The 72089-nt window shown below is 44.9% G+C and overlaps 2 protein-coding genes and 1 long non-coding RNA gene across 5 annotated transcripts in view; all 3 read right to left on the bottom strand.

Annotated features, from left to right (window-relative positions):
- The window catches only part of LOC143718663 (guanylate-binding protein 4-like), a 24639-nt gene extending 1959 nt beyond the window's left edge, over positions 1–22680 (bottom strand). The window contains exons 1-10 of one of the 2 annotated variants that reach the window (XR_013196478.1): positions 22597–22651; positions 21688–21880; positions 19703–19830; positions 19118–19227; positions 16807–16994; positions 16223–16465; positions 15022–15302; positions 9345–9557; positions 8957–9059; positions 7720–8319 (exon numbers count right to left, since the gene is read on the bottom strand). Coding sequence is in view for 1 of the 2 variants with exons in the window: in XM_077209677.1 (XP_077065792.1) it covers positions 7811–8319; positions 8957–9059; positions 9345–9557; positions 15022–15302; positions 16223–16465; positions 16807–16994; positions 19118–19227; positions 19703–19830; positions 21688–21862 (1950 nt within the window). In the remaining variant the exon portion in view is untranslated. Of the gene's footprint in view, positions 1–7562; positions 8320–8956; positions 9060–9344; positions 9558–15021; positions 15303–16222; positions 16466–16806; positions 16995–19117; positions 19228–19702; positions 19831–21687; positions 21881–22596 lie in introns of those variants that run through there. The other variant, XM_077209677.1, reaches the window with a different exon arrangement.
- A 1444-nt stretch (positions 22681–24124) lies between these two features.
- Positions 24125–24972, bottom strand: LOC143718526 (uncharacterized). The gene is made up of 3 exons (XR_013196431.1): positions 24841–24972; positions 24449–24609; positions 24125–24264 (listed from the first exon to the last, which is right to left on the bottom strand). It is a non-coding gene; the product is annotated as an uncharacterized LOC143718526 (long non-coding RNA).
- Positions 24973–35511: 10539 nt separating this feature from the next.
- LOC143718662 (guanylate-binding protein 4-like) lies at positions 35512–49223 on the bottom strand. 2 transcript variants are annotated; one of them, XM_077209675.1, is made up of 10 exons: positions 49009–49223; positions 48113–48305; positions 47895–48022; positions 47555–47664; positions 38182–38372; positions 37755–37997; positions 37366–37646; positions 36951–37163; positions 36747–36849; positions 35512–36323 (listed from the first exon to the last, which is right to left on the bottom strand). In XM_077209675.1, exons 2-10 carry the CDS (start codon positions 48285–48287, stop codon positions 35881–35883), a joined length of 1887 nt encoding a protein of 628 aa, XP_077065790.1. In that variant the 5' UTR covers positions 48288–48305; positions 49009–49223; the 3' UTR covers positions 35512–35880. The 2 variants fall into 2 exon arrangements, with proteins under 2 accessions (XP_077065790.1, XP_077065791.1); XM_077209676.1 differs by having other exon boundaries at positions 36046–36316; positions 36739–36849; positions 49009–49074.
- Between the last annotated feature and the right edge of the window lie 22866 nt (positions 49224–72089).

The raw sequence follows: 72089 nt of genomic DNA, 5'->3' as shown, positions 1-72089 counted from the left end.
AAAAACTTCAGTGGAACCGCACTCTTGCGCTTGATAGTCTCAGGCAAGTCAGCAATGGCCGAGTGGAGAAGGCCACCAAGTCCGTACCGAGAAAAGTGCTCCTCTGCACGGGGCAAAGTTTACTCCTTTCCCAGTTGACCCGAAGGCCCAGACGAGCTAGGTGCCGGAGCACTGGGTCCCTGTATTCGCAAACCTGGTCTCAGGAGTGAGCTTAAGACAGCCAGTCACCGAAATAGTTCAGGATGCGAACCCTGTGTTCCCATGGAGGAACAAGGGCTGCCTCAAGAACCTTTGTGAAGGAGACAGGGCTAGCCCGAATGGGAGAACAGCGTACTGATATGCGCGCGCCCTGACAGCAAACCGTAGGTATGGTCTGAGTCGAAGGAGAACGGAGACATAAAAGTAGGCGTCCTTCAGGTCGATCGCTGCAAACCAATCCTGTGGCCGCACACATCCAGAAATGCGTTTGGCCAGGAGCATCTTGAACGGCAGCCTGTGAAGGGAGCGGTTCAGATGCGTAGGTCCAGGATTGGCCGTAACCCACCAGACTTCTCCGGGACAATGAGGTAGGGGCTGTAAACCCGGACCTCATTTCGGCTGGAGGGACAGTCTCAATCGCACCCTTCGCCAGTAGGGTAGCAACCTCCACTCTCATGATAGGGGCATAGCCATCGACCAAGTGGAGCGGACTCCCCTGAAGCGGGGAGGAGACCGTGCGAACTGAATCGCATAGCCGAGCCGATGGTTCGCGCGACCCAGCGGAGCAGATAGGGAAGCTCTAGGCAGGCTCCCAACTGTGCCAGCGGCGTCAAGAACCACAGACGTCCCCCCGGTGGTGTAGCGAAGCGGAATGACCGGCCCAGACGTGGACAGCATAGCGGCCCGGTGTGGGGGCAAGGTCATAACCGCACCCTGACAGAGGAGGCCAGGGAAGGACCAGCGTTTCACGGGGGCCTGCTCTGTCAGGGGTCTGGCGACAGAGGGGACAGGGGCGAAACGGTCCGTGGACGGCACGCCGTGTCAACCGCCTCTGGGACAGAGGGGGACGAGGAGAGCACGGCTTGTGGGCGGCGCTCTGTGTCGTCCGAGAACTCTGTATGCTCAGAGACGAGAGAGTCAGCTCTTTCTGAATAAGGATTCTTCCCCAGCCCATCTCAAAAGTGCCGCTTAACCCGGCGTTTAGCGGGGGGCGGGGCTGGAGAGGGTTGTGGCATCCCCCCTACGGTCTTCCAGAGCCAGGCCCGGGTGAACGGGCGGGGTTGGAACCGTGGGAGGGCGCCTTCGGCGGTGGGCAGACTGAGGGATCTGAGCGGACGGCGGGGCCGTCGGGCAGAATAACCTCAATTTGCTCAAGGGCGGTTGAGAACTGTTGGGCAGAAGCACTCAACCGCACCGCCGAAGAGGCCGACCTGGGAGATGGGGGTCTCGAGCAGACGGGTCCGCCCGACATCGTGCACATAACACCGGTCAGCCCCTGACTGTTGAACATCACCTGACTCCGAGAGCGTACGGCCACTTTCGTCGGTCAGAGAGCAAGGTCAGTGGCGGCGCGCAGCTCACTGAAGAGCCTCGGGTCAGTCCCGCCCTCCTGCATGTCCATAAGCATCTGGGTCAGGTAGACCAGCAGAACGGTCATGGGATGCAGTGAGGCGGCTGCCTGTCCTGAGGCACTATAGGATTTCGCCACAGATTAGTGTAGACGAAAAGAACTACAGGCTTTGGACGGGTGCTTAGGATTGCGCCGGGAAGCACTCTGAGGACACAGTAGCCTGGCAACAGAGCGTTCAACCGGGGGGACCCCCGTGTACCCATGGGCAGCGGCCCCTGAGGGGAGGAAAGGCGGATGAGACCAACGAGCGGACCCGTGATCTCATCATGCACGTCCGGGAGGAAAGATATTGGGGTTTGCCGGGGACGCGGGTCGGCGGCCTCACCCAAAAACCAATCTTCCCGGGAAAGCATGGCCGTCATCTCCGGATCAGACTCAGGCACAGCCGTATGCACACCAGAAGGTGGCAGCTGTGACGAGTCATCATTTCCAAAAGAATCAAGCCCACCTAGTGATGCTGCTACAGACACAGCATCATCCTCTGTAGCTTCAAATGAAAACACACGGGCCACCCGAGGGTAGACTCGTGGAATCATCAGTTCGCTAGCGGGCACCGTCATTAAAGAGGGGGGGCTGGGGCGTGGACACAGAGTCGGCGCCTTGTTCCAGACCAACACCCTCAGGTCACCCTGGCCACCAGCCGAAGATCGGGTGGTGGATGAGGGGACTCTCGCTCTTGCGAGTTCACCGAGTCTCGACCTATATATGACGCGATGATCACGTTCCCAGAGAGAACATGAGTCATCCACGAGCGCTGTTCAAGCATGATCAAAGCCCAAACACACTAGACAGCGCTCGTGCCCATCAGAGTCCGATACCAGTCCGCTGCAACCAGAAATGCACGGGCGAGCCGTCTTTAAAAAGACGTGCCGCGTGTGAGCTCTTTTATGAGAGGAGAAAAAACTCTGCGATGTTGAAGCGCACAGGGAGACACACACACACTGGCAGATCACTGCACAGATCAGCAGGCACTGTGAGCTCGCTGCAGATCGCCGTCACACCAACACCGGAGAGAGAAGCTCGTCTCGTAGAGCAAAGTCAGAGATGGCTGTGGAGTGAAGAAATACTCTTGGCTCCGAAGCGAAAACATATCTGCATGTTGCCGGCGTCCTCCTTTTATACCCACGAGGTAAGGCGGAGATACACTATGCAAATTCCGCAGACCCATGGCATTTCCTTGCCATTGGCTCGTTTTGTAATACTCGAAGTCGATAGGTTTTCTAAACGAAACCCCATTCGTCGTCGTCCGACGTAACTCGGAGTGACAACGAAAGGGAACAGATGATCAACGATATACTAGGTTGGTTACAACTGCATCACCTCCCCTCCTGGCCACCCTCCTTACTGGCAGTTAAAGTGGAAATCCTCCATTTTAACAGCACAAGGGACACTTTACTGCCTGGGACCTTATGCAACAGTCTTTTTTCTTGCCTTTTTTCTTGAAAACTCCTCCACGACTTCAGTAAAGTCCAGGTCTCTGACGAGATCCGACTCTATTGCCAGAATTGCCAGAGAGTTCAAGCGTTGGTGACCCATCCTTGTTCTCAGTTCATTTTTAATTCTCGCCACGTGGGAAAATGAGCGCTCCCCTTCACAGTTTGTCACTGGCAAAATGAGAAACATCCTCAAGGCCACGTACACATTAGGGAAGACGGATTGCAGGCCACGTTCCAACACGGTGTTCAGCATCTTTGATGGCGACTTGTCTTGCTCACACATGAATGATCTGAATTGTATGAGCTCGTTGGCAAAGCTGCTGTTTAGGTCTGATGGATATGCATAGAGTAGTGCATTGGCGTGTTTTGTGACCTCACTGTTATTCATTGTTTCTGGCATGAACAACACTCCAAATATATACTTCAATTCCTTGTAGGCAGACAGGCGATGATCAAGACAGCTAACCAGTTTGTCTATGACTATTTGGAATTTCTTCCTCCCATCATGTAGGTTGCTTGGATCTTCTTTAGGCTCACTCCCTTCATCTCCAAAGGTTTTCCGTTTTCTGCTTCGTTGTAGGTCACACTTGTAGGTGTGGAGCACACCTGTTACATTCAGAGCTGCTTTTTCATACATCTCAAACTGATCACGTTGTGTGGAAACAAACGCACGCAATGACTCGAGTAGATGCACCGCTGTCAAAATATTGATGTCACTTTTTTGTAGCATTATGCTTGTGGCTTGAAATCTGTCAAGGATTGTATCCCAGAAAAAGGCCATAAATGCAGTTTCTAGATATTTCAACTTAGCGCACAGCACCCCTGCTTCATGTCTGGGGTCTCTTTTTTCCTCATCTGAGCTGGCTATATTTGCAAGTGCCTCCTTTATCTTTGCATAGTTTTTCGCTAGAGCTTTGGTGGCATCTGCTCGACAGCTCCATCGTGTACCTGAAAGAGATTTCAGTGTCAAACTTATCCTCAGGTGTTGCGGAAAACTTTTCCCCATCGGTTGGTAGAGGAGGAACAAAATGTATTCAGTGACTGCAACATGCTAAAGTAATTTCCAATTTCTGGGCTGCTGGCCTCTATGGTGTTGACTCCAACTAAATTTAGGGAGTGAGCTGCGCAGGGTACATAATGCATTAAAGGATTTCTCTTCTTTAGATGAGCTTGAAGTCCATTATACTTTCCAGACATATTACTGGCGTTGTCATATGACTGGCCTCTGCAATTTGACAGCTCCAAGCCTAAGCTCTCATCCATGGCAACAACGCATTCTGCCAAACTTTCACCTGTGTGGCTTTCAATTGGCTCAAAAGCGAGACAACGCTCAACAACTTTCCCTTTCTTGTCAAGAAATCTGAAAATAAAAGTAAGTTGATCAACGTGGGACAGGTCTGGGGTTGAGTCGACAACTACAGAAAAGTATTTGGCTTCCCTAATTTCATCCACAACAGTCTGCCTAGTTTTTCTCCCATCACATCAATAAATTCCTCACAAGTTGTGGATAACAAATAAGAAACATTCCCGCTGCCTTTCTTACCAAACTTTTCTATATGTCTAGGTAAGAATGGGTCAAACTGAGCTATCAGTTCTAGAATCCCGAGGTAATTTCCATTTAGAGGTGACCCCAGCAATTGCCCCAGGCAAGTCCTCTCTCCCCGAGAAACTTGATCACCTCAACAACTCTTTTGAGGACCCCTCTCCAGTATTGTCTTGCTCCTTCCATTTGTTTTAGTAAAGATGAGTCAATGGTTGCAGTGCCCTTAGATCTCTTATGTAAAGATAGCATGCAGCTCCTGTGCACATCACTCTTCTCATGATCCCCAATGCGTTCTGAGTGTTTCCAGTCACTAAATCCTTCCACAAACTGATTATGCTTTTTTGAGAAAAGTTTACATGCAAAACAATAAATATTTCCATTTGATGGAGAGAACATGACCCATTCTCGAGATACTATCTGTCCATTTGGTAGATGAGAAGTAAGTCATTGTTGAAGCAACGCCTTTTACCACCAATGGTCCTATCCCTGGCAGAAGCTGGATAGTTGGACCGTCGGTTATGAAAAGCCGCCGCACCCCTTTCGATTAAAATAGATGTAACAATATCGCTACTTGTGTCTCCCCATAAAGCTGGATCTTTAACATTGTTGGACCAGTCGTCCTGTATTGATGATCCATGCTTGGGTGCTGGAATAGGTTTGAGGTTCAAGCAGCCGCTGTGAGAAGTCTCCCATTCAGGTGGAGGATGGCACTGAGGTTCATCAGAGCAGCTAGGTACTAGGAGACGGCAAGTACAGTGAGAAAAGGGGGCAAAGTGGTGCATAATTAAAATGAGTTGCAGAGGTGGAACTAAACTATTGTACTCAAGAAAAAAATTACTAATACTTTGATGAAATATTATACTCAAGTACAAGTGAAATTACCTATCTGAAAAATTACTTAAATAAAAGTAATAAGTAGGCCTGTCACAATAACTACTTTTTTATCAATATAACCTACACACTTTCAAATGACAACAGCCTTTTAATTCCTTAGATCAGGCAAATTAAGTGACAAAAAATAAATTTGAAACTTGAACATTTTATTTTAAAAAAGTGAAAAGTAACAAGTAGAAACATTGTAATTCCGATAGGGTCCTCACACCATCGGTGCTCGGGCCCTAAAAACACACTTGCAAATGCACAAAAGTCCCTTATGGAGATTTTCCATTCCCCTGTCCTTCTTTTCTCTGTGAAGAAAGGGTGCACACTATTGCTAAAAACACAAACCCAGATGTCCATATGAACAAAGACACAGAAGCTTCACCAGGCCATATCTGCTGCTGAAACTATCTTTCTTCAGTGCACCATTTTGCGCTGTGACGTTTATATTTGCAGTGGATGCGGCTTTGAAATCGAGTGCATTTGGACTTCTAAAAGTTCTGTAGTTTTCAGGAAAACACGATAACGGCTCAAATGACGCCCTTTTCACCATGCCGATGTGTATGAAGCTAAAAAAGGCAGATACCGATACACATATTTGGTGATTTATATGTGTGATACATCACTGAATGTATCAAAATCTGTGATACAAAATCTGATATATATATATATATATATATGCTATTTTTTTTAATCCAGAAACTTATAAATAACTACAAATCTGTTTGTTTTGTTACGAGTCCTCAGCCTCACTAAAATAATATAATGCAGTTTAAAAATAAACGTGTTTGTTGTATTGTCACAACAGAACAGAGGAACATCCAAATATATTAAAGTTCTGATAAATCAATGTTTAAAAATACAAACTTAAGATATGAAACTTAAAAGTCCTTTGAACAAAAACCCAATAACAAAAGACAGCACACAGCCTTTCTTTAAAGTGAATTTATTTTTTTATTATTTGTATCTTAATTTTAATCAATGTTTCATCAACCAATTGCCTGGATTTAATAAATAAGAAGTAAATATATATAATCAGGATTCACAGGACTTCTCAGCTGCGCGCTTGCAATAGTCACAAGCTCCACACGGTACGTGACAGAGGCTGGTAGCAGAGCAATCAATTCAGTCAATTACACTGCGCAAATCAAAAGTAATAGTAGGCTACCCACCAGCACCGGATGAAGAAGGATTGACTCTCCACAGAATAAAATATTCATTTTATTTAATTTTTCGTGTTCACATTTATGAGGAAAACATTTTTTTACGGATGTGACAGTTCTCCGTTACGGACGTGACCACTCTGAAAGCGGCACTAAAAGTAAGAGACTGCTTTAAAACGTTTTCACAAAGACCTCAAACAGAAAGCACAAAGCCCTTCTTTAAAGTGAATTTCATTTTGTATTAATTTAAATCTTAATTTTAATCAATGTTTCATCAACCAATTCCCTAGATCCGGGCATCTAATAATCAGGGTTTTTAATAAGGGGAAAAGGTAATAGATATGCCTACATTTTGAGGCGGTCAAACTGGTAATGCACGTCACCGCCGGGTCTCTGCCGCCTTCAGCAGCACCTGCTTCGGTCTCGGTCTCAAGCGGAGTCGGAGACTGTGGTGGTGGGGAGGCATTTGAACAGGTGTCTGTCACTCCAGGCGGGCTGGGGTTCTCTGTCTTGTCGTGCTGGTGCTGGTGCTGATGCTCAGGTTCATCTAAAATAGCAAGGCTGGATATTGTGCTAAACTCAGCATCAGGCGCTAAACTCTCGGCGCCGCCAGGCTCTTTATTTTTGTCAAGCCGACTTTTGAAAAAAGTAGAGATGGCTGGAATATTACTCCTAATTAAAACCTCTCTGCTATCCTTCTCCTTTTTAGCTTTACGTTTTGTGGCTCCGCTGCTCCACCGTTTTTTATCCATTTTGTTTGTTTTTTCGATGTCCTCAACTCTCTGTTTTTCACACTATCTTCTATCCGCCTGTTTTGCCGCTATCAACAGTTTCCGCGGTAAGCTGACTCGTCATCATCCGACACAGCCGAAAAACTGATCATGATACTTTTTTGCGTGTAAATAAATTATTGTTAACACACATACACACAATTACACACACATTCATGAATTTTAATTTAATTTAATAATAATAAAACAATTACAAAAAAGGATGAGGCCACACAGTTAGTGGGGTCTTGGAGGCCCCCTAGAGGTCGGAGGCCCCCGGGCACCGGCTGAATCGGCCCGGTGGTAAATCCGGCCTTGCCTATGTGTGTGTTTGTGAAGATGTTTCAAACATTTTTGTATGTCATATTTGTACCAGAAGTAGCCAAGGCTGAGTGCTATATCAAGATAGATTAGCTGCATTTACGGGGACACGGACCTGAGAATAAAACACTGCTGAGACCGCCGAGTATCAGACGCAAGATTAGAGAGGAGGAGTCTGACTTAGGTCTCGGCATGCTCATGATTGCCTTCATCTGCTCACTGTGTTGCCTCATCATTAGCTTCATATTCTCATCATGTCTTTTGCTCATGTTTTCTATCATATTTTTAAACAGCTGGTCACTTTTCTTTTCTGCTTCTTTATTCTTCCTCCTGAAGTCCTCCATCTCTTTTGTCATCTTGTCTGCCTTCTCCTCAAAGCCCTTCTCCAACAGATCAGCCTGCTCCCTCAGTTTGCTGTCCAAGGCACGCTCAGCCTCCTCTCTCTGGAGCCTGATCTCCTCATCCATCTTCTCCTTCATCTGTCTCATCCTCTCTTCGTTACTCCGTCTCTCTGCTTCCATCTTCTCTTCAAGTTGTCGCTGCTTCTGTTCCTTAGTATTTATTTCCTGAGCCAGGAGAACAGCCTTATCTCTTTCCTCTGGCAAATGAAATAAAGTTGAATGAAAAGTGCAAAAAAAGTGCACCCAAATTTTCACCCAATTTCACATTGCATTTAACATTTTGACTTTTCACTTCAATGAGGCATTGACACAATTCACTGAGAGTTGTTGAAGAGAAAGTCATCAATCAAATGATAAATGTAACCAGACTAGCCAACCTAGAGTTGTTCATGTTCATTTTGTAGACTGTTCAGCACAAGGCTCTTGAATAAAATGCATCTGTATTACTCAATACAAATGGTAATATTCCCTATCATAAAAAGTGCTGGAAGCTTTATATGGGAGGCGTTATATAAGTGATGCAAATCTTAGAGTTCTGCATGATCCCAACAATGTGTGATGGTTGCAATGCAGTCTAGTGCCTCCCTCTAGCAAGACATTAATGCAAAGGTTAACTTTATGCAGATGATCAGCCAGCCAAGGGTATTGTGTATTGTTCTTCAAAACTAGTGCTATACAAGTGCTATACAATATTTGGTATGCAAGAAATGTATCAAATTGATAACATTGTATGAAATTTTTCCTCTTAAAGCTGAAACACAGATCACAAATGTACTGGAGTTCTCCGCTAGATGGTGCTATCATTGCCTCATCCAGGACGCAAAAGATTCTTACCCATAATCTTTTTCTCCTTCTCAGTCAGTTTGTTGTCCGCCTGCAGAATGGCGTTAGAATCCACACACTTCTGCTTCAGAAACTCTTCAAGTGTGTATTCTGCCTGTGGACAACACACATATGATAATCTGAAAACTGTTACTACTACTATTACAAGTGTCCATGTCCCAACAACCGGGGACTCAATGTCATGCATAATGATTCTTCCAGGAGGAACCAGGATTCAAACCAGGAATCTACTTGTTTCTAGTTGATTTCTCTACCCCATATCCACTGTTTCCCATATTCTATGAACACATATTCTAGGAAAACATGACAAACCTCTTATAGATTGAAAACATCTGAAATCTGTGATGTTGCTGCAATTGTGTAAAATGTTGATACTCACCTTGTCTTCTTTATTGGCTTGGATTTTGTATTCCTTTACAATGTCTTCAAGGTCCTGGGAGAAGAGAACATAACCACCAGATTTGGCATAAAATCCTTTCTTGAGTTTTTCTGTCATTGGTGCAGAAAGGGATGACAGGAGATTCTCGCATCTTTTTTTTGAAGCCTCCTCGTTTTGGCACAGGTATTCATCAAAGAGTTTATTAATGTCTTCCTGCAGCATCACACAAAATATTAGAAACAGAAAACTTTAAATACCATTTCACGAGTTCACACATCAAATTAAACAGAGTAAAGATTATGCATATTTGCGTACATTTTTTTCCCGAACCCAGAGTATTCCCCCCAGTAGTTGTAAGAGTAGTTAGGGCTAGAAGTGAGTATATGGGGTGGTGGAGGGATGCTGTTAAACTCTCAACGAACAGAGGTAAGTCTGCTGTATATATACCTCTTATTCGTTGATTGGGTTGATTAACTGAATGTGCTCCCCTCGTGTTTAATTAGCTTGGATTATCTGAATGTGCTCCATAGGTGTTTAATTATGTTTAATTATTTGAACGTGCTTCTCCCGAACTTTGTAAATAAAACATCATTTAGAGCAGGGTTGCCCAATCCTGCTCCTGCCTATTGACTGTCCTGTACAGTTAATCTCAAATGCTAATAAAAGACACCTGCCTTTAATTTTCAAGTGATTAGGGTTGGAGATTAACTGTGCAGGACAGTCGATCAGCAGAAGCAGGATAGGGCACCCCTGATTTAGAGGCTACAACTATTGAAGAAATGGTTTAATATGCAATGGCCATTTAAAATAATCTTATTTTTTAGCTTTTGATTCAGATACATTACTTATTACAGTCAAACCAATGGGCCTCATTCACCAATACTTTCTTATTTTTCTTCATAAAAATTTGTTCTTGGAGAGCAAATACTACAAAATAGTCATATTTTCGTTAAGCCAGTAGAGGTCATGAGTTTTTGTCACGTATTTATATCATATGATGTAGTTGAGCAATAACATACAAGTAATGAACGCAATATCACAGGAGTGCTGTTTTTGTCCCAAATAGCTCAAGTGCAATTGTGATACTGTTTTTCTACAGCAGTTCAATAAATAAGAAGTTAATATTGTGTTATGTTTTTAAACATGATACTGTTTGTTATTGCAAAAGTTTACAATGAAAATATTATCTATAAAGCCAGAGCAGAACAATTGTGCGAACCAATTATACAATGGCCAATTGATAAAGAGCCATTGAAAATTAATGACTCATTTAGACATTTACCGCCACCTACTGGCAGTTCTAGCTTCTTATTTAGAGTATATCTTCATAAAAAATAAATAAAATAAAAAATCATATTTTGGGGATAGTTTGCCCAAAAATGAAAATTCTGTTTACTTACATTACTCATCCCCATGTTGTTTTAAACCTGCATGACTTTCTTTCATTTGTGTAACATAAAAGAAGATATTTTCAGGGTTGCCAACTTTGGGGCTTTTGCTGGAGTGAGACTCGGTAAAATTTCAGTGTGTGGGCGGAGAACATTCTTGGTAACCCTAACCCTAATTTTAAAAATGTCAGTCCTTGTTTACTTGGTATAAACCCTGATTTATGCAACAACAAACAAAAAACTAGTAGAATGGAAACGCTTTTTCAAAATGTACAATTAATTTATTGATTGCACTTGTTACGGTGTTTATTCATTTTGTCATGTTTCTGGTTTGTGGTTTCTCTGTCTTTGGTCTTTTATTCAGTTTGTGCCTTGTTAATTGTAGTCTGTTATCCTAGTCATGTCATTATTAGGTCCCTTGTTTCAGGTGTGTTGTCTTGTTAGGTTGTATGGTCCCGCTCGGTGTTCTGATTTGCCCCAGCTGTGTCTTGTTCCCTCATCCCGTCTGTGTATTTAAATCCTGTCTGCTCTTTTGTTCGTGGTCAGTTATTGAATGTATGTTTTAATGTGCGTACCACGAGTATCTTGTCTGTTCTGAATCTGTAATTAAAGTCTACTGCTGCATTTAGATCCGCCTACTGCCTTTGCTTCCACGCAAACTCGTAACAGAATAACTGACCCCCTAGGATCTAGCAGCCATGCCTACCTGGAGTCCTGATGTCCAGATCCTCCGTCTTCGCCAGGAGAATCGCGCCATCGAGGATTATGTCGCAGAATTCCTCGAGCTGGCATATCTCGCGCAAATGAACACCCACGGCTTGAAGATCTTCTTCCGCGGAGGATTATCGGAACCACTCCGGTCTCTGATGCCCGAACCTGGTCCTCACGGATCTTTAGAATGGTACGTTGACCTGGCCCTGTTGTGGAGCGGTTCCCCGTTTACTGTGGGCGTGGAGGAGAAGCTGCGAGAGCCTGCGCTTAACGTCAGCCCGGTCGCGCCCGCGCTTCACTTCAGCTGCTCAGCCGAGACCACGCTCCACGAGCCTGCGCTTCACGTGAACCGAGTCGAGCCCGCTTTCCACGACATGCCTGAGCTTCTTCCTGCCGAGACCGACATGCCTGAGCTTCTTCCTGCCGAGATCGACATGCCTGAGGCTGAGCTTCTGTCTTCCGAACCCGCACGTCGCTTCAGCCTCGACGAACCCGAGTCAAGTGAGTCAAGTGCCGCCGAGTCAAGTGAGACCGCGCTTCCCGAGTCAAGCGAGTCAATTGCCGCCGAGTCAAGTGCCGCCGAGTCAAGTGAGTCAAGCGCCGCCGAGTCAAGTGAGTCAAGCGCCGCCGGGTCAAGTGAATCAAGTTCCGAGTCAAGTTCCGAGTCAAGTGAATCAAGTTCTGAGTCAAGTTCCGAGTCAAGTGAGTCAAGTTCCGAGTCAAGTTCCGAGTCAAGTGAGTCAAGTTCCGAGTCAAGTGAGTCAAGTTCCGAGTCAAGTGAGTCAAGTTCCGAGTCAAGTGAGTCAAGTGAGTCAAGTTCCGAGTCAAGTGAATCAAGTGCCAAGTCAAGTGAATCAAGTGCCAAGTCAAGTGAATCAAGTGCCAAGTCAAGTGAATCAAGTGCCAAGTCAAGTGAATCAAGTGCCAAGTCAAGTGAATCAAGTGCCAAGTCAAGTGAATCAAGTGCCGAGTCAAGTGAGTCAAGTTCCGAGTCAAGTGAATCAAGTGCCAAGTCAAGTGAATCAAGTGCCAAGTCAAGTGAATCAAGTGCCAAGTCAAGTGAATCAAGTGCCAAGTCAAGTGAATCAAGTGCCAAGTCAAGTGAACCGACTACCGAGTCAAGTGAGTCTACCGAGTCGGGTGAGTCTACCGAGTCTACTGAGTCAAGCGAGTCTACCGAGTCAAGTGAGTCTACCGAGTCAAGTGAGTCTACCGAGTCAAGTGAGTCTACCGAGTCAAGTGAGTCTACCGAGTCTACCGAGTCAAGTGAGTCTACCGAGTCAAGTGAGTCTACCGAGTCAAGTGTGAGTCTACCGAGTCAAGTGAGTCTACCGAGTCAAGTGAGTCTGCCGAGTCAAGTGAGTCTGCCGAGTCAAGTGAGTCTGCCGAGTCAAGTGAGTCTGCTGAGTCAAGTGAGTCAAGTGCCAAGTCAAGTGAATCAAGTGCCAAGTCAAGTGAATCAAGTGCCAAGTCAAGTGAATCAAGTGCCAAGTCAAGTGAATCAAGTGCCAAGTCAAGTGAACCGACTACCGAGTCAAGTGAGTCTACCGAGTCGGGTGAGTCTACCGAGTCTACTGAGTCAAGCCAGTCTACCGAGTCAAGTGAGTCTACCGAGTCAAGTGAGTCTACCGAGTCAAGTGAGTCTACCGAGTCTACCGAGTCAAGTGAGTCTACCGAGTCAAGTGAGTCTACCGAGTCAAGTGTGAGTCTACCGAGTCAAGTGAGTCTACCGAGTCAAGTGAGTCTGCCGAGTCAAGTGAGTCTGCCGAGTCAAGTGAGTCTGCCGAGTCAAGTGAGTCTGCCGAGTCAAGTGAGTCTACCGAGTCTACTGAGTCAAGTGAGTCTACTGAGTCAAGTACGTCCAGTAGTGAATCAAGCCCAGTGAAGCGTTGTCGCAGAAGGAGGAGGAGGACTCGTTTGCTTCGCCAGGCTACGGAGGGCGTTCCCAGACTCCTCGCCCTGCCGGCCCCGCCTCTACGCCTCGCCCTGCCGGCCCCGCCTCTGCGCCTCGCCCTGCCGGCCCCGCCTCTGCGCCTCGCCCTGCCGGCCCCGCCTCTGCGCCTCGCCCTGCCGGCCCCGCCTCTGCGCCTCGTCCTGCCTGCGCCCTTCAAGCTCCGGGAGGCCTGCCCGGAACCCATCTACCACCTGGAGGTTCCTCCCGAGGATTTCCCCAAGTATTTTTTGGGGGAGGGGCAGAAGGTACTCCGTGAGGGCCATGGAGACGACGTCGACATGGTCCTCATCCTCGTCTGAGTCTGCTCCGACCTGGCCACCATCTCATCGTGCTCCGCCCTGGCCTTTGCCACGCCATGCTCCACCCTGGCCTTTGCCACGCCATGCTCCGCCCTGGCCTTCGCCTCGTCCTGCTCCGCCCTGGCCTTCGCCTCATCCTGCTCCGCCCTGGCCGCCGTCACGCCCTGCTCCGCCCTGGAGGCTTCCTGTTCCGGGCAAGCCACGCCCTCGTCAGCCTCCAGGGCGCCCACCCTCCCGCCCCTATTTGATGTTCATTCGGCGCGGGGTCGCGCCTTATGGAAGGGGGGGATAATGTTACGGTGTTTATTCATTTTGTCATGTTTCTGGTTTGTGGTTTCTCTGTCTTTGGTCTTTTATTCAGTTTGTGCCTTGTTAATTGTAGTCTGTTATCCTAGTCATGTCATTATTAGGTCCCTTGTTTCAGGTGTGTTGTCTTGTTAGGTTGTATGGTCCCGCTCGGTGTTCTGATTTGCCCCAGCTGTGTCTTGTTCCCTCATCCCGTCTGTGTATTTAAATCCTGTCTGCTCTTTTGTTCGTGGTCAGTTATTGAATGTATGTTTTAATGTGCGTACCACGAGTATCTTGTCTGTTCTGAATCTGTAATTAAAGTCTACTGCTGCATTTAGATCCGCCTACTGCCTTTGCTTCCACGCAAACTCGTAACAGCACTGTAAATAAAGATACTTTAAAAAAATATATATTAAGAAAGCCACCGCTGGTCACATCTATGGTTGGATTGATTTGTTTAGATCCAGTGAAGTCGTGTCATAGGCGTAATTTTCGGGTGGGACGGATGGGACATGTCCCCACCACTTTTTCTCAGGATCATATTGTCTTTTTTGAAGAATTGAGGCACGGATGTACCTAATACAAATAAATAAAACATTGTAGTCTAGTCATCAACAGAATATTAACGGATTGAGAGGGGAGAAAAATGGATTTTGGCGTGACATTTCTTGCATGTGTGTGAGAGCGTGAGATTGATGCTGAAAGCGTCACGCCATAGTTGGCAACTCTGTATTTTAAGGAATGTTTAGTAATCATGGCAGTTGTAGTCTAATTTTTTTTAAATAATAAATTCAATGTTGAATCAAATAAAATATTTATTTCTAAAGCTACTTTTTGTAATGTCTAATTTATGCTTTTCTCATTTAACACAATAATGACTTTAATGATTTTTTGGGGGTAATTTCTCAGCCAAATTCAATTTGCGATTAATTAAATTAAATAATCAGCACATTGTAATTAATTACATTTATATATATATAGATAGATATATTCTTGAATAATTTAATAGTAATTTTAAATTTTTAACTGGGCATCACCTCTAGACATTTCATGAATTTCCCTTCACTGTCCTTAAAGGAACGCTTCATGAAGGTTTGTGTTGCCAAGCTGCTGAGATGTTGGTGTTCTGAGGACACTTCCTTCAGTCCCAGAGGGAAGGAGTCCTTCAGCTTCTCCATTCCACTCTGGTAAACCTGAAGCCCCTCCTTCACTGCAGACTCATTCTCAATCATTGCCATGGCGATCACAGCGTTCTCCAGAAATGGAACTTCACCACTGGAGATGGTGTCCACGTATGTCTTCACCAGCTGACCAAGAACTTCAGGGAAGGAGAAGGGTCAGACACAAGAAAATTAACTGGGCGGCTATTGATTATTAACATCCAGTCCAGAAAGTGTCATAAACAATGTCATAATTCGATTTTTGCTAGTTTTAGTGGGAATAATTACAATTTGGCACTCTCTTCTGAAGATTAGCTTATATTGTGTCTCCCAATTCAGTGCAATTACATCACAAAGATGGAAGAACATTTTGATTTAGAAATTAGTCTGTTTCCTCCTGCTGGTATGGGGCATAATGAAAATATTACCTATAAAGCCAGAGCAGAACAAATGTGCGAATCAATCATACAATGGCCAATTGATAAAGAGCCATTGAAAATTAATGACTCATTTAGACATTTACCGCCACGTACTGGCAGTTTTAGCTTCTTATTTAGAGTATATATTCATAAAAATTAATTTAAAAAAAGATCATATTTTGGGGATAGTTTGCCCAAAAATGAAAAATCAGTTTACTTACATTACTCATCCCCATGTTGTTTTAAACCTGCATGACTTTCTTTAATTTGTGTAACATAAAATAAGATATTTTCAGGGTTGCCAACTTTGGGACTTTGTGACCAGACTTTCTGGTCTGGTTGGTTCTGGTTCTATTGTTCAGCAGTCATTGTGTGCGCGCACACTAGAGAAGCGCTCTTCACTCATCTCATTCCTCTATAGAAGCTATAGTAAAAAATAATCAGTGCCATTGCACCTAACTTATTTTCACTGCGAGATAGGCCTATTTTAACTTTTGATTCACAAAATGTCCTGCTCTTAGTGGTAAAAGGCAGCAAAATACACACCCGAATTTTACCGCTGCAGGAACGGCGGGGATAAAAGTATTATTCTGGTTGAGTATCAACTGTATTTTGATAATTTGTTACGTCACATAATTTTATGTATCCTATTGAATCACCTCTGCCTGTGACTGTGTGTCCTTCTTTCAGCTTTTTCACTTCACTCCTGTCAAAGATGAACTTGCAGAAATTATCTGAGACCTTCTGGAAATCTGGGGAAAGGTCAGTAGGATCCAAGCTCTCCAGACGAGACACATTCTCTGGGTTGGTTGGAAACGGGAAAGTAAAACACTTCCGGGATGGGAAATAATTTCGGATACATTCCCGTGGAAGGTTGAACTCTTTAACTGTTCTTGAAGTGCCTTTAAAAGATACAAAACACATTTTTGGAAAAGATGTTAGCAAAATACAGTGTTGCTTGTAAATTGCTATTCCCTGTTGCTTTTGGTTGCCTGTATGCTTGAACAGAAATTAGATTATTAGTTTAAGTTAAGTTTTTCCCAGGCTCGGTGATATTTTCTAAAATTGTAAACACAGTAAGCAGCCAGCTGGTTATGATGGTGTATTAAAGACACTTCAGTATAATACAGACTCTGACCTTCCAGTCAGGGTTTATTTTGGGATTCTGGCTGGCTGTACAGTATCTCTTACACAATATTTTCAATGATGATCAGGTCATTTAAAAGCTCAATTTGAATATTACCTGGTTTCAGCTTCAAGGCATAGTCTAAGTATTGGTCCTCAGTCACGTATTTGCCATTGATTTTATGTTCCAGGGTGAAGTCCCTCACAGCCCAGATGAAACTAGGAAAGAACTTAACAAACTCTGAGTCGTCTTGATCCTCATCAGATGATTTGACCTTTATATACTCAGTCAACTCTGTGACATATCTGGCAGTGGTTTAGGTTTGAATACTAAGGAAACAGATAACTATCTGGCAGAGAAATCACTGACATATGGCAGTCCATGATGTTATATGTGGAGTGTCCATGAGTAAAATAAGGCATCTGTAATACACGTCATCTTTTTTATCATCAGAAGCCGATTGATTGTCGAGCATCTACACCTCGTGGTTCAGGTCCTGCAGTCGCCGATGGACCAAACCGTCCACTTTGTCAAGATGTGAACATAGCGGAGCCATTGGTCTTAGAGCTCTGGTCTTGGGGGCTAACACCTGTCCTGCCAGGGAGGAAGGTTGTAAAGGCCAGTACTTCTCTTGCTATAGAGCAGGGGTGTCCAATCATGCTCCTGGAGGGCCACTGTCCTGTAGCGTTTAGTTCCAACACCAATTAAATACACCTGAACATGCTCAGGGCTGCCAACTCTCACGCATTCAGCGTGAGACTCACGCAATTGACCCAATTCTCACGCTCTCACGCCACACCCCCGATTTCTCACGCTGAAGTGTCAACCCGGTCGGTCAAATGCCTGAAAGATGAGTTTATCTATATATCTACCTGTTGAGACACTCGTGATCGAGCTAGTTATACCGCAAATTAGTTAAAATATCCTGTAATCTAGAGCGAGCGTGCATGCGAGACAGATATTGTGCTCCAAACCGCGCGCGCGCACGGCAGAGAGGTAAGCGAGCAAGAGACATTGCGTGTGCAGATCTTACCTTGCTTACCTTACACCTCCCCCCCCGACCGTCCCGCCCCCGTTGGAGAAGTCTCACGCCAGGCAAAACTCAAAAGTTTAACAAAAGAAAGAAGACCAGTCTGTCAGTTTTAGTTTAGGCAGTGGCACGTGTGGCGCGTATGGTGACTTTTCCCGGTGTGCAGCGCGGAGAACAGGTGAAGATGATGCCAAGCAGAAGGACACTGAACTGGTGGCCAGAAAAAAATCTACCTCTGTTATATGACGATATTTTGGCTATAAGATAACCAACACTGAGCAGAGAGAGAGCAGGGCTGCTAACTCTGACTTATTCAGCGCGAGACTCACGCAATTGACACTTTTCATACTCACTCCATACATCCATTTTCTTACGCAACGGTGGAAATTGCGAAGCAAAGAGGACACTGACATCAACTGACTAGACAGAGCAGTATACTTTTATCAGCTCTCAGATTCTGTCAATTTTATTCACGAAATTCAAACAATATTGTGTGGCGCTTGTAAATGTGATGTTACAGATTGTGGTAGTGAACCGAACATCTTTTACTCTTGACTAGTTAATAGTAAATAAACACGAATGAACAATGTGTTGAAAGATACGGTACAACTTACCGAAATGTTTATGCCTTGTACATAATATCGATCAATCAGTGTTTTTCAACCGCAGGAAGATGTCAATAAAACAGCTGGAGAACAATGTCACATAACGTTACATTTACCTCAGGAAAGCCATTTGATAGCTCTTTAGCTGGCTAGACAAATTATATATAGAAAGGAGTATTATACTAAATATGTGCACTATATTAAATATTTATTATATTTTTTTACTTGTATCATTAAAATATTGTAACGTTATAATAGCCTAGTAAAAAACACATTATATTTAAGTTATATTTGAGTTGTTATGTTTAATCTTTTAGAGAGGGCTCTCTGAATGTTTACAGCATTAGGTGAGCAGCGGATTATTATGCAAAAGAAACCACTGCTGGGTGATAAAAGACTACACTGTGTAATTATCCATTATGCGGCTACTTGCCAGATAGGTAAATAATTGAACACAAAATATTACTTTATTATCTCAAAATGACGCAGTAAACGCTTGAACTTCTGTTATCAGTTGTAGTGGTTGTTGTTGTTGTGCAATAACACACCTCTAGATGGCGCAATCAGAATTGAGTACTGCAGGGAGCCGTGCAGAAATATGAATGAATGATGCATGGTTCTGTACAAAGCATGGGCAATTTTGTGAAAGGATTGCAAAGGGTCTACACCAGGTGCCACCAAACAAAATCAAATAGAACCCACTTATGTTCAATCTGTTATGATTGGTGGTGCTAAGAAATACGCACGATGAGGAATAACTTTGGAATGAAGACTTTACCGAATGAAAGGATACTGCAGGTCCTCTATGGCCCTGTTGTCGATCGTTCCTCGGCTGTTCAGGACTAGAGTGCTACTCAGAAGGACGGCCAGAGAGAAGATCTTGGTATCATGCTTTGAGTCCCCCTGAGACAGATTGGATACAATCATTTGACAAAGAATGACATTACAAGATTGTTATCATACACAAACCCCTGACAGTATAGTGAAACTGTGTACACCCTGGTGGTTAAAATGTGTCAGAAACAAACACATGAATTGTTATTGATGTCTGGTTTGTGGACACATTGTTCTTTTGAGCTGGTTCTTTTCTGTGAACTGGTCTCTCAAATATGTCCAACACCCCAACTTAAAATGAGTAATGTTGTCCTAAGGGCTCTGACGCATCAAGCTGATGTAAAAGTATCAGCAGCAATGAAAGCTGACTCTGTTTTCGCCTTCCGTCTTTCGATGGAACCGAACACGATTTCTATACATATTTGCTACTTTCAGCTATAATTGTAAATGCTGAAAACTTTAACTTTAGTTCTGTGGTTAGTTTTCTCATCAAAGGTTCTGATGTATGCTTTATCACACTATATCATACAGGCTGTTACGTCACCTTGTCCACGTCTCCGAGTCCCTCCGTGTCCAGCAGCACCAGAGTGGTTCCTGCTTTAGTGGGGTGAGACACACACCACATCCAGATGCCCTTCGTCTTGGACTCGATGGTGCTGCCCAACGCAAACCCTAAAAGACAGAAAGAACAAAGAAACATGGAACACTGTTCACCAACATATTTTGTTTACCTCCTTGGCAAATTGAGTAGTGCTTTATTTAGGTTGTGACAACTTATGTGCTTAATTTCACATTAAATAACAGTCTTGCTGAACTAGAGAGAGTGTGGCAGATGGTCAGCACAAACATCTCTGAAATTGTTTGAGAGTTACAGTTTTGTGACCAATTCCACCAGGATCTGTAGTTGTTAGATTCTGACAACAACAGTGTCTTCTGTTTTGATAACATGTTTATTAAGAACTTCCACTTATGCCAAGTTCACACAACACAACTTTAAACGTCGGCAGATCGCTGTGCTGTTCAGACTACATGACTTGCTCTGGAGTCTTGAAGTCGTTGTGGTGTTCACACTACGTGACACTACGTACATGACCTGCAACAGGGGGTTACACACTACACGAGCTGACAGCAACTATGTCACCCAACGACTCTATCCGGTCTCCAAACCACATTTTTTCACGAAAACACACGCGAGAAGTGGAATGGAAAATGATGCAAAACAGGAGTTGTCTATTTGAAAATGGCGCCTCCAAGTCATGATTATACCTATTGTCTGCTATATTTGCTTCTTATTTATTACAGGCAATTTGTTGATGAAAAAATTATCAAAATTAAGATACAATTTATACAAAACGAAATTCAATTTAAAGAAAGGCTTTCTACTAAACAAAACTTAATGAAGTGGTCAAAATCATATCTGATCGACTCCATGTCTTCTGATATATTGCGCCTCTTATCTTACTCATGCCGTTCCTTTTTCATAATCAACATAGATGAAAAAAATAACATTAATATTTAGACAAATATGAAACTAAATGCGCTTATTTAATGGCTACAACACGCAAGTAGGGCTTACTCTCTATAAGTAATAGCCTACTAATTGCTGCACATTAATTTAATTCTGAATTTTGCAAGTTGAAAGGCATTTGTTTGTACATAAACAATATATGCAACATTTGTCAAGTTCATGGATAATTGTGTGTGTGTATTTATTAATCATTATGATACTAAAATCCTAATAAAGTAGGCTATATCTGCAAAAAATCAGATAAGCCGAGAATATGAACGCAATGCGTTTAATTACACACTAAGCATTTTCCTCCCATAGAAAACCTTTAGAAGAACGCATGTGTCTTAATTTAGATTAGAATGTCCCCTTATTGTGTCAAAATAACGAGTTACGTCGAAATAATGAGATATTATGTTGAAATAACGACTTAATATCTCGAAATAACAAGTTTTCTTTTTTTTTATTCTTCACCCTGCGCTTCACCGAGCGTTTTAAATGCGTCGTTTAGTATTTCACACATAAACATTGGTGAGTGCGGATCACCCGCAGATTTGCACGCGATTACAGCCCGACCTGTCAGCAAGCACGTTAACTTGCAAATCGGGCTTAAAATCCTGTAGTTAAAAAACTCAATTAAGGCGCAAAAAGCAGAAACATGGTTCCACTGTGGTCTAAGCCTTTTGGTAAACGAGTTCCAAACCACTGTGATGAAGATTAGAGCTAGATATTGTATAAAGATAATGTTTACTTTTAGGAATAGAAAGTAAACTGTGAACTAGTTAGTATGTAGCTTATTAGTAAATTTTGTAGACTGCAAGTCACACTGTCATGGCTATTCTACCAGATATTATGCACAGTGTACAACACACCTTGAACCTGCTTCTCCATCAAACCTGTGGTCTACAGATTAGTACATAATCACCACGACTGCATGTCAAGTGTGAAAATTGTTTAAGACAGGCATACAATATTACTGGTCATCAACTCATGTCATTGGGTTGCTCTTTGGTAGTTCTAACCTGTTTGTTTCCGTGCGAGGCGATTCATCAGGTAGGACTTCCCGGTGTGGTAGAGACCCACCACGGCCACCACCACCACTGGCTCCTGGATCTGCTGCAGGATCTGTAGTGCTGACTCCTGCACACACAGCTTCCCTTCTGACCCAGTGTCAATCAAGCAGACTGGTTTATCCATGATCACTGGAGAATACAGCTGTCCAACAGATACACACATTTCAAATCCTTCAAGCTACTGCAGTGTACTAGAAGTACAAGTCTAAGATGTGTTGAGAAATATTCCAGTAATTCTACAGTACACAAAACCAGATGGGCAGCTTTTCCTTTTCTGTTTGGGGAAGTTTCTGTAAAAGTGTTTCTCTTGTCGTATTAACACACACATACACATGTAGAAAGAGAAACAAACAAAAGGCACAGAATATACTGACTTATATACATATTTGAACCTTCCAATAAAACCCAGATCTTTCAACACATGCAGACATACACACTCACATAATGCACACATACACACATGACATGTTATCTCATTATCAGCACACTGAATGAGACAAAAATGCTGCAAGCTTTGTTTGTGTCCTGCTAAAATATCAGCCCCAACTCAAACTCCTCTGTTCATCAACCCATAAACCCAGTAAAGTTTTAGACCAAAGTCATTTGAAGCTGTAGCAAGACATGGCCCTAAATTTATCAAAATATGTCAAGGTGTAGAGTTAAAACAAACACACACACACACAAACACACACACACACACACACACACACACACACACACACACACACACACACACACACACACACACACACACACACACACACACACACACACATTTATATATGGCTTATGGTGACTCTATGGTGATATTTCCTATCAGTTGTAATACCCATGTAACCCATGGAGAACGTCACTTACCTTTTTGCTTAACTTAACTTCAGTTGTTGGATCTGAGTTGTATACATGTTGTAGCTTCCTGTCATTCTGTCTGTATATCTTAAACACTCCTTCAGGTCCGGCCTCTTGAAGCTAATTGGTCTAGAGTAAGTTAGGGGATTTCTCTGGTCTCTCAGTATATCTCTTTTTTTTCCCTGAGGCTGACTTACATTCCTTTTTATTGTCACAGCAAATAGCAATGTGTAGTTTAACTTTTGGTTTCACTTTCAAATCAGCAACTTTATCATGTGTTAGCAGATACAAGAACTTGGATCTTCCCAGAATGTGCAACCACATGATCTGTGGATTTTTCCCCTGAACAAAATAACTGGACATTCCCAACAATGTCTGACTTTATCCTGGATATCAGACAAAATATGTTTACCTGTGACTCAATCAGTAGTGCATGACACGTACAATGCAAAGGTCAAGAGTCCAGGAAGCTCTTTTACTCAAACGTTTTCTAACTTTCTAAATTTGTTCAATAAGCAGCTCTGGTTGAGTTGTTCCGACAGCAGGGAACAGTCTAGGAAAAGGTCTGAGAAAGAGATTTAGTGCCTCTTTGACGCAAGACATAACCTTATGTCTTCAACATACACATGGAACGAGTCGGATTTCGAAAAGTTGGGATTTCCTTATAATGTAGCCAATTCTGACTACACTGACACTTTTTTCCCCTATAAGTATGTCAAAGCAGACACAGACACACACTCACAGATCTGATTCAATATATATATATATGGATATATATTAAAAACAATTATAAACACAATGACTATTAACCCTTTCGCACGTAAGCATAAAATATTCTAGCTGAACCCCGAGCTTGAGTTTTTAAGGCAACCTTTATTTAAAAAAATATTATTATATCCATGACGAATCATCATGCTTGTCACGTGACACACCGCAGCCAAAATAGCAATATGTGACTGATGTATTGTTTTTATTTAGTTTTCCCTTTTTTATTAAAAATATTCATGTGTAAAAGCAAAAGTGTAAATGTGTCATGCATAAATCGTAAAATACAAAAACAAACAAAAAGCAGGTTATAAAAGACAAATAAAATTAAATTTATATTTACAGATGTGCAAAAAATGTAAAAATATAAGATGCAACAATGTAAAACAGATTCCCTAATAACTTAAAATGTGTGGTTTACATTAACATTTTGCAAAGGTGTCACCCTCTTTTTCTGCCACCCTCGCGGTCACCAGCTAGATGAAACCACCTTTTAAAGGGTTAGTTCACCCAGAATTGAAAATGCTGTCAGTAATTACTCACCCTCATGTTGTTCAACCCCGTAAGACTTACATTCATCTTTGGAACACAAATTAAGATATTTTTGATTAAATCTGAGAGCTGGATCACTCCTCCATAGGCTTCTATTGTAATTGAAACTTTCTGGGCCAGAAAGTTAGTAAAGACAATGTTTAAAATAGTCCAAGTGACTACAGTGGCTCAACCTTAAGTTTATCAAGCGACAAGAATACTTTTTGAGCAGAAAAAACACACAAAAACAATGACTTTATTCAACTATTCATTTTGAGTACTGACAGAATTTTCATTTTTGGGTTGAACTAACCCTATTAATAACTTTTTTGACCTCCAGCTCAGTTGTCTGTGCACACACAGGATTTCTTCTTACAGCCTCTAGAATAGGAGCATACAAATACTGAGTTAAAAAAATATTTTAAATAAAATGTACACTAGAGACATAAATCATTTGTATTACAAGACACCACCAATCAAAGAATTAAAACTTTCAACATTCATTCATGACATGAGGGAATAGTCATGAAGTTACGAACTCAAGACACAATAAAAATACACTTACCAATCACAATGTTTTTAAGCTGCAAGCTTTGGAAAGGTGTTTTCCCATGTACAGCTCTCCAGTTTAACCACTTTGGCAAAGTCATTTTTGATTGCTTGCCTCATAATCCGCCAGACCGTGTCCCTTACGTCCACTCCACCCAGCAATCCCAGTTCAAGTACCTGAAATATTTTTAAAACATGCCATCACTATTAAGTCAAAACACTAAAACATGCTTTTGTTTCTAATATCGATATTATATTTACCAAATTAGAAAAATTTAAATAGTTTTTGTTGTTAGATTTTTCATGTTTTAGATTGATGACACACAGCATTTAATTATAACAGTTATTACAACCAGACTTGTAAGTGATAACAGTATGCAACTGTGCATTACTGACAGTGTTACCTACCACTTTTTGTCTTGTTAATGGACAGGATCAAAGATCACTTTCCAACGAAGTTAATGACCTTAAGTCTTCAGTTTTTTGGACTTTGGTTCTGTGCCTCTGTGATCTCCCGAACATTGTTTGCTTTGAGATCTTCGTATCTTCGCACCATCCGTATAATGTTCCTCTGCTGCTCCATAAGAATTTATTGTTTAGATGTCATGGAGAAGTGCTAAAACATAAAACACATGTATTGAAAGGTTTACCACACCAACAATGCTATGACATGAGCCTTACACTAACAGTGAATATAAGATAGAAAAAACATTTTTTTATTTACTTAAAAATATCCCTAGGGCGTCAGGCTCAGCCTCTGACTGGATATCGGTCTGTTGTTCAGCAAGAGGCAGCTTCCGACGTGCTTCACTATAATTTTCTATGAAAAACAGAATTCAAACAACAAAACAAAAAGTTGTTTACCATTTTAACTTTTTTAACTGAATGTATTGTATAGAAAAAGGATTTATACATACCTGCAGTATAAATAATTTTAACTTTATATGCAGACCAAGACTCGTGGGGTTGCTCCAAACACTTGGTTGCCCTTTGAATTCCTTTACCCTTGTAAGGAGGCCATACACACACACACCATTTTCCACCCAGATTGCCGGCACAATCTCCACTTTGTCAGTGTCAACAAAGCTGACAATGTGGTAAATGATTTCTGCAAGCAAAACACAAACATGGATAAGTTATTTTAAAAAGACAAAGGCAAATACAGAAAATCAATTATGACTCTTAAGTGTCATACCTTCTTGTATAGTAGATTGTGTCCAAGCGTAGCACAAAATCTCTAATTACAATTCTGGGGGAAAAAGAAGAGGAAAACAGCAAACTTGCCCTGTCCCTCAAGCGGCAATCTCACATATATTTTGTCTAAGCCTAGAACATCTAAGTCAGCTCCAATGACAGATCTGAAACAACAAAAATTCCTAATTCACAGGAATCTATTGGGTAGTCAAACAAGCTTTCTTTCTTTGAATACCCCCCAAAAACAACAAACTTGCTACCTTTAAACAAAATAATGTTTTGTACCAGAACAACAACATTGTTAATGTCAATACAATTATCACCTTCTGAAATTTGAATAACCACACCATCCATCCATTGTTTTTCCAAACTGTTTGGAGCTATTTGTTATATTTTTGTAATTTTTTTATATTTGTAATTTTGAAATATAACATGAAAGAGTATATTTGATGTGATGAATTGCTCTGTCATTTATCAGATTTAACAATTGTTATAATTTCAATTTGTGCTGGTTAATTATGAACAACGGGTAAAATTGGGGGGCGGGGATGAGCGGGGGCGGGGCTCCATTAGGGCTCCTCCCCTAACCGTATGTGATCTCACTCCAAGCTTTTGATAAAATTTGAGAACCCTGATGATGTTTAGACCCGGGTTTACTGTTAAATACGGTGTTTGTGGATATCTGCTCAAATGTACATGTATAACATGTTAACAATAATGTTTCATAGTGGCTCGATTGCTTCAGTAAATGTTCTCTGCAGTAAATATTCTCAGTTTGAAAAGCAAAATGCACCAAACGATCTCGGTTACTTCACTGTAACCTTGTTCCCTGAGAAAGCGGAACGAGATGCTGCGCTGCTCAGCGCATTGGGAACGTCTTTAATCGTGACCAGCTGTGAATATTGTGTGTAACACGTCGATAGAATTGACCCGGAGGTAATATAGCCTCGGTCGATGACGTCATCGGCGCGCACCCGCAACACGAGGCTATAAATAGATGAGCCGCAGGTGCATCGTCAGGATATTTTGTCTGAAGAGCAGTCCTGGGACATCTTCAGCACGGCAAAGTAGCGCAGCATCTCGTTCCGCTCTCTCAGGGAACAAGGTTACAGTGAAGTAACCGAGATCGTTCCCTTTCGAAAGCTACAATCGATGCTGCGCTGCTCAGCGCATTGGGAACGAGAATACCCACGCCGCCGTGCTTGAACATGTCTGGACCCCAACGGTTGTGCATGTGCTCACAAGAACGCAAGAAGGCCTCAGACACTAGCCTGTGATGTTGACTCAAGGACATGAGAGCCCGGAGTGGCATGAACATCCAAACTATAAAACCTTATGAATGTGTGCGGAAAGGACCAACCTGCCGCATCACAAATCTGTTGTAAGGGGGCACCCCTCGCCAAAGCACTAGAAGAAGCGACCCCCCTGGTAGAGTGAGCTCTGAGACCTATAGGCGAAGCTTGACCGCGCGCCTCATAAGCCAAAGCAATTGCATCCCTGACCCAATGAGACATGGTCTGCTTGGTGGCAGCTCCTCCTCTGTTACTACCACCATAACAGACGAATAATTGCTCTGACTTACGCCACTGGCTAGTGCGGTGGATGTAAGCCTGAAGAGCACGGACTGGACACAGTCTATGAGATTTCTCCTGCTCCGGCGTTGTAAATGGTGGAGGACAGAAGGCTTCTAGAATGACCGGATGAATAGACGAAAATGGAACCTTAGGCAGGTAATCAGGATGAGGATGCAAAATCACTTTCACCATTCCTGGGGCAAAGTCTAAGCAGGATGGAGAGATAGACAGAGCCTGCATATCCCCAATTCTCTTCAAGGAAGTTATTGCCATTAGAAAAACCATTTTTAGAGTCAGAAGTTTATCAGACGCTGACTCTATAGGTTCAAAGGGGGTTTCAACCAGACCCTCGAGGACTATAGCTAAATCCCACGAAGGGATCTTGGTTTTTACTGGAGGCCTCAGTCGCCTGGCCCCACGAAGGAAGCGAGAGAGCAGAGGATGTCTCCCGAGCGGCGCCCCGTCAACTAAGGCGTGGCAAGCCGAAAGAGCGGCCACATAAACCTTAAGAGTAGCAGGGCATGTGCCTGTTGATAATTTCTCTTGCATGAAGTCCAGAACTGAAGCAACCTGGCAGTTGACTGGATCTACATTGTGTACAACACATCACCTTTCAAAAATACCCCATTTACTGGCATAACTTTGTCTAGTGGGGGAAGCCCTAGCACTCAGAATAGTCTCAATAACAGCAGGCGAAAGCCCAGTGTCCCTCAGTTGGTTCCCATCAGGGGCCAAACATGAAGATTCCACAGGTCGGGCCTGGGATGGAATATCGTGCCCTCCGCCTGAGACAGAAGGTCCCTCCTCTCCGGAATCGCCCAAGGCGAGCCGTCGAGGAGAGATATTATCTCCGAGAACCACACTCTGTTCGGCCAACGTGGCGCTATCAGCAAGAGGCAAGACCCTTGTTGGCGAACTCTGGCTAGAACTCCCGGGAGCAAAGAAACTGGAGGAAACGCATACAGGCGCATCTTGGGCCATGAGTGCGCCATCGCATCCAGACCCAACGGAGCTGGGTGACTCAGAGAGAAGTAGAGGGGACATTGCGCTGTCTGCTGGGAGGCGAAGAGGTCCACCTCTGCTTTGTAAAATTTGGTCCAAATCTGTTTCACTACTTCCGGGTGGAGTTTCCATTCCCCTGTCGGTAGTGTCTGTCTGGACAGTAAATCTGCTCCCACATTCAAATGCCCTGGAATGTATACTGCCCTGAGTGACAGGAACTTGTCCTGGGCCCAGAGAAAAATCTGCCTCGCTATTCTGTTCAGATTGCGTGAGCGCAGACCCCCCTGGTGATTTATATAAGAGACTGCTGCTGTGTTGTCCACCCGCACTAGGACATGACAGCCCCTCAATTGATGGAGAAAATATTTCAGAGCCAGAAATACGGCCATCAACTCGGGGCAATTGATGTGCCAATCGAGCTGATGACCTCCCCATTCCCCTTGAGCTGGACGGCCATCTAAGACCGCTCCCCAGCCCATCAGGGAGGCGTCCGTCGTTAGCAGTCTGCGACGACACGGCGCCCCTAGAGTGGGACCCAAGGCGAGGAACCGGGGTCTGACCCACAGAGATAGTGTACGAAGCCCGCGGCGCGTCACTTTTATGTGCCTTTGAGGATTGGCTCTTGGATGAAATCCTCTGGCTTTTAGCCACAACTGAAATGGTCTCATGTGCAACAGCCCCAGAGGAATCACCGTGGATGCTGACGCCATGAAACCCAACATTTTTTGGTACTGACGAACAGTGAGTTCTTGGCCTAGCCTGACTTTGCTCATGGTCTGCCGAATGGTCTCGATTCGAGCGGGAGACATTTGTGCCCGCATCGTGACCGAATCCCAAACAATCCCGAGATAAGTCGTTCTCTGGGCAGGAGAAAGAACACTTTTCTTGGTGTTGAGTCTCAACCCTAGAGCAACTAGATGAGCTAACACGATGTCTCTGTGTTGGAGCGCCATCTCTCGCGATTGTGCTAGTATCAACCAATCGTCGATGTAATTCAAAATGCGAATGCCCTGGAGTCGTAATGGAGCCAGTGCTGCATCCATGCATTTCGTGTATGTGCGGGGTGACAAGGCCAGGCCGAATGGAAGAACCCGAAACTGGTACGCTTCGCCCCCGAAAGCGAACCTCAGGAATTTCCTGTGTTGTGGCAATATTTCTATGTGAAAATAAGCGTCCTTCAAATCGATCGTGACGAACCAATCGTGATGTTGAATTTGCGTCACGACCGTCTTGACGGTTAACATCTTGAACTTGAGCGCTTTGACTGTACGGTTTAAGCCTCGAAGATCTAAGATTGGACGCACCCCCCCCATCCTTTTTGGGAACCAGGAAGTATCTGCTGTAATAGCCTGCCTCTCTCTCTGGAAGAGGAACATGTTCTATGGCCTCTTTGCTCAGAAGGGTTTGCAGCTCTTGTGACAGTACATGCATCAGCTCCGGTTTCACGGAAGTGAAGACCACGCCGTTGAAACGTGGAGGACGACGAATAAATTGGATTCTGTATCCTATCTGTACTGTGCCTAATACCCACGCAGAAATGCCTGGCAGAAGTTTCCACGCTGCCAGACTTTCTGAGAGTGGTATCAATTTTAATACTTCCTTTTGAGGTGATGTTGGATGTTCCGTGTCCTGAATGACGGCAGGAAACAACGGAACATCCAACATTTCGCTGGAAACCGCTGCCCCCCGAAGCATGAGAGGTGGCGGGGATGGAGAGGTTTACCCCCACCTGTAGCTACCCCCACCAGATTGGGCGCCAGACCATCAGGACTTCTTCTTTCTGTTAATGATAGTCCTGAGGTCTGGCTTGGGAGGTTGCTGAGCACGGCGAACCTGTCCCCAATCCCTGCGAGGGGGAGCACGGTCCGCTACGCTCTGCTTCTTTACCTCCCTAGGTTTTGAAGGACCGGGGGGGGGCTGGGTGGCAGACGGCCCCTCCCCTTGAGTGCGACGAGGAAGAAACTGGACAAACGCTTCCTCGTGTTTCTTAACCTCCTTAAATCGGGTGACAACGGTGTTCACTGAGTCACCAAACAGCCCAGATGGAGAGATAGGAGAGTCAATAAGAAATAAACGATCCTTTTCCTTAATCCCTGTCAGATTAAGCCACAGATGCCTCTCCGTGCTAACCAAAGCAGACATTGAACGGCCGATGGCACGGGCCGTCTGCTTGGTCGCACGAAGAGACAAATCTGTTGCACGACGAAGCTCAGAAAAAGATTCTTCGTCGATCGTACTGCCTGCACTCAGATCCTTCAGCAGGTCAGCCTGGTACGCCTGTAACACTGCCATAGTGTGCAGCGCAGCACCAGCCTGACCTGCAGCTTGATAAGCTTTTCCCACTAAAGATGATGTAACACGACAGGGTTTAGTGGGGAGGGTAGGTTTCTTTATCGAAGATGCCGATTCGGGAGAGAGATAGCTCGCGAGCGTCTCTTCAACCCGAGGCATCTCCGTATACCCCCGCGCCTTCGCACCCACGATAGTCGAAAAAGTCGACGTCGAGGGCACAAACACGCGAGAAATATATGGTTTACTCCATGACTTAGATAGTTCATCATGGAGGTCGTCGAAAAAGGGAAGAGACTGATGTTTTGGTCCCTCCCCTCTGCCACCGGACAGAAACCTATCCCCTAACTTAGACTGTTTGGGGGTCTCTTGTTCGCGTGGCCAGTCAAGCTGTAATCTGGCCACCGCGCGAGTAACCACCTCGAGCAATTCCTCGACAGATTTCTTTTCACGAGAGGAATGCTCAGAGGCTGGTTGCTCGCGGTCCGAAGACCCAAGAGATACATCATCCCCCTCGTGAGTCGAAGAAGCACTGGAGCGCGCTTCGAGATCACGAGAAGGGATGCGTGGATCTGGTGACGCAGCAAGCGAAAGGGACGGACCCGTCTCTTGCTCGTCATGCAGATCCATACGAGAGCCCCACGATGATAATGCGGGTGCGGACTGGAAATAGTTCAGACGGGAGCGAAGCATCTTAACCGTGAGCTGGTCACAATGCTCGCACCCGCCCTTCTCTTTAGCCAGAACCGCGTGCTCTTCCCCCAAACAAACAAAACAGTAATCGTGTGTATCCAGCTCAGACATGGGACGGGAGCATGGAGGAACACAACGCTTACTATTTTGTTGGCTCATTTCTCCTCTTTTTTACTTTCAAAAACTCTTTGATGTAGCGTGAGAGAAAAAGATTTTGAGAAATGAGAAATTTTCTGCACACTGCCTGACAAAACTAACTCCTAACAAAGATCTGAGAACAGATGAGAGATAGAGAGAGTGTTTGCGTTCACACATGCACAGAATGGTCTGAAGACAAAAGACCTGACGATGCACCTGCGGCTCATCTATTTATAGCCTCGTGTTGCGGGTGCGCGCCGATGACGTCATCGACCGAGGCTATATTACCTCCGGGTCAATTCTATTGACGTGTTACACACAATATTCACAGCTGGTCACGATTAAAGACGTTCCCAATGCGCTGAGCAGCGCAGCATCGATTGTAGCTTTCGAAAGGGAACATTAGGTTTCATGTGTTTACTCCAATCTCATTTCATAACGTCAACGATTGTAAACATTTGAAGTAACATATGATAATCAATATATTTTTCTCTAGTGTAGTGCGCCATTCCAACTGTCTCCATTGACTTTGCATTGCGACCGGCTGCCTCCTTGTCATTTATGACTTATAACAAAAGACAGAAAAATGCCTAAAAGCTGCTGTGTGACAAGGTGTACAGCAAACAAGCTAAAAAAAAACCAAATAAATTTTTATAAGCTTCCGAACCGTAAAAGCCAGCCTTTAAGGAGACAAAAGTAGATACATACAGGCAATAAGACGTGAAGCATCAGCAGGAAGAATGGGTAAATTGTGGGATCCTGACACTCAGTATTGTCTACGTGTGCACTAAACATTTTGTCACTGGTAAGTCAAATATCCAAATGTCAGTTTGATATATTATATTTATGTAAGCTAAGCTGTAGCATTTTGACAGTATGCAACTTTTAGAATGTGGATAAAGCAGAAAGCTATGCAGTAACGGTTATGTTCGCAAGTGCCTTAGCTACAATAGTTGGGTTACGTTACTAAGAATAATGTAAATATTATGTACGTTAATAATATAATAGGGTATATAATTACTACTGGTGGGCCGTTATCGGCGTTGACGTGCTGCGTTAACGTGAGACTCTTATCGGGCGATAAAAAAAAAATCGCCGTTAATCTATCCTCAAAGTTGTGTTGGGAGCTGGGTCAATACTACGCAAGCTATGATGACTTTAACCTTGATATTTTAGCGCGGATGTATACCTAGCCGAATTGCACTGTAGGGGGCAAGAACGAAGCCGCCGGGTTTGCTTCAGGGAAAATTTATTTTTAAGAAGCTTCCCAATGGAAACCTCGACAAGACGCAGCTTGTGCAATGCGGAATTAGTTTACTGTAGCCAGTAGCGGACTGGCAATCGGGAGAGTCAGGACTTTTCCCGGTGGGCCGGTCTGATAATAGTTATACATGTTGTACATGCAAGTTCTTAGCAACACACCATCTGGCGGCCTGGTGTGCCGCCGCTGCCTGCTGGTCAAACTGTGCAGCCTCTCTGCTCAGCCAGTAAATAAATGCATCGATCCGCTGATTTTGTTTGAGTTCTTAAATAGTCTAGTGGGAGATCTTTTGCCATGCGTGTCAGAGGTTACGGGTTCTAATCCGCACTCGCGTAGTTTTTTTTCTCTCTCATCAAAACCAAATATGTTCATCATTGGTTACAGCCTATATCAAGCAGGGACACATTTGTGTGCATTTTATTTTGTGATTTCACCGGAATGAATAGAGAGTCTCCGCATCGGCGATAGATTGAAGAGCGCGTCTGAGTGAAGACCGTGCGCGCGCCACAGAGAAGACTCAATCCATGACACTGATACACACGAGCGCTCAGCTTGAGTTAAAAAACAACAGATTTTAGCGCTAGATCTCTTATTTAATGGTGAACTAAATGAATGATCTGCTAGTTAACTGGAGATATTTTATTTATTTGTATTAGGTGCATCCGTGCAATGTTTCAAAACATGGTGGGGGACAATATCGATCCTGAGGAAAAAGTGGTGGGGACATGTCCCACCCGCAAATTACGCCTATGATGACGACGACTTCACTAGATCTAAACAAATCAATCAACCCATTCAAGAATTCATGTTTAACTGAATAAACAGTTAGTAAACACAAGTGCATCTTATTGAACATGATTTATTTTCATCACCAATTATCATAGTAGAACAGCTTTCTCAAGCAGTTTGTGATGCATTTTGGAAACAGGAGATGAGCCCCTGGTCTATGCGCCACCTGGCTTGAGAAACCCATTCTCAAAGACTTACTTTTAGTCATTATTTGGGTAGCACACATATTCTGAATGCCTTCGGCAGAATTCAAATGAGCCATTTTAATCTAGATTAATCTAGATTAATTCCAAGATTACAGTGAGATTAATCTAGATTAAAAAAACGAATCTATGCCCACCTCTAAAAATTACCCATATTAATATTTTAATCAATTTTTAATAAGTGCCTTAGTTACAGTAATTGTTAGGTTTGCAGTGCCAAGCTACAGTTGCTTGCTAACGCATAACTAACACTAGCTTGCTAACTTATTTTAGTTATCGATATCAACTGCACCCCAACTTCCCTGTATATCTGGCTCTATTTTTTATCCATAAGTAATTTTCTTAATTTATAAATTGACATTTTCGTCTACACTAGAGAATCTTGGAAAAAGATTTACAATATCATGTCGCGTTCCAGTGGGCGTAGTTCTCAGAGTAGTTCGAGAACTAGTTGCGCTCTGTCTCAATTGATCCCCCTTTTATGCCCTGAAACAACCATTTTTTGGGGGTAGACAGCTTATAAAAATGTATTTCTGGGTTATTTAGCTTGTTTGCTGTACACCTTGTCACACAGCAGCTTTTAGACATTGTTTTGTTTTTTGTTATAAGTCATAAATGACAAGGAGGCAGCCGCTCGCAATGCTAAGTCAATGGAGACGGTTGGATTGTTTCCCCCCCCCGGTGGGCGTAGTCTTCAGATTATGACTCCATGATGGAGATGGAGATGCAGAGGAGATGGAGATGCAGAGGAGATGGAGATGCAGAAGAGATGGAGATGCACAGGAGATGGAGATGAAGAGGAGATGAAGATGGAGATGCAGAGGAGATGCAGAGGAGATGGAGATGGCCCTGAGCCTGAATGCTGGATGACCAATGGCTGAGGGAATTCCTGGAAGGACTTCATCAGAGCCAGTCACTCCCCAAGATTCAAGGGCCTTCATAAAATGTAAGAGGTCTACATACGTGTTATTTTTTATATAGGCTATTTTTGATATTTCCATTTATTTTACTTTGGATTGGGTTTTTTGTTGGTCCCAACAGATTCTGATGGTAATATCTATCTTTTGGAGCCTCCTGTCCCAACAGAAACCCAGGCAGTTTTAAGTACTCAATACACCAAAAATTATGACATAGTATTACAAAATGTACTCAATCAAATGCTCATCTTCACAGGACGATGAGGGTGAAGAAACAGTTTCCAAACAGTTTCCTCTGCCACAGAGAGGCCTACAGAGTAAATGTTAATATTATGTGTCTACACATCAAACAATCTACACATTCACATTTCTTCACATTTTTATGTTGAGTAGTCTATAGAATCTAAGTTTATGTCTAAGTATAACATAAAACATTATGCGCTTGGTACGTTTTTTATCTTCAAACCAAACATGTGTATTCGGCCGACAAAGTTTAAATCTCGTCTGGCTAGCGCGCTTCCCATAGTGTTTACTCATTTGGGCAGTAGGTGGGAGAGTAGGTCTTTTGTGGCTCTTCGAGGCAATCCTGTCAAATGTGTTTTTTGACTACATCTGGAAGGGGTCGATAGTGGACAAGTACAAAATATTTTAGACTCTATTACACCTGTATTTAGCATCATCCACTTGTGATCCAAATGACTAAAGCACATCTTAATACCAGGGCCTTATTTACACCCACCAATGCAGTCACCTACAATTCTAGTTTATCTTTTCTTTTCGGTCCCTCTCATTAACATTCTCTTTAGAGTTTGGCACTAGCAAACCTTTCATAGCATATTGCAGTGTAAATATTTGTATAGTTTAGGCATACATATGGCACAATTTCATTGAAGAGAAACAGACGAATCTAATTACCTTATTATTTGTCTCAGTTTTTAGGACTATATATTGAATATTGATAGTTAGTCTGAATATTGATACTTAGTAGTACTCAGATTTTTAACCACTCCTCTGCCACATACACACACACAGTTTTTTCTTTATTTTTTCTTTTTAGAAATACCATCTGTTTATTTGATGCTTACTTGGAATGCCAGATAAACAGTTGAATCACTAATTAAACTTTTTTGTCACTGTTTATAATTACATAGCAATGTCAAATAAACATAATTATGATCGATCATGGATCATTTACACTGGACACACAAAACATACAAAAATGAATTGTAATTTTCCAAATCTATCACCGAAGTTTGTGCGAAGATAGAATGAGAACAATTGTATTGTTTTATTGTTAGATTATACCTCTGTATATACTGTGATTTCACTGTGCAATTATATGCCTCTGATAAGTAAATTCTGATGACTGATCACAGAATTTAAGCATTTCACAAGATACAACATCTGCCTGAAGAGCGTGCATTCATCCGCTGGATGGCCTCCATCTTTTCTCTGCTTTGCTTCATCATCATAGCCATAGACTCCTCATGTCTCTTGTTGGAGTTTTCTAACATCTCTGCAAACTCTCTAGCTTTATTACTCTCAGCCTCAGCATTCTGTCTCTTGAACTCTTCCATCTCCTGGCTCATCCTGTCTGCCTTCTCCTGAAAGCCCTTCTCCAACAGATCAGCCTGCTCCCTCAGTTTGCTGTCCATAGCACGCTCACCCTCCTCTCTCTGGAGCCTGATCTCCTCAACCATCTTCTGCTTCATCTGTCTCATCCTTTCTTCGTTACTCCGTCTCTCTGCTTCCATCTTCTCTTCAAGTTGTCGCTGCTTCTCCTCTTTAGCTTTGATTTCCTGCTTCAGGAGGATCGCTTTCTCTGTTTCCTCTGGTCATTCATTGACAAAAAGAAAAAAACGGAAACAGATGTATTATAGAGACTCAAAATATGTGATTAAGAGTCTATTCTGGTGTAAGACATGAAATATTGATTTTATATATGATTCACATACTAATACAATTTTTAAGAAGAATACTTTGTTCCACTTTCAACTTCCAAAGAGTTTATTTTCATCTAAATTGCACTCTTTTCAAAAAACATGGGCTGCAGTTGTTATTGCAGGGTGCAATTCTTGGACCCTTGAACCAGCTTGTACCTAAATAAGAGGCTGTTACTTCATCTTGTTCATGTGTCCTTCAGTTTCCAGCAGCACTCTCACAAGTACCTAAACCTTTGAGCACCTCTTTCACAAGGAGTCTGGTATATGCTTAGAAACAGGGAGAGTGGGATTTAAAGGCTTAAGACTCTCACCCTTAATAATTTTTTCCTTCTCGGTCAGTTTTTTGTCGGCCTGCAGAACTGCTTTTGATTCCACAGACTTCTGCTTCAGAAACTCCTCCAGGACCTCTTCAGCCTATTACATACAGACACATAAAGAAAAAAATATATAATTATGATGATGATCATATTTCTGTAATGTGCAGTATGTTTATAGAAGTGTAATATGGGCAAGACCTTGACTTCTTTATTGGCCTGGTTGTTATAATTCTTCACAATGTCCTCCAGATCCTTGCAGAAGAGATCATAGCCACCAGGTTTGGCATAGAAACCCTGCTTGAGTTTTTCTGTCATTGGTTCCGAGAGCGATGACAAGAGATCCTCACATCGTCTCTTTGAAGCTTGCTCGTTTTTGCACAGGTATCCATCAAAGAGTTTATTAATGTTTGCCTATAAAAACACAACATGCATCAGAGGAGATTTCATCTATGTATACTCTTGACCATACTCTGATCTCTTCATACATTCGAACCCCAGGGTCCAGAAGAGAGATTACATTTTTCAGTTGGTTGCCCAGTGTTACTGAGTCAACAGTTCACACCATCATCCTAAATGAACTGAAACTGAAAATCTATGAAGAGATTCGGTCTACCTCTAGAGATTTCAGGTACTTCCCGTCAGTGTCCCTGAAGGAACGCTTCATGAAGGTTTGTGTCGCCATACTGCTGAGATGTTGGTGTTCTGAGGACACTTCCTTCAGTTCCACAGGGAAGGAGTCCTTCAGCTTCTCCATTCCACTCTGGTAAACCTGAAGCCCCTCCTTCACTGCAGACTCATTCTCAATCATTGCCATGGCGATCACAGCGTTCTCTAGACACGGCACAGCCCCACTGGAGATGGTGTCCACGTACATTTTCACCAAATGACTCAGAACTTCAGAGAAGGAAAGAAGTCAAATAACATGATATGGGAAAGGTATTGAACAATATACAGTCATCTGTAAGTACATGCAAACTCTAAACAGATTTATTTTTGAGTCACCTCTGCCAGTGACTGTGATTCCATCCTTCAGCTTCTTCACATGGCTCTCATGAAAAACAAACTTGCAGAAACGATCTGTGATATCTAGGAACTCAGAGGAAAGATCAGCAGGATTCAAGCTTTCCAAACGAGACACATTCTCTGGGGCGGTTGGAAATGGGAAAGTGAAGCACGTCCTGGAAGGGAAGAATTTTTGGATGCACTCCCTGGGCAAGTTGTGCTCCATCACTTTTTTTGATGTGCCTAAAACAAATAAGCACATGCTGTACCTCCTATCAATTCAAGTATTATTAAACCATAAGTATTACCTCAATAAATTATGAATTTTAAAAGAGTAATACAAAAGATCTGTTGACAAAAACTAGTCACACAAACTCATTATAACAGTGATTGTCAGGATAATCTTTTTGAACTATTATTAAATTACCATGTTTGAGCTTCAGAGCAAACTCTAGGTACTCATTCTCTGTTGCGTCTTTGCCATCGATCTTTCGTTCAAGGGTGAAGTCCCTCACAGCCCAGATGAAACTAGGGAAGAACTTCACAAACTCGCTTGAATCGTCCTCATCCTCATCTGATGATTTGACCTTAATGCACTCTGTTAGTTCAGTGACATATCTGACAGTTTGTTTAGGTATGAACACAAAGAGACGGTCAAACAACACAATTCATAGTCTAAAAAAACAAGTTTGTCATTCAATGAATTACTAAGCAAATTCTCAACACCGGTGCTAAATACTTTAATATTTATGTATTCATAGCCTAGCTATGAAGGAAGCAGTTAGATGTAAATAAGTAGGTGTAGATATAGGCAAGTAGATGAAAATAAGACCCCCCCCCCCCCCCCCCCTTTTGTGCCTTTCTCAAATAAACACATAAATGAACCCAATGCAAAAATAAACCCAATGCACTTCTTCATAGACTGTACTCACACATGGCAATAAAGTGTATGTTTAGCACCTTACAAAAAGGGACGTCTCCTTGTTTTGATTACTAAGTTGTGCTGTATTCGTTCTTATTTGTAAAAACATCAGCTAAATGACATAATAGTTATCTAGACTTTCTGAAGGATACTAGGGTTGTAAATCGGACAGTTCATCACGATACGATACGATATCGATTCTCTCAGCCAGCGATACGATATTTGCCGATACCTCAAAAAATTCTAAGATTCGATTACGATTTGATTCGATTCAGGGCTATCATTCGATTTATCGATATTTAGATATTATGTGCCAAGCAGTTACACAACCAGTTACGTTTATTAACTCACAAATGCATCCAAAAATATATAACATGAAAGTTTAATTAAACTCTTTGAAAATTGCACACCCTCTCCCAATTGGGACATTTACAAGTTGTTTGTTACAAGTTACAACATGATATATGAAAATGAACAAGAACAGAGTTAGCTGTTTTTGCAATTGAACTATAACAAAAGAGGTTGTTTTGATTAAGTAATAATAACTAAAAAAACAGGTAAATTATAAAATTAAAGTTCATTGAAAGTATTTTTTTATTATTTTTGTGTGGCAAAAGCAGATAACTCCACATTTCATGTTTCAGAGTTAAACAAAGCCAAGTAAATGCTATGATACTTAAAACACTTAATCTTTGTAACGTTAATCTCCTCAGCTGACATAGACGCCTGTCAAACTTTGTTGTTGTGATTAACGTAACACGCAATACAGAGAGCTTTTCCCTCACCACGAACTTGCTGTTTTAGCAAGATTCCGTGAAAAAGTTTCAGCTTTTATTTTCCTTTTACGCCCCGAAGAAGATATCACGGGTTTATCAAGTTCGTTGAAATCCATCCTCGATCACTTTTAATCAGCTTTGACGAAACTCCTCTCAGCTAGCGCGTCTTTTCAAAGTGACTAGCAGCCTTGTCACCTGACCTGAATACTGTGCACTGATTCGCTAAAACAGACTTTTCGGGTTGATTTCACAAACAAGGGTGCTTGTCGTTTCTGCTGTAAAACATGAACTCACGATGCCTTAACAGCGGAAAATACTGGCTTTTGTGACAAAGAGTTCAGTCAATCTTGTCAGGCGTCTATTTCAGCTGAAAAAAGTTATGTGAGGATGTGGAGAGTGTCAAAATAAAGGTACTGTGTATATCGATATTTTATGTGTGGTAGGGCTGGGCGGTATGACGGTATATATCATTACCGCGGTAGAAAATGTCAGCCGTAACAGATTTTTTTATTCCGTGTATACCGCGACATGTAAACAAGTGGGCGTGGTTAACTCGTGCAGACTGAGACACTGAGATTTGTCAAAGAAACACGGAGAAAGCAGATCAAGAGGATCCACAAAGTAATTACGTTTTCTAAAGGGTTGTTGTTAACGTGATATTTTCGTTGGAAATGCACAGCAGTCACTAGCAGTGCAGCACCCGTAGAGTTTAGAGGAGTGCCCGTTCACAACGGGGAAAGCATGAAGCTTACTTGACAACATCAGATCAGTATCAATATCGTAATGAATAGAATTAACCTTATATATGTAGTTACCTACATCTTTATGTCTCTTATGTATAGTTACTTTTTAAACACGAAAATCGCATTCAGCATGCATGACACGCAAGCGGTTGCCGTGGTAATGAACACCCTGCTTGTTAAAGCGAATGTATAATCCTGTATCTGAGGCAAAATGACTAAATATGCAGTGCAAGTTATATATTTCTAACTCCAAACAATTGGCCACTGAACCAGCTGATAAAATCTTTCTTTGATACGATACGTGATTACAACTTGACACTCAAATGAACCGATCGCATTTTACTGATGCAAAAGACGCGCGCGTGCACACACACTGAGAGGAGCGCGGTGTGTCAGTGTTCACCGGGCTATGGTAAAATAATGACACAGTTACAAGGTGTGTATAATTTAAACTACTTAGTCAACATTAACAGTAGCTCCTGTTCGTTTTGCATACTGCTGCTCTCCTTCTAGTCACTTCTGAACTTGACACTTCTGATTCCAATCTTCTTTTGATTAAAGCTCCAGGTGAAGGGTTGCCAGATATCGCAAAAAGAGCAAAACAAGCCACTTAAAAACGCAGTATAATAAGCAGACATGGCAAAATTGTACCGGGGAACACATGTAAACATAACGTCTCGGTTACGTATGTAACCCTCGTTCCCTGAGTAGGGAACGGAGACGTTACGTCGGATGACGACGAATGGGGTTTCGCTTAGAACACCTATCGACTTCGAGTATTACAAAACGAGCCAATGGCAAAGAAATGCCATGGGTCTGCGGAATTTGCATAGCGTATCTCCGCCTTACCTCGTGGGTATAAAAGGAGGACGCCGGCAACAGGCAGATATGTTTCTTCGCTGAGGAGCCAAGACTGAGCTCAGGCGATCCCCGCGGTACAGCGGAAAGTGGCAGGCAGACGTAACGTCTCCGTTCCCTACTCAGGGAACGAGGGTTACATACGTAACCGAGACGTTCCCTTTCGTTGTCACTCCGAGTTACGTCGGATGACGACGAATGGGGTTACCAGTCTAATCACGCCACCTTCTCAGCTGTCTTCCAGTGCCCTGCGTAAATCTGAGATCCCTGTCGTGAGACTGGCACGGACGAAGGACTCCTATTTAGCACAGGAATACCAAGGTACACTGGGGGCATATCCCAAAGTTTAGGGGAAATATGCAATTACTGCCAACCCAGAGGGGGGGGACTTAGAGAATACACATATGACCCGAAGGAGACATATGGAGAACACTGGGGTGTCCAGCCGCAGGTGGAATATTTCAACCCCAGGGGTGGCAAGGTGGCTTGCCAAGGGAAAGACACACGCTCAGAGAGGCTTACAGTGGAAATACACATGTGGGGGTCGCTCAGAGGAGGGACCATGCACACGGGAGGCACCTAGCCGACGCACAGGCAATAGACACTGGCGCCAACGTCAGGAGTGCTGGAGGAACTCAGGGCTTTTTGGGGAAGCTCACCTGAGGAGAATATCGCACGTATCCAGTCCGTGGAGTGGAATGGCGAGCAAGCGAAGACACCTGAGCGGGTCCAGTACTAGCTGGTTGAAGCGAGTACATGAGAGGACACTGGCTCCACTCGGAGATTGTAGAATCTGGCGAATGTGTTAGGTGTCGCCCAGCCTGCAGCTCTGCAGATGTCTGTTAGCGAGGCGCCATGCGCTAGAGCCCAAGAGGATGCCACACTCCGGGTGGAGTGGGCGGTACACCAAGGGGGCACGGTCGACCTTGCTGCTGGTATGCCAAGGCAATGGCGTCCACTATCCAGTGAGACAGCCTTTGCTTGGAGAGAGCCTTTCCCTTCAGCTTCCCACCATAACAGACAAAGAGCTGGTCTGAAGTCCTGAAACACTGCGTCCTGTCTACATAGGCGCGGAGGGCGCGTACTGGACAGAGCAGTGCCAAGGCTGGGTCTGCCTCCTCCGGGGGCAGCGCTTGCAGGTTCACCACCTGGTCCCGGAAGGGAGTGGTAGGAACCTTGGGCACATATCCAGGCCGGGGTCTCAGGATCACGTGAGAGTAAGCCGGCCCAAATTCCAGGCACGCTTCGTCAACGGAGAATGCATGCAAGCCCCCCACCCTCTTGATGGAGGCCAATGCAACCAGGAGCGCTGTCTTCATAGACAGGAACTTAAGCTCCACTGATTGCAAAGGCTCAAAGGGAGCACTCCGCAGGGCAGTTAGAACCACTGAGAGGTCCCAAGAGGGAACGAGAGGAGGACGAGGAGGATTCAGTCTCCTCGCTCCTCTCAGGAACCTGATGATCAGGTCGTGCCTTCCAACAGACTTACCTTCGACTGGGTCATGGTGTGCGGCAATAGCGGCAACAGAGACTTTCAGGGTGGAGGGAGACAGCCTTCGCTCCAGCCTATCTTGAAGGAAGGAAAGCACGACACTAATCGAACATCTCCGGGGGTCTTCTTGAAGAGAAGAGCACCAGTTGACGAAGAGGTTCCACTTCAACGCGTAGACGTGTCTCGTGGACGACGCTCTAGCGGAAGTGATGGTAGCCGCCACCGTAGGTGGAAGGGTACTCAAACCTGCTTCGTCCCGTCCAGGAGCCACACGTGGAGGTTCCAAAGATCGGGACGAGGGTGCCATAGGGTGCCCCGTCCCTGAGAAAGGAGGTCCTTCCTCAGGGGAATCGGCCAGGGAGGTGCTGTCGCGAGGAGTACTAGTTCGGAGAACCAGGTCCGGGCGGGCCAGTATGGCGCGACCAGAATGACCTGCTCCTCGTCCTCCCTGACCTTGCGCAGGGTCTGCGCAAGAAGGCTCACTGGGGGAAACGCATATTTGCGGCCCCGCGGCCAGCTGTGCGCCAGTGCATCCGTGCCGAGCGTGCCCTCGGTCAGGGAATAGTACAGGGCGCAATGGGTCGAGTCGTGAGAGGCAAACAGATCTATCTGTGCGTCCCCGAACTGGTCCCAAATCAGCTGAACCGACTGGGGATGGAGTCGCCAATCTCCCGGGAGGGGCTGAAGCCGTGCGCTGCACAGTTCAGGGCTCCGGGGATGTAAATGGCATGAAGCGACCTCAGATGCTTCTGACTCCATATGAGGAGGTGGCGGGCGAGTTGCGACATACGGCGGGAGCGTAGACCACCTTGATGGTTGATGTACGCTACAGTGGCGGTATTGTCTGAGCGGACTAGTACGTGTTGGTTCTTGAGCACGGCCCGGAAGCGGCGCAAAGCAAGACGTACGGCCAGCAACTCGAGGCAATTGACATGCCAGAGGCGACGGGGTCCTGTCCAGGAGCCCGCGGCAGCACGTCCATTGCACATGGCACCCCAGCCCGTGGAGGAGGCATCTGTCGTTACAACAACATGCCGCGAAGCTCGTTCCAGGGGCACTCCGGCCCGTAGAAAACTGAGGTTCGACCACGGGGTGAAGGTCTGACGGCAGGTCGGAGTAACTGTTACTCGGAGGGTGCCGTGTTGCCATGCCCACCTCGGGACTCGGTCGCGAAGCCAAAGCTGAAGCGGTCTCATATGAAGCAATCCGAGCGGCGTTGCCGCGGCTGCAGAAGCCATATGCCCAGGAGCCTCTGAAAAAGTTTCAGTGGAACCGCACTCTTGCCCTCGAACTGTCTCAGGCAAGTCAGCAGTGACTGCGCGCGCGCTAGCTCGTAAGCTGCGCGGACATGGCGACCGAGTCGATATCCATACCGAGAAAAGAGATCCTCTGCACGGGGCAAAGTTTGCTCTTCTCCCAGTTGACCCGAAGGCCCAGACGAGCTAGGTGCCGAAGCACTAGGTCCCTGTGTTCGCAACCTGAACTCGAGAGTGAGCTATGACCAGCCAGTCGTCGATATAACTCAGGATGCGAACCCCGTGTTCCCGAACGGGAACAAGGGCAGCCTCGACGACCTTCTTGAAGATGCGAGGAGACAGGGCTAGCCCGAAAGGGAAAACCGCGTACTGGATGCCTGCCCCTGAAAGAAAACCGAAGGAACGGTCTGTGTCAAGGAGAATAGAGACATGAAGTAGGCGTCCTTCAGGTCGATCGCTGCAAACCAATCCTAGGCCGTATGCATTCGAAAACGCGTTTGAGCATCTTGAACGGCATCCTGTGAAGGGAGCGGTTCAGCACGCGCAAGTCCAGGACTGGCCGTAACCCACCGGTTTTATTGGGGACAATGAAGTAGGGGCTGAGAAGCCGGCTGACCTCATCTCGGCTGGAGGGACAGTGTCGATTGCGCCCTTCGCCAGCAGGGTGGCAATCTCTGCTCTCCTGATGGGGGCATAGCCACCGACAAAAGTGGAGCGGACTCCCCAAGTGGGGAGGAGACCGTGCGAACTGAATCGCATAGCCGAGCCTGATGGTCCGCGCGACCCAGCGGGACAGACGGGGAAGCTCTAACCAGGCTCCCAGGAACTGAACCAGCGGGATCATGCGACCACAGGCGTCCCCCCGGAGGGGCAGCGAAGCGGAGTAACTGGCCCAGACGTGGACGGCATAGCGGCCCGATGTGGGGGCACAGTTAGCAACCGCGCCCTGGCAGAGGGGCCAGGGGAGGACCAGGCTGGTCGTCCCGCGGGGGCCTGCTCTGCCAGGGGTCTGGCGACAGAGGGGGACAGGGGCGAAGCGGTCCGTGGACGGCACACCATGTCAACCACCTCTGGGACAGAGGGGGACGAGGAGAGCACGGCTTGTGGGCGGCGCTCTGTGACGTCCGAGAACTCTGTGCTCAGAGACGGGAGAATCAGCTCTTTGGAGAATAAGGATTCTTCCCCGGCCCTCCCCGGGGAAAGGAGTGGTCCTGCTACCAACTCCTGGAAAGAACTGAGTCCCATCTCTGAGGAGCCCAACTCAAGAGCGCCGCTTAACCCGGCGTGTAGCGGGGTGCGGGGCTGGAGAGGACTGTGGCGTCCGACCGCGGCCTCCAGAGCCGACCCGGGTGAACGGGCGGGGTGGGAGCCGCGGGGGGGCGCCCTCGGCAGTGGGCAGACCGAGGGATCTGAGCGGACGGCGGGGCCGTCGGGACAGAATCAACCTCAGCCTGCTCCATCGCCGAGGTGCCCGTCTCACGAGCGCCGCTTAACCCGGCGTGTAGCGGGGGGCGGGGCTGGAGAGGGCTGTGGCGTCCGCCCGCGGCCCCCAGAGCCGGCCCGTGAACGGGCGGGGTGGGAGCCGCGGGAGGGCGCCTTCGGCGGTGGGCAGACGAGGGATCTGAGCGGACGGCGGGGCCGTCGGGACAGAATCAACCTCACTCTGCTCATGGGTGGCTGAGAGCTGTTGGGCAAGCCCTCAACCGCACCGCCGAAGAGGCCGACCTGGGATATGGGAATGTCGGACAGACGGGTCCGCGCGACATCCAGCACATCAGACAGGTTCAGCCACAGACTGGTGAGCATCACCTGACCCAGGGAGCGTACGGCCACTTTCGTCGCTCAGAGAGCAAGGTCAGTGGCGGCGCGCAGCTCAGTGAAGAGCCCTGGGTCAGTCCCGCCCTCGTGCAGGTCCATGAGCATCTGGGTCAGGTGGACCAGCAGAATGACCATGGCATGCAGTGAGGCGGCTGCCAGTCCCGTGGCGCTACAGGATCTCGCCACAAGCGTAGACGAAAAACTACAGGCCACGGGCGGGTGCTTAGGATTGCGCCGAGAAGAAGCACTCTGAGGACACATAGCATCGCAACAGAGCGTTCAGCCGGGGGAACCCCAGTGTACCCAAGGGCAGCGGCCCCATCGAGGGGAGGAAAGGCGGATGAGATCAGCGAGCGGTCCTAAGAAGACAAGGGGGTCTTCTAGGACTTCGAGATCTCATCATGCACGTCCGGGAAGAGAGGTATTGGGGTTTGCCACGGACGAGGGTCGGCGGCCTTACCCAAAACCAATCGTCCCAGGAAAGCATGGCCGTCATCTCCGGATCAGACTCAGGCACAGCCGTATGCACACCGGAAGGTGGCAGCTGTGACGAGCCCTCACTTCCAGAAGACTCAAGCCCACCTAGTGATGCTGCAACAGACATGGCATCTTCCTCTGTAGCTTCAACTGAAACACGCGGGCCACCAGAGGGTAGACTCGCGGGAATCAGCAGTTCACTAGCGGGCACCGTCATCGAAGAGGGGGGCTGGGGTCACGGACACATAGTCGGCGCCTTGTTCCAGAACGTAACCCTCAGGTCACCCTGGCCACCCGCCGAAGATCGGGGGGTGGATGAGGGGACTCTCACTCTTGCGAGTTCACCGAGTCTCTACCTATTTATGACGCGGTGATCACGTTCCCTTGCGAGAACATGAGTCACCCACGAGCGCTGTTCAAGCATGATCAAACACACTAGACAGCGCTCGTGCCCATCAGAGTCCGATACCAGTCCGCTGCAACCAGAAATGCACGGGCGAGCCGTCTTTAAAAAGACGTGCCGCGTGCGAGCTCTTTTATGAGAGGAGAGAAAAAACTACGCGATGTTGAAGCGCACAGGGAGACACACACACACTGGCAGATTACTGCACAGATCAGCAGGCACTGTGAGCTCGCTGCAGATCGCCGTCACACCAACACCGGAGAGAGAAGCTCGTCTCGTAGAGCGAAGTCAGAGATGACTGTGGAGTGAAGAAATGCTCTTGGCTCCGAAGCGAAAACATATCTGCCTGTTGCCGGCGTCCTCCTTTTATACCCACGAGGTAAGGCGGAGATACGCTATGCAAATTCCGCAGACCCATGGCATTTATTTGCCATTGGCTCGTTTTGTAATACTCGAAGTCGATAGGTGTTCTAAGCGAAACCCCATTCGTCGTCATCCGACGTAACTCGGAGTGACAACGAAAGGGAACTAGTATTATCCTACAAAATTAATAGGAAGTAACTCATTATTATGAATATAGAATAGTTCAATGTAAAATATTCAGATATTATATAAACTAATTGATGAAGTAAAGCAATAACAAGAAATTGAAAAATTATTCAGCAACACTTTATTTAACGTTGAATTGCACCTATGAGTTGTAATTAATATCAATCAGGGGCAGTTCATCTAAAAGTTGATGAGTGTGTTTTGTTTACTATATTTCGCTATCAAAATAGTTTACCAAAGAAGTAATTTTTCAAATCAAAATCAAACAAGGTGAAATACTTTTCATTTCTAAAGTATTTGTGTTTATTTATTATACAAAGCCATTTTTGTCGATTTTTCGAGAATAACTACATATATAAATAACTATATCGTGAAATATACCGTTACCGTGAAATAAAATTAGTCATACCGTGAAACAGAAATTTGGTCATACCGCCCACCCCTAATGTGTGGCATCGTTAGACTTTTGATCTATATTGATGTATTGTTACACCCCTAAAGGATACTGTAATTCCTCTACAGCCCTGTTGTCAATCGTCCCTCGACTGTTGTAGACCAGAGTGCTGCTCAGCAACACAGCCAGACAGAAGATGTTGGTGTCATGCTTTGAGTCTCCCTGAGAAAGAGAAAGACAATCATGGAGTTAGAAAAACTGGAGATTAATATCAAAGAAAGCTGCTCTATTTAACAGTGTTAAATCAGTGCAAATTAGTCTTTAAGTAGGGTGACCAGACGACCCGTTATTCCCGGGACACTACCGTTTTTCAGCTATATTTTTAGTGTTCCGACTTATGAATAAAATCATGTTTTGTCCCACATTTTTCAGTACTTTGGTTTTAACGTCACCTTGTCCACGTCTCCGAGTCCCTCCGTGTCCAGCAGCACCAGAGTGGTTCCTGCTTTAGTGGGGTGAGACACACACCACATCCAGATACCCTTCGTCTTGGACTCGATGGTGCTGCCCAACGCAAACCCTGATAATGCCACACCAAAAAAAACAAAGACTTGTATGCATATACCGTCATGATGTTTCTCTTAAGCGTCCGGATGCTCTCGGCGCTAACCTGTTTGTTTCCCTGCGAGGCGATTCATCAGGTAGGACTTCCCGGTGCGGTAGAGACCCACCACGGCCACCACCACCACTGGCTCCTGGATCTGCTGCAGGATCTGTAGTGCTGACTCCTGCACACACAGCTTCCCTTCTGACCCAGTGTCAATCAAGCAGACTGGTTTATCCATGATCACTGGAGAATACAGCTGTCCAACAGATACACACATTTCAAATCCTTCAAGCTACTGCAGTGTACTAGAAGTACAAGTCTAAGATGTGTTGAGAAATATTCCAGTAATTCTACAGTACACAAAACCAGATGGGCAGCTTTTCCTTTTCTGTTTGGGGAAGTTTCTGTAAAAGTGTTTCTCTTGTCGTATTAACACACACATACACATGTAGAAAGAGAAACAAACAAAAGGCACAGAATATACTGACTTATATACATATTTGAACCTTCCAATAAAACCCAGACATGCAGACATACACACTCACATAATGCACACATACACACATGACATGTTATCTCATTATCAGCACACTGAATGAGACAAAAATGCTGCAAGCTTTGTTTGTGTCCTGCTAAAATATCCGCCCGAACTCAAACTCCTCTGGTCTATAACTTTACTGGGTTTAGTTGATTAACAAAGTCATTTGAAGCTGTAGCAAGACATGGTCCTAAATTTATCAAAACATGTCAAGGTGTAGAGTAAAAACAAACACACACACACACACACACACACACACACACACACACACACACACACACACACACACACACACACACACACACACACATTTATATATGGCTTATGGTGACTCTCCATATGTATAATAGCTTTTATGCTAACATAATGATATTTCCTATCAGTTGTAATACCCATGTAACCCATGGAGAACGTCACTTACCTTTTTGCTTAACTTAACTTCAGTTGTTGGATCTGAGTTGTATACATGTTGTAGCTTCCTGTCATTCTGTCTGTATATCTTAAACACTCCTTCAGGTCCGGCCTCTTTAAGCTAATTGGTCTAGAGTAAGTTAGGGGATTTCTCTGGTCTCTCAGTATATCTCTGTTTTTTCCCTGAGGCTGACTTACATTCCTTTTTTTGACACAACAAATAGCAATGTGTAGTTTAACTTTTGGTTTCACTTTCAAGATAAGAAACTGCAACATGTGTAAGCAGATACTGTTAACACATGTTCCCAGTCTTCCCAGAATGTGCAACCACATTGTCATTGTTAATCATTGGTGTGTTTTTCCCCCCGATGAAAGCCACTGGAAATTCCTAACAATGTCCCTGTGACTTAATCAGTAATGATGCTGACAATGCAAAGGCCAAGAGTCCAGGACGCTCTTTTACACAACTTTCTAATGTAAAAATGTGTTCGATAATGTTACTGTTCAATAGAATGATTGCATAAAGTCTTGATACAAATATCAAACCTTGCAAGTTAAACAACAACACATAACCTTGTGACTTCAACAAACACATGGAAAGGGTTTAAGATTTTAAAGTCTCTGAAATAGCAGATTGCTGCCATGGTCTGACATGCTGAGCTAAGAGCTTGATAGAGCCGTGATCAATAAACAATGTCTGTAGCAACTCATGATAGCAGATCCTTTTAACGCATTTAATGTTCAAAAGAAGGTGAGGGGGTAAATTACTCATTCTCTGACAGATTTTTCCTCTAGAACAAGGTATAAGTGAATTTTCTGTGCTTTCAGCAGTGTCAAGTCATCTTCATTTATATAGCGCTTTTAACAATGCAGATTGTTCCAAAGCAGCTTTACAGTGATAATAGGAAATCAAAGTAACAGAGATTGTTTTGGTTTTACAGCAGCTCTAGAATAAAGTTATTTTCCAGCTAAATCCTGCTGAAAAAAACAGCTTAGACCAGCTTTGTTGGTCTAAGCTGGTCTGCCAGCCTGACCAGCCTTGATACCTTGAGCTGGGCTGGTATGTTTGTTTAGAGAGGTTTTGGACACTTTGGCTGGGCAGGATTGCTGGTTAAGCTGGTCAGTGGTCTAGCTGGTCACCATCATCTTTAAGCTGGTCAGACTGGTATGGTCTTGAGTACACTTTTGCTGGTATACCGGTAGCTTGGTGGTTTAGATTTTTTCAAAACCATGCTGAATTATGTGTGCAAAACCTCTGTTTCCTGTGCTAAATTGTTTTGATCAAATAGTTTTGAAGAAACCTTAAAAATATGTGTTGTTTTGAAACCACCTTTTTGTACTAAATATCTGCCAATGATAACAGTGCCAATTACAAACAATAACAAGTGTAAGTAGAAGGTAAAGGTAAAAAAGGTAAGGTAAAAAAAAAAATGTATGTATGACAAGCATGTTCAAAAATATGACATGTCAGTTTGGGTCAGAGCACATATTTTACCAAAAAGGTGCCAGAATGTATACAATCCATTCCATAAAAAATACTACACATATCAATTTCATTTATTTTTATTATACACTTAATAAATTAACATTAGCCCAACTTTGACATGAAGGGTGAATACATATCAGAATTTAATTTATACCAAAAGCAACATTGGTAACAAAAGTGTCCAGATCCACAATTTTTTCAAGTTTCCTTAGTGTTTTTTTTTTTCTTTTTTCACAAGGTCTTGAATCTTTTGTGAAATGTAGTATCCCACAAGCTTCTCCCTCTCTGTCTGCACCATGTTCTGTGCCTTCAACCATCCACTGAAGCGCTCTTGAAAAAGGGCGAGGTGGGTGGGGTTATAGAAATACACCTGCATTACCTTTCTGCCTTGAATGTTTTTATGCAGTTGACATTCAGTGTAGGAAGATGTGCAGCATACCTTTGAGGATTCCAAGCTTGTATGGTGTTAAGGGAGGCTTTGTTGGGCATTCCTTCCCAGACGCACTTCTTCCCCTCAACTCCACCGTACCCCAGATGGCTACAGCCAACTCTTTTACAAAGAGTGAGTCCTTTGTTGTACAGTGGATTTTTCTCCACACCTCCTCACGCAGCCAGATGTCTTTTCCAATGTGGATCTGAAGAAGTGATATTTTTACACATTATTTCTGAGTGATTCATCTCTGCTAAACACCTGGAAACACAACAAATTAATCCGCAACCAAAGCTTGAACTGAAGAAATAGGTTTATGCACTAAGAGATTTATGCACTGGAGCCTTTTTCAAAAGGTTGATTGGTGAATAGGTGAGAGCTTAAATACTGGACTTACATTTGTTAGGTGAACAGAAAAAGTGACTCTTAAAGGATAATTCCGGTATTTAACACTTTGAATCTATTTTCTAGTGTGTTTTGGATGAACTAGAGTGGTGGACACAGAAATGTTGACGATGGGTCCTGTCTCGACTTTTTGACTCTTTTAGAATCGCCTCTGAGCGCTTCAGAGTGGCTGTCTATGGGCATGCACAAACATGTCCTTAAAACAACCCTTAACGTTCGTTTAAACTGTGCAACTCACAGAGTGGTTAGTGGTGTTCGTTGATGATTAAAAACAAGAAGCGTAGCGAAATACAGTTTCTGTCGTGTTTTATTTGGCATTTTGTAAAATCGCATGATGTCTGTTGGAGGACTCATTGCTCGTTGATATTACTGCGCTACCGGAGATTTATCGAGCGGAAGTTAATACGCGGTTGTGAGGTATCTAGTTCCACAAAAGCAAATAACACGGATTGAAATCATACATTGCGCCGATATATTTGTTTTTAATCATCAACTCAGAAGAATGGGTCAACAGAAGGCTGTAATTGAGGTAAATCTCTAATGTACATATGGCATAATGTCTTTTTAATATTATCCTGATCCTGCAACTAATGTGTTTCTTGGTTTTTTTTATCAATAAACAATGAATATATATTTATGAATGCCCTTTAATTAGTGATTGAAATTATGTGATTAGTTTGCCATGTGTCAAGTGCATGTCATTTTGAGGAGAATGAGGTGCCGACAGATAATTTGATGCATTATAGAAATAAAAGTAACCATGAGAGATGGCAATGTGCAATTCATGTAAATGTTTTTGAATTAATTTAGATTAATCTGAACTTAAATCATTTAAACCTACTATACATCATCTTTCTTTAAAAGAATCAGATCTCCTCAGATGAGGAATTGGCAGACGAGATGATTGCCACTGCAAGACATTAACTCTTGATAGAGGTACAGTATATACTCAACAAACAGACAGTGCTGGTGGATGACTGGGGTGTGGTCATAATAATCTTTTTTTATAATTAACTGTCGACATGGGCAGTTTGGCATGCCCTGTTTTGAACTTGCCATTGTGCTCTTAAAAGAAAATTGCAGATTTCCACATTTATTGCAACATAACAAATGAACAAACTCAAGTGTTCCAGTGTCTGTCATTACGCTTGTCTGCGATCCACATGGTTGTACTAATGTCCATGTCATCTTTTTCAAAGGAGGAGAACCTATACAATTATTCGCAAGAAATAATAACTGGAGTGGAAAATGAGAGTTTGCAACTTGAGATCGGTTTTTGCTATGTTTATTCAGTGGCATTATTGGGAGTTAGGTAACATTTGTAACATTTTGAGCCCAGACAAGAGAGCACTCAAATTTCAGGCCTTACAATTTAACTAGCTACTAAGTCCAAAATATTTAATATAAATGTATGAATTCTTTGATTTTATATCTTTGGAAAGTTAGAGAGATACTAGGGCTGCTCGATAAATTTAATCGCAATCGCCTATAATTTTAACTTAAGATGCATAGGCTACAGCTGTGTAGCGCACAGAGCGGACAGCAACATTACAGAGTTGTTGTTTTCTTTTAGCTTTAAATAATCCCATACTTTGGACACTTTCTTCTTCATCCCTCGCTAATTTCTCTCTTCCTCCACTTTGCAAAAAGCAGCATCATAATCACGTCGTGTTCACACAGCGTATAGTTATATGGATTAAACGAAGCCTCAATGCATTTTAGTAAATGATTTAATCGATGAATCGTTTCAGCCCTACTTTGGCATTTGATCGCTTGTCTTGCTTTTGTTTATCTACTTCTCCCACACGCTACATCCCGCTAGTCTGCCAAAGCCTCCCTCCACTGCTTGTTTCGGTGGGTGATTTGCAGGCTGATCAACATCCTGCCCCCCCTGTGACCCATGGTTTGACTGTATGTGTATTTAGAGCCAGTGAGCATCGGACTTTCAAAATAATAATAATCATAATAGAAACTGCGTTGTTGAGATAAAATAAATGTTGGCGTTAATTAATTAATGTGTTAATGCGTTAACTAGCCCAGCCCTAATTAACATATATTATATTCATACCAACAGTATACAATTAACTGAACATTATACTCTTTATTCTAAGTTATAATATTATACTAATACACATGTATACTAGTTCCCCTTCCAGGTTGTAGATAGTCTCTACAGTGGTCAGATGTAGAATTAGACAAAGCCAGGGTGGCAGTGTGCCAATATTTTCTCCTTCTAGCTGCCTCCTCCTGAGGGCAACACGCTCCCCTTGTTCTTTTTTCACCTGTTTTACTAGTTATTGTAATAAATACTGTTTATTGTTCAACTTTGTTCAAGTTTAGAAATACACATTTCAAAATTTCAGTATTGGTACATTTTTCTTTATAGTTAAGCAAGTAGACTCCTAGTACCATTAGTTCCATTATAATCGAATCGCAATATTGTCCACAATAATCGCAATACGACCTTTTTCTCCAAATCGGGCAGCCCTATAAGATACCAATAGAATAGTAGATCTGCGATAATTGCCAACTGCTAAATTAATCGCCAGCTAGTTTGATAATCGATCAAAGGTTTTGAATCATTATTTAAGAAGAAAGTTCTCTGATTTCATCATCTCAAATGTTCTGATTTCTTTAGTCGTTTTTAACAGTAAACTGAATGTCTTTGGGTTGAGGTCTTTAAGTCGTGAGGATGTCATCTTGGGATTTGGGATGTCGATCACCCAAATCCCAAGATGACATCCTCATATTTCTTGTTTTGTCCACAACCCAAAGATATTCAGTTTACTGTTATAGAGGAGTAAAGAAACCAGAGAATATTTACATTTAAGAAGCTGGAATCAGAGAATTCTGACTTTTCTCATAAAATTACTTAAATCAATTAATTGATTATCGAAATAGCTGGCAATTAATGTACTGAACAACTATTTGATTAATCATTGCTGCTGTAGTTACAGCCCTGCAAATGTCAACTCCCTGCTTACATTACTTCTCATAAATGGATTGTACTCTATGAAAACAATTCAATTAAGTTGTATTTATAAAGCACCGATTCACAACAGTTTTCTCATAGCTCTTTTCATATAAAGCAGGTCTAGACCGACCTCTGCTGATCAATCTAATATAATAATGTCTTGTTTCAAAAGGAACATGAGTTGTCTTCAGATGGAGAAGTTTCACAAGTGGGAGAACACACTCCACATGAAAGTCAGCAGCCTGTGATAGAGATGCATCCTCTATAGTCACTGTATAATTGTACATTTCATGTCGTTTTTAATGTACTAATGTACATGTCATCTCCTTAATAAGGATGAGGCCCACTCTGATTACTTACAACATGTGACAGATGTACCTGGACGAGACGATGAGATTCGACATCTTTCAAATGAGGTACATTTTCAGAATGAATTCTTGAAGTTACATAAAAAGACTTCTCCGGAATGATTGTGACATGTGAGCGCTAATTGCCACTTGGGAGGTTGCCAAAGTTAGGTTTCAGTACTTTCACTCTGCATGTCTCTGCAAGTATAATAAGGTTAAGTTACACTACCAAGAGAGTTTGCTACAGAGCTTCTGATTAAGTTAAGTTTTTCTAGGAGCTGGAGACTCTATGACAAGGTGCTCCGAATCTGTTCTGGAGACTCATGGAGGAACAGCAACTTATTAACACAGTTTATGTAGGCTTTTCCTTCAATATGTGAACCATCTTTATATCAACTTTATATCAATTTTTATCAAAGACTGATAAAAATCATGCACATACATTGCTGTTGCTATAAAACACTTGCTACTGTGTAGTAGTAGAGCTTTTCTACAAAATGGTAGCTTGTTCAATAGGGCCAGAATAGAGGCAGAACTGCGACACACCCGTTCCGCGGACTGTTAAGCTCTCATTAAGACAGTGCAACTGTGTCTGCGGCACCGGCCGGTGGAGCGTGGGCTCAGTAGCGGTGTATATTGTAGGGTATTTGTATTAACAGTAGGTAATTTTCCACCTTAGTTTAGTGTTTATTTACTTGAATCTGCTCCTCCGAAACCCCTCTTCCCACCTACACACACCTAGCCTGCATCTCTGGTTTCTCACAGAAAACACGCCGGCTTGCTCTGCCTCTTTCTGTCTCTCTCTGCGCCTGTATGTGTGTATGCTGACTTTCTCCATCAGCAGTACGTTTCATAAAGTCACCCTGTTTAATAAACTCGTGATTCAGTTTTCAAGTGCACCGCATGTGGATCGAAAATGAAACTCAACATTAGTGAGTGACATCTGCAGTGGTGGGTTCACTATCGCTCCGTAATGTAACATTTCCTGCATGTTGTTAAAATAATACAAGATAACATTTCTCTCTCTCTGTTTCTCTGCAAAATGCAAAGGTGGGTTGCCAAATATACTTTGGAAGGTGCAACTGTACCTGTCCGTCCCGCCCTAGTAAAGTATTTGTTGAAAACACTTAAGTTAGTGCAAGCTGTAGGCTTATATTTTGTAAATATTACACCTTATATTACACCCTGCCCCCTCACAGGCGAATCGAGGTCTGAACTGACCCGTGGATTTGGTGTATCTTTACACCCCTTTTGTTCAAATTAAATGTATTTGTCAGCAAATGCCGCTTGGGCAGAAATTCATTATCATTTTTGTTTTTCTACTGACCTGGGTATACCTACAGCATTTACATAATTTTACAAAAAAAACAAAAAGGCTGGATTATACTTTATAAGGATATTTTCTATATTTTTATATTGTCAGCAAATCTTATATGCAGGGCAAAACCAACTATGAGCCATTTCATTGCACTCATTTTTCTCTGCTTTCAGAAAACCCAAAAAAAGTTCCAATATCTCCCCAGATTCAGCACATTCTTCAAACTCCAGAGCTACAGAGCAAGTTGAGCTACCGGGTGAACAGACCAGGCAACGCAGAAAACATTATATCAGACATTTATGACGGTGACCTGTACAAAATCCTGTCAGAACCAGGTGAAATTTGATCTGACCCTAACAACCTTTCATACACATTCAATTCAGATGGCTCACCTCTTTACAAGTCATCCAAACTTTCCATCTGGCCCATTTCACCTTCACCTAAATGAGCTGCCACCAAACACTAGGTTCAAACACGTGATCTTGGCTGGGTTGTGGTTTGGATCAACAGAGCCTCAGATGCATGTTTTTCTTAAGCCTTTTGTAGATCAAGCAAAAGTGCTTGACACCAATGGAGTGTCGTGGAGAAAGGATGGAAAAGTTGTCATCAGCAAAGTTGTGGGTGTCTGTTGCTGTGTTGATTCCAAGGCCAGACCAGCAATGCAGAACTGTACACAGTTCAACAAGTATTTTGGTTGTGGTTTCTGCCTCCACCCAGGCACACTTGTAAATGGACAAGTGAAATACACTATCACAGATACAGATTACCCTGACAGAGATGCAGAGAGCATGTTAAATGACATGGAGGAAGCTCTCATCCTACAGAAAAAATGTAAGGGGAGTAAAAGGGCCATCTCCTTTGATTAATATGCCATGCTTTGACATTGTGTGGGGCTATGTCCCTGAGCAATGCATGCTGTTTTGTTGGGTGTTGCAAGGCAGCATGCAGCCCTTCTACTTCAGAGCACAGATGAGCCATATTACATTGGTGACCCAAGTACATCGAGAGTATTGAATGAGAGAATCCAAAATATCAAACCACCACACCTTATCACTCGACTTCCCAGACCCATCTCAGATTTTAAATACTGGACAGCATCAGAGTGGAGGGCTTGGCTGTTGTTTTATAGTTTGCCATGCCTGGAAGGACTTATAGATCAATCACATTGACTCCACTGTGAAAAAGGCCCAGCAGAGACTGTACTTCCTTCGCCAGCTGAGGAAGTTCAACTTGCCACAGGAGCTGCTGATTCAGTTCTACTCAGCCGTTATTGAGTCTGTTTTATGCACTTCCATCACTGTCTGGTTTGGTTCAGCTACCAATCAGACATCAGGAGACTACAACGGACAGTCCGGACTACGGAGAGGATTATTGGTGCCCCCCTGCCAAACCTCCAGGACCTGTACTCTTCCAGAGTGAGGAAGAGAGCAGGTAAAATCATCACAGAATCCACTCACCCTGGACACCTCCTGTTTGAACTGTTACCGTCAAGACGGCGACTCAGATCACTGGCCACAAGAACATCTCGACACAGGAACAGTTTCTTCCCACAGGCCATTTCCCTTCTGAACAGTTAACACTCCTCCCAAGGCATATGCCTGTAAGTGCAATACTCCCAATGTTTAGAGCAATATCTTAAAAATTCAGGTGATATTTATATTTATTTATATTTATTCATACTATTCAAAATACTGTAAATATGTTCATAATCTGTAAATGTTTATTCTGACAAAACCCAACTGTGACCATATATTTTTTATAGTATTTCATTAATTTCTTTTATTTTTTTTTATTATTTTTATAATTTTATTTGTAGAATTTGTATTACTATGTTTCTTGTTGTATCTGTATTTGTATATGTGCACTGGAAGCTTCAGTACCAAGGAAAATTCCTTGTGTGTGCAAGCACACTTGGCAATAAAGCTCTTTCTGATTTTGAAATACACAAAGCATCTTTCCCTCCTTGTTTCAGCAGTCTACCTGCTTTTGAAAGAAGAAGTTAGTTTTGAGGAGGTCAACAAAGCTGATGAGATGCTGTTAGAATTTGTGATAAGATTTCAAGCACTGTTTTGGAGAGGCAGCCATGACCTCAAATGTCCATCTTCTCACACATCTGGCCAAGTCTGTGAAGTTATTCGGTCCTTTATTGGCACACTCTGCCTTTGTTTTTGAAAGCGCTAACGGGTATCTTCTCAAGTTGGTACATGGCACAAAAGATGTTCCCAAACAGATTGTGGGCACATTTTTGCATCACAGATCAATGTCCCATTTTGCAACCAAACACCGAGTAAGTGACCGTGTTTTTGGTTTCTGTAGTCAAATGACTGACAACTCAAAAGTTCAGAATTACAAAAAATCCCACAAAACCACGGTTCTGGATGGTGGACGAATCAAACATCTCACACAGGCAGAGCAGCAGGCTTTTGGTGCTGCAGGAAAACAGCCTCCAAATGAAATCCTCACACACAAGAGAATGATTCACCAAGGTCTTGTTTTTACCAGCTGTGATTACAGTCGAGCAAAGAGACGCAATGATTGGTGCGTCAGACTGGCTGATGGATCTAGGGGAGAGTTGCATCAGATTCTCTCTTATGAAGTAGGTGGAAAAAGTGAACTCGCCTTGCTTTTCATCCCATTTTACACACTTGCAGCTGCCTTCCCACAAGGGCTGTCTGTGCCACACATTGCCTGTGTCAGACATGGTGATAGATCACAAATGCAGCTGATTTCAGTAAAGAGATTATACCACAAGTGTCTTGTCATAGAATGTGCTGAGAAAGTGTTTGTGTGTGATTTACAAAACACTTATGAGAGAGATTTAGGGCCCTTTCACACCTACCTTGTTTGGTCCGGACTTTCCAGTTTGGTCCGAATCAAAATTACAGGTGTGAAACCTCCCCCGGACCACGGTCCGGACCAAACAGATGAAATTTGGTCCGACGAAAAGAGGTGGTCTCGGTCCGGATCAAACTGAACAAAGGTTTGGTTCGTTTCTAGTGTGAAAGCATTTCTGAATGCTTCGGACTTTCAGACCTTTTACCGGAAGTTCCGGTGGTTCCCGCATAGCCGAAAAAAAACAGAAGGTGGCAGGAAAAATGAGCCGTGGTAGCACAGGAGGAGACAAGGTTTTTAATTGAAGTATGGTCTGATGACATAATAATAATAATCGCATGATTGCTTGCAGTCTTCTCCTCCTTTCCTGCCGGTGACGATAAAATGTTCGCACAACGAAAAAATAACAATACAGTTGCAATGATATGCTATGCGTCTTACCCGCCGAATTGACAACGCGCTGATGTCAGACGCACGTCCATTTACAAACCAATCAATGTCGAGATGCAGCCCACATAGATGATGACGACAGGACGCAAGTATGTCACGTAAAGTTCTTTAGTGCGCTCGCATAATTGCAGTGTGAAACCAAACCAAAACTTTCTGAAAGTATAAAATGTATCAAAACGTGAACTTTGGTTCGGACCTTGGTGCGGACTTTCAGGTGTGAAAACGCCCTAAAACATGGCAGTAGTTGTTCATATTAGGGAGACCTTAGTGACTTATGTACAGTATTGACCAACACATGTGACATATTATGAAAGCTTTAGTCAATGTTCTTTAAAAATCTTAAGGGAAAAAGCATTGAATATGATATGTAAACAAGTAAATGTTATTTAAAGTGTTTTAGCGTGCTACAAGCTAAGAGAAAATTCCACTTATCGTGCATTATTTTTAAGATGCAAAGTCTACAGAGATGTTCCCCTTTTACTGTCAAGTTCCTGGATATTTTTAATAGCGAACCAAATGAATGCTCTGCTAGTTAACTGGAAATGTTTTATTTATTTGTATTAGTTGCATCCGTGCAATGTTTCAAAACATGGGGGACAATATAGATCCTGAGAAAAAGTGGTGGGGACATGTTTACTATGTTTACATGTTTAGCCTATATGATAATGGGGCCAAAATCAGCTATGAAACCTTAAAATAGATAGATAGATAGATAGATAGATAGATAGATAGATAGATAGATAGATAGATAGATGAATATTAATATAATATTAAGATAAAAGAAAAGTTTGCTTAGTCATATAGCTAGTGTTTTGGTTTGGCATTAATGTGTGTGTGTGTCATTTCTTCCTCCAGAGTCAACACTGGAACCAGCAACAAACAGGTCATTACAAAATCATGGATAGACGAAATGTTAGAAAAAGAGCAGTTAAGAAGGTCAATGTAATGCTCACTTTGTTTGGTAATGATTTAGGAGAAACCGATGATCATGGTGCTGCAGTGCATGATGAGGAACCGAGCTGGTTCGATGCCAGTCAGGATGATGTATTTTTTGAGTCAGAGAGTGAAGGAGAGCACGAAGAGGATGTTGGCAGGGGATGTAGTCCTTCCCTTACTGAGTCTTTGTGTAACTGGGCTGTCAGTTATAGTGTGTCTTTAGTGGCTTTGACTGCCCTTTTAGGTATCCTGAAACGTCATCATCCTTATCTACCAAAAGATGGCAGGGCTCTCCTAAAAACAACAACTTCATATAGTATCCAAAATGTTGCTGGTGGTACATATCATTATTTTGGTATTGTTAAAGCTCTTTCCAAAACCTTGGAAAAAATCTGGTCTTCGGTTCCAGATAAGAATGAATTCAAAATTCAACTGAACATGGATGGCTTACCTCTGTTCAAAAGTTCATCATTGCAGTTTTGGCCCATTCTAGGGTTGTTAACAGATTATAAACAGATAATAAACAGATTATTGTGCCAATACTAGTAAAATCTATATATTGAATGACGTGCTAAAAAGTTATTAGTATTTCCTATGACACGGCCCAGAAAGACATTACAACAGATTGCACATTGAATTAATTCCAGATCAGTTTATTTATTTTTGGTATTTTGGTTCCATAATAAACTTTATGCATAATCTCATTCACAGGGCCACAGGTTCAACCCAAGATGTAGTCCTTTAAATTTTGTTTTACCATTGTTCATGTTATATTTTTTATAATTTCTGTTCTAGCACTAATCCGCTGACGAAACAAGAAATGATTCTTGACCAGCAACAGTCTATTCTGCGGATTCTGAATGCAAAGCAACTCCAGGACACAAATTATGAAACTGAAGATGGACTTTTGCCAGTGAAAGACTTCGAGAGCCTCAAGAGACTGGAGCAGAAATTGCTTTCAAGTGATTTAAAAGAAAAAGGTTGAGTTAAGAAGTTCTTGCCGAAAAGAAAATAACTATGTGAATAAAAAAAACAATTGTCCTGTGAAAAAAATTAGACTGTGTGTACATTTTCTAATATGTACTTGCTACACTATAAGTACATTTGTAGGAAGTTATTGTCGACATATTCAAATTATGTCATCTTTTACTTGCCCTCTGTCAGGAGCCAATCAGATCCCTCACATGTCACCACGCAAAGATCACTGTCCCCAGATTACTGATCACCTGCACCTGTTTCCACTCAGCACTCACTTCCCAGCCAGCACAAAAGCACCCGATTCACTCCCAGTCATTGTCAAGCCTCCAACAGGAACGACCCTTACCAGTCACCACTTGTCTCACTCTGAGCCATCCTTCAGCAACGGACGTAAAGTATACTTACCTGAAAGAAACTAACCTTGTTGTCCTTGATCTGATGTTCCCAGGATCCGCTCCATGACTCATGTTCTCGGTTTCCTGGAATCCGCCACGAGTCCCGTTTCCCACTGGATGAGCTGTAAGAGAAAGAGAAAGTATCACTGAACTGGTGAGCTCATTGTCAAGTGCACTTCAAAGGATCTACTCACCTGGAATCCTTCCTGAATCACGCCTATCCACGAACGATCTGAAAAGAGAGAAAAACTCAAGTTATTGATCTGTGTTACCCGCCACGTTATTCCTTAAGAAGAGGATTCACTCACCTGGATGCATTCCTGCCACATATATCCTCTTCGAGATCACCGTTGAACTCCCGAAACCCTGCATACTTACCTTTGAGTTAAATAAAGATACATTTATGTTTATCACTTACCTCTGTCTCCGAGCCTGAATCCTGACACCCTCATGTCACTACAAGCCTTTTATTTATCTTCATTACACACATTAAAGGGATAGTTCACCCAAAAATGTAAATTCTGTAATTAATTACTTACCCTCATGTCGTTCCAAACCGTAAGATCTTTGTTCATCTTCGGAACACAAATTAAGATATTTTTTTATGAAATCCGGTTGCTCAGAGGGGGCTCAATTGACAGCTATTGAACACTTTGAAAGCCCAGAAAGGTAAGAAAGATATCGTTAAAATCAGTGGTGTAGTCTACGTGATACGCAGGTATACGCCGTATACCCACTAGAAAATGTCAAGGATTTCCGTATGCCCACTAGGAAATGTCAAAGATCTCCGTATACCCACTTTAAAAAGCATGAGGATTCGTAAACGTAACAACATCGTTTTGTGAAAGAACTTTCATTCATAAATTCACCCCGCCGTGACGTCTGTGTTTGCGCAGCGACACGGATCGAATCGCGGAATCCAGCAACAAATGTAACTTATACTGTAAAGCGGATGGTCACGCAATTTGGCCATTTGGCCAGAAATATATTACTATTGCACAGTAGAGTATACTTCAAGTAGGCCTAATAATAATAATAATAGTTTATTAAAACACACAGAAGCTCAAATGTCTTTAATTTACAACCCACCAAAATAAAAGTTTGTAGAGATAAATAAAGTAGGCTAACTCGAGGGAATTATGAAAGAAATTGCACAGTAAGATTTACTTGTTAAAATAATAATAATCAAATCTATTAAAACATAATTTTAAAGGAATATCACACAAGTTTTTAAAAAGTAAATTTTTATTTGTGCTTATAATGTTTAAGTCTTTTAATTGTCAGCTGATAAAACCTGTGCTTCAGGGACCATATTCATATAACATCTAAGGCTAAATGTAGCTCTTTACTGGCTGAGTTATATGGCGATTAACACTAAACAGTAAAAAATTGGTGGTGTTGGTGGCAGGGTGTGGGGGGGGGGCGGTTGGGTGAAGGGGGATGGAGAGGGGGCGAGGGGGTACGGGGGGCTTGGGCTGGTATATCACAGTACACTCACTACAAAAAACGTCTCGGTTACGTATGTAACCCTCGTTCCCTGAGTAGGGAAAGGAGACGTTACGTCGGATGACGACGAATGGGGTTTCGCTTAGAACACCTATCGACTTCGAGTATTACAAAACGAGCCAATGGCAAGGAAATGCCATGGGTCTGCGGAATTTGCATGGCGTAACTCCGCCCCACCTCGTGGGTATAAAAGGAGGACGCCGACAACAGGCAGATATGTTTCTTCGCTGAGGAGCCAAGACTGAGCTCAGGCGATCCCCGCGGTACAGCGGAAAGTGGCAGGCAGACGTAACGTCTCCGTTCCCTACTCAGGGAACGAGGGTTACATACGTAACCGAGACGTTCCCTTTCGTTGTCACTCCGAGTTACGTCGGATGACGACGAATGGGGTTACCAGTCTAATCACGCCACCTTCTCAGCTGTCTTCCAGTGCCCTGCGTAAATCTGAGATCCCTGTCGTGAGACTGGCACGGACGAAGGACTCCTATTTAGCACAGGAATACCAAGGTACACTGGGGAGCATATCCCAAGTTCAGGGGAAATATGCAATTACTGCCAACCCAGTGGGGGGGACTTAGAGAATACACATGTGACCCGAAAGAGACATGGAGAACACTGGGGTGTCCAGCCGCAGGTGGAATATTTCAACCCCAGGGGTGGCAAGGTGGCTTGCCAAGGGAAAGACACATGCTCAAAGAGGCTTACAGTGGAAATACACATGTGGGAGTTGCTCAGAGGAGGGACCATGCACACGGGAGGCACCTAGCCGACACACAGGCAATAGACACTGGCGCCAACGTCAGGAGTGCTGGAGGAGCTCAGGGCTTTCGGGGAAGCTCACCTGAGGAGAATATCGCACGTATCCAGTCCGTGGAGTGGAATGGCGAGCAAGCGAAGACACCTGAGCGGGTCCGGTACTAGCTGGTTGAAGCGAGTACACGAGAGGACACTGGCTCCACTCGGAGATTATAGAATCTGGCGAATGTGTTCGGTGTCGCCCAGCCTGCAGCTCTACAGATGTCTGTTAGCGAGGCGCCATGCGCTAGAGCCCAAGAGGATGCCACACTCCGGGTGGAGTGGGCAGTCACACCAAGGGGGCACGGTCGACCTTGCTGCTGGTATGCCAAAGCAATGGCGTCCACTATCCAGTGAGACAACCTTTGCTTGGAGAGAGCCTTTCCCTTCAGCTTCCCACCATAACAGACAAAGAGCTGGTCTGAGGTCCTGAAACACTGCGTCCTGTCTACATAGGCGCGGAGGGCGCGAACTGGACAGAGCAGTGCCAAGGCTGGGTCTGCCTCCTCCGGGGGCAGCGCTTGCAGGTTCACCACCTGGTCCCGGAAGGGAGTGGTGGGAACCTTGGGCACATATCCAGGCCGGGGTCTCAGGATCACGTGAGAGTAAGCCGGCCCAAATTCAAGGCACGCTTCGTCAACGGAGAATGCATGCAAGTCCCCCACCCTCTTGATGGAGGCCAATGCAACCAGGAGCGCTGTCTTCATAGACAGGAACTTAAGCTCCACTGATTGCAAAGGCTCAAAGGGAGCACTCCGCAGGGCAGTTAGAACCACTGAGAGGTCCCAAGAGGGAACGAGAGGAGGGCGAGGAGGATTCAGTCTCCTCGCTCCTCTCAGGAACCTGATGATCAGGTCGTGCCTTCCAACAGACTTACCTTCGACTGGGTCATGGTGTGCGGCAATAGCGGCAACATAGACTTTCAGGGTGGAGGGAGACAGCCTTCGCTCCAGCCTATCTTGAAGGAAGGAAAGCACGACACTAATCGAACATCTCCGGGGGTCTTCTCGGTGAGAGGAGCACCAGTTGACGAAGAGGTTCCACTTCAACGCGTAGACGTGTCTCGTGGACGACGCTCTAGCGGAAGTGATGGTAGCCGCCACCGTAGGTGGAAGGGTACTCAAACCTGCTTCGTCCCGTCCAGGAGCCACACGTGGAGGTTCCAAGATCGGGACGAGGGTGCCATAGGGTGCCCCGTCCCTGAGAAAGGAATCGGCCAAGGAGGTACTGTCGCGAGGAGTACTAGTTCGGAGAACCAGGTCCGGGCGGGCCAGGACGGCGCGACCAGAATGACCTGCTCCTCGTCCTCCCTGACCTAGCGCAAGGTCTGCGCAAGAAGGCTCACTGGGGGAAACGCATACTTGCGGCCCTGCGGCCAGCTGTGCGCCAGAGCACCCGTGCTGAGCGTGCCCTCGGTCAGGGAATAAGACTGGGCACAATGGGTCGAGTCGTGGGAGGCAAACAGATCTATCTGTGCGTCCCCGAACTGGTCCCAAATCAGCTGGACCGACTGGGGATGGAGTCGCCATTCTCCAGGGAGTGGCTGAAGCCGTGAGAGCTCGTAGGCTGCACAGTTCAGGGCTCCGGTGGAAATAAATGGCATGAAGCGACCTCAGATGCTTCTGACTCCATATGGGGAGGTGGCGAGCGAGTTGCGACAAACGGCGGGAGCGTAGACCACCTTGATGGTTGATGTACGCTACAGTGGCGGTATTGTCTGAGCGGACTAGTACGTGTTGGTTCTTGAGCACGGCCCGGAAGCGGCGCAAAGCAAGACGTACGGCCAGCAACTCGAGGCAATTGACATGCCAGAGGCGACGGGGTCCTGTCCAGGAGCCCGCGGCAGCAAGTCCATTGCACATGGCACCCCAGCCCGTGGAGGAGGCATCTGTCGTTACAACAACATGTCGCGAAGCTCGTTCCAGGGGCACTCCGGCCCGTAGAAAACTGAGGTTCGACCACGGGGTGAAGGTCTGACGGCAGGTCGGAGTAACTGTTACTCGGAGGGTGCCGTGTTGCCATGCCCACCTCGGGACTCGGTCGCGAAGCCAAAGCTGAAGCGGTCTCATATGAAGCAATCCGAGCGGCGTTGCCGCGGCTGCAGAAGCCATATGCCCAGGAGCCTCTGAAAAAGTTTCAGTGGAACCGCACTCTTGCCCTCGAACTGTCTCAGGCAAGTCAGCAGTGACTGCGCGCGCGCTAGCTCGTAAGCTGCGCGGACATGGCGACCGAGTCGATATCCATACCGAGAAAAGAGATCCTCTGCACGGGGCAAAGTTTGCTCTTCTCCCAGTTGACCCGAAGGCCCAGACGAGCTAGGTGCCGAAGCACTAGGTCCCTGTGTTCGCAACCTGAACTCGAGAGTGAGCTATGATCAGCCAGTCGTCGATATAACTCAGGATGCGAACCCCGTGTTCCCGAAGGGGAACAAGGGCAGCCTCGACGACCTTCGTGAAGATGCGAGGAGACAGGGCTAGCCCGAAAGGGAAAACCGCGTACTGGATGCCTGCCCCTGAAAGAAAACCGAAGGAACGGTCTGTGTCAAGGAGAATAGAGACATGAAGTAGGCGTCCTTCAGGTCGATCGCTGCAAACCAATCCTGGGCCATATGCATTCGAAAACGCGTTTGAGCATCTTGAACGGCATCCTGTGAAGGGAGCGGTTCAGCACGCGCAAGTCCAGGATTGGCCGTAACCCACCGGTTTTATTGGGGACAATGAAGTAGGGGCTGAGAAGCCGGCTGGACCTCATCTCGGCTGGAGGGACAGTCTCGATTGCGCCCTTCGCCAGCAGGGTGGCAATCTCTGCTCTCCTGATGGGGGCATAGCCACCGACAAAAGTGGAGCGGACTCCCCAAGTGGGGAGGAGACCGTGCGAACTGAATCGCATAGCCGAGCCTGATGGTCCGCGCGACCCAGCGGGACAGACGGGGAAGCTCTAACCAGGCTCCCAGGAACTGAACCAGCGGGATCATGCGACTACAGGCGTCCCCCCGGAGGGGCAGCGAAGCAGAGTAACTGGCCCAGACGTGGATGGCATAGCGGCCCGATGTGGGGGCACAGTTAGCAACCGCGCCCTGGCAGAGGGGCCAGGGGAGGACCAGGCTGGTCGTCCCGCGGGGGCCTGCTCTGCCAGGGGTCTGGCGACAGAGGGGGACAGGGGCGAAGCGGTCCGTGGACGGCACGCCATGTCAACCACCTCTGGGACAGAGGGGGACGAGGAGAGCACGGCTTGTGGGCGGCGCTCTGTGACGTCCGAGAACTCTGTGCTCAGAGACGGGAGAATCAGCTCTTTGGAGAATAAGGATTCTTCCCGGCCCTCCCCGGGGAAAGGAGTGGTCCTGCTACCAACTCCTGGAAAGAACTGAGTCCCATCTCTGAGGAGCCCAACTCAAGAGCGCCGCTTAACCCGGCGTGTAGCGGGGTGCGGGGCTGGAGAGGACTGTGGCGTCCGACCGCGGCCTCCAGAGCCGGCCCGTGAACGGGCGGGGTGGGAGCCGCGGGAGGGCGCCTTCGGCGGTGGGCAGACGAGGGATCTGAGCGGACGGCGGGGCCGTCGGGACAGAATCAACCTCACTCTGCTCATGGGCGGCTGAGAGCTGTTGGGCAAGCCCTCAACCGCACCGCCGAAGAGGCCGACCTGGGATATGGGAATGTCGGACAGACGAGTCCGCGCGACATCCAGCACATCAGACAGGTTCAGCCACAGACTGGTGAGCATCACCTGACCCAGGGAGCGTACGGCCACTTTCGTCGCTCAGAGAGCAAGGTCAGTGGCGGCGCGCAGCTCAGTGAAGAGCCCTGGGTCAGTCCCGCCCTCGTGCAGGTCCATGAGCATCTGGGTCAGGTGGACCAGCAGAATGACCATGGCATGCAGTGAGGCGGCTGCCAGTCCCGTGGCGCTATAGGATCTCGCCACAAGCGTAGACGAAAAACTACAGGCCACGGGCGGGTGCTTAGGATTGCGCCGAGAAGAAGCACTCTGAGGACACATAGCATCGCAACAGAGCGTTCAGCCGGGGGAACCCCAGTGTACCCAAGGGCAGCGGCCCCATCGAGGGGAGGAAAGGCGGATGAGATCAGTGAGCGGTCCTGAGAAGACAAGGGGGTCTTCTAGGACTTCGAGATCTCATCATGCACGTCCGGGAAGAGAGGTATTGGGGTTTGCCACGGACAAGGGTCGGCGGCCTTACCCAAAACCAATCGTCCCAGGAAAGCATGGCCGTCATCTCCGGATCAGACTCAGGCACAGCCGTATGCACACCGGAAGGTGGCAGCTGTGACGAGCCCTCACTTCCAGAAGACTCAAGCCCACCTAGTGATGCTGCAACAGACATGGCATCTTCCTCTGTAGCTTCAACTGAAACACGCGGGCCACCAGAGGGTAGACTCGCGGGAATCAGCAGTTCACTAGCGGGCACCGTCATTGAAGAGGGGGGCTGGGGTCACGGACACATAGTCGGCGCCTTGTTCCAGACCGTAACCCTCAGGTCACCCTGGCCACCCGCCGAAGATCGGGGGGTGGATGAGGGGACTCTCACTCTTGCGAGTTCACCGAGTCTCGACCTATTTATGACGCGATGATCACGTTCCCTTGCGAGAACATGAGTCACCCACGAGCGCTGTTCAAGCATGATCAAACACACTAGACAGCGCTCGTGCCCATCAGAGTCCGATACCAGTCCGCTGCAACCAGAAATGCACGGGCGAGCCGTCTTTAAAAAGACGTGCCGCGTGCGAGCTCTTTTATGAGAGGAGAGAAAAAACTCCGCGATGTTGAAGCGCACAGGGAGACACACACACACACTGGCAGATTACTGCACAGATCAGCAGGCACTGTGAGCTCGCTGCAGATCGCCGTCACACCAACACCGGAGAGAGAAGCTCGTCTCGTAGAGCGAAGTCAGAGATGACTGTGGAGTGAAGAAATGCTCTTGGCTCCGAAGCGAAAACATATCTGCCTGTTGCCGGCGTCCTCCTTTTATACCCACGAGGTGGGGCGGAGTTACGCCATGCAAATTCCGCAGACCCATGGCATTTCCTTGCCATTGGCTCGTTTTGTAATACTCGAAGTCGATAGGTGTTCTAAGCGAAACCCCATTCGAACTAGACTACACCACTGGTTAAAATAGTCCATGCGACTACAGTGGTTCAACCATAATGTTATAAATTGACGAGAATAGTTTTTGTGCGCCAAAAAACAAAATAACGACTTTATTCAAAAATTTCTTCTCAAAAATGTTCCTTTAGGTGAGCTACCTCTTTAAGATAGAGTGCTATAAAATAGTCACCCACAATGCATCAAAGATGTACAGCAGATGATTTGCTTTCTTCAATAAAACACCTCTGAGCTTGTAAATGTAAAGAGTGCAGGTGCAGAGTTACTTTGAGTGTTTCAATTATTTTGAGCTGCAGGGAGATATTTTATGATGTATTTTTTCTTTTTTTTTAATCATTAAAGTGATGGTTGCTATTAAACTTCATTGCATGGACACAAACTGCTAAAAAAATGTCCATACATGATTGAACCAACATGAGGGTTGGTAAATGATAACAGTATTTTAAATTTGGTGTGGACTCTTGTTATCAGTGTTAACAGTTCATATGTCACTTGAAGATAATTGATAAGAAGCATGTATTTCCCTTAGTTTAATAACCTAGGGCTGGTTGGAGGGTTCGACGTAAAGGACACATTGGCGAATAATGCAGCGAATAATTTCCAATGAGTTGGCGAAAATCATAAACTGGAAAGGGGTAAATGGTAAAATATCGTCTCAGGTTACGTATGTAACCCTGGTTCCCTGAGAGGGAACGAGACGCTGCGTTGAGACGCGGTGGGAACGCTCTGCGTGATTGCGTCGTGAAGCACGTGTATAATCAGTCCAATGGAAGAGCGAGACGTCATAGGCGGTGACGTCATAGACCAGGAAGCTATAAAGCACACCAGAAAACAGACCGCGACAGCTTCTGAAAAAGCCTGAAGCAAGTCGATCAGGGCATGCAGGAAGTATGGCAGGAGAACGCAGCGTCTCGTTCCCTCTCAGGGAACCAGGGTTACATGCGTAACCTGAGACGTTCCCTTTCAAGGGAACTCGAGCTGCGTTGAGACGCGGTGGGAACCCCATACCCACTACGCCATAAGACAAATGCCCGTTCTGTGTGAAGTCCTTGCGCACACTAGAAGCAAGCAACCTAGCCCCGGGAGTGGAGAGGTGTAGGTCATAAAATCTGACAAATGTATGAGGTGAGGACCAGCCTGCCGCATTACAAATATCCTGAAGGGAAACACCCGAAATTAAAGCCTAGAGGCAGCCATACTCCTTGTAGAATGGGCCTGAACAGCCACAGGTGAACGCTGTCCGGCCGCTTCATAAGCAAGTGAGATAGCCTCAACTACCCACTTGCTCATTATCTGTTTAGATGCAGGGCAACCTATCTTAGGTTACCCGAAGCAGACAAATAATTGTTCTGATAAACGCCACTGAGCAGCTCTGTGGACCTAAGCATCCAAAGCCCGGACAGGGCATAACAGATTTAAGATTTTCCTGATCTGGGGTATTAAAGGTGGAGGACAGAAGGCCTGGAGCACAAATGACCCGCACATTTAGTAGGGACCTAGAAATACAACCCGATCTGGGGTGAAGAAATACTACCACCAACCAGGTGCAAATCCAAGTACGTGCAGGCCTCAGCCTCATGTACCACGGAGAAGACGAAATTAAGGATCTCTCCTCAGAGATAGCCCAGCAAAGAAACATTCATTACAGAAATCAAGTACTGTACCAACAGGGCAGAAACGAGATTCAGAAGGCGTTCTCTGCACCAGGCAGAGAACAGCATATTAGTCTTCTCGTGGAGGGAGCTCTAGACTGGAGTATGGTCTCCACGACCTCGGTCGAGAAACCTGAATCTATGAGCTGGGCCCCCTCAGAGGCCGAGCCCACAGTATCCACAACTCCAGAGCTCCCAGGAGCAAAGATATCGGGAAAAGCGTATAGGTGTAGTGGCAACCACACCTTATTACATTACATCCAGTCCAAGCGGAGCTGGATGCGTGAGGGAGAACCACAAGGGCAATGCATTGTACAAGCGATGCGAAAGGTCAACTTGTAGTTTGACCGAAGTTCTCTCTAAGAAGCTCCACCACCTCGGGGTGAAGTCTCCATTCCCCGGGCCACAGCCCCTGCCTCAACAGGATATCTGCTCTGATATACGAGACCATCAGTGTGTTGTCCGGACCCTTCGCCGACCAACCACTCATGATTGCCCCCGACTTGTGAGGGAAACATCCGTCGATAGCATTATGCGTCGACAAGAAGCCCCTGACACTGGGCCTGGGCGAGGAACCAAGGTTCTTCCACATGACCGAGGCACGAAGGCATAGCCGCGTGAACTTGATCATGCGAAAACGGATTTCCCCTCGGAGAAAACCCCTTGGTCCCGAGCCACCACTGCAGGGGTCTCATGTACAGAAGGCCAAAAGTAACTACGTTGGACACAACTGCCATGAGCCCCAGCCAAAGACCTTTCACCGAGCGGCCACTCATGACCGCCCCCCATCCTGTGAGGGAAGCATCCGTCGATAGCGTGACGCGTCGACAAGAAGCACCCAGCACTGGGCCCTGGGCGAGGAACCAAGGTTTCTTCCACATGACCGAGGCACGAAGGCATAGCCGCATGACCTTGATCATGCGAAAACGGATTTCCCCTCGGAGAAAACCCCTTGGTCCCGAGCCACCACTGCAGGGGTCTCATGTACATAAGGCCAAAAGTAACTACGTTAGACGCAACTACCATGAGCCCCAACAGTCTCAGAGACTGTTTGCAGTGAGTGACTGACCTAGTTTTACATTCTTTACGGCTGTGACAATCGCAGAAATACGTGCAGGAGACAGACGTGCTTGCATTGTTGTCGAATCCCATAATACACCTAGAAAGTGGTCCTCTGAGCTGGGAGGAGTACACTCTTTTTGGTGTTGAGCCGCAACCCCAACCTCCTTATGTGGGACAGAACGACATCTCGATGTAGAACTGCCAAAGCTCGGACTGAGCTAAAATCAACCAATCGTCGATATAATTTAATACGCGAATGCCCTGGAATCTCAGAGGAGCCAGAGCTGCATCCACGCATATTGTAAAAGGTGTGGGGTGATAACCTAGGCCGAATGGAAGAACCCGATACTGGTATGCTTCGCCCCTGAAAGCAAACCTCAGGAACCTCCTGTGATGAGGATGGATAG

This window comes from Siphateles boraxobius, unplaced genomic scaffold, assembly GCF_051911475.1.
Source record: "Siphateles boraxobius isolate OS27281-9 unplaced genomic scaffold, OSU_SipBor_1 61, whole genome shotgun sequence".
Lineage (NCBI taxonomy): Eukaryota > Metazoa > Chordata > Actinopteri > Cypriniformes > Leuciscidae > Siphateles > Siphateles boraxobius.
The sequence above is the reverse complement of the archived record's forward strand: the minus strand, read 5'-3'. Positions and strand labels throughout refer to the sequence as shown.

What these genes read in the sequence shown, in the direction of transcription:
- LOC143718662 (XM_077209675.1), bottom strand. Translation starts at nt 48,287, where the DNA reads ATGGATAAACCAGTCTGCTTGATTGACACTGGGTCAGAAGGGAAGCTG. An exon ending in TGCTCTGAAGCTCAAACATG is followed by an intron (nt 37,998 to 38,181) that starts GTAATTTAATAA and finishes TATTTGTTTTAG; the next exon opens with GCACATCAAAAAAAGTGATG. An exon ending in AGTACCTGAAATCTCTAGAG is followed by an intron (nt 37,164 to 37,365) that starts GTAGACCGAATC and finishes GTGTTTTTATAG; the next exon opens with GCAAACATTAATAAACTCTT.